Below are 72,089 nucleotides of genomic sequence, written 5' to 3'. Positions count from 1 at the left end.
CTGTAGTCCTGGTCCTTGTCGTCTCTGATGAGGCCCACCACCGTTGTGTCGTCAGCAAACTTCACGATGTGATTGGTGGTGAACCTGGGGACGCAGTCATGAGTCATCAGAGTGAACAGCAGGGGGCTCAGGACGCAGCCCTGAGGGGAGCCCGTGCTGAGGGTGATGACATCAGAGGTGTTCTGACCGACCCGGACCGACTGAGGTCTGTTGGTTAGGAAGTCTAGCAGCCAGTTTCGAAGGGGTGTGTTGAAGCTCAGATGCTCCAGTTTTCCCACCAGATGCTGTGGGATGATGGTGTTGAATGCTGAACTGAAGTCCAGGAACAGCATCATGTTTAATGCCTCAAACCTTTAGAGCAACTAAATAAAAAAAATAACATTTTAAATGCAGCTCACTGGAGGGTTGTGCTATTTTTTTGAACAGGCTTGAGGGCACCACATCTGGTCCTCGGGGGCTACCTGGTGCCCACGGGCACCATGTTGGTGACCGCTGCTCTAGACAGCACATTGGACTTTTATGTGCACAAGTGCCCAAGTTGAGCCATTGGATGCCTTTTTGATGCTCAATTAGCATTTGGTCTGAAGGCAGCATAATTCTAATGATTAGGTCTTGGCCTTGGCCTCGGGTGGCCCTGTCTTGGTCTTGGTCTCAGAAGAACCGGCCTTGACTCCATCACTGTTTAGAACAACATTTGGTAATTGTTCAACCCCTATACAATGAACTCCGAATTAGATAAAACATTATTTGAGAAATTTGAAAGAATGATATGCTGAAATAACAAGCAATAATCTTTATGACACTTAATATTTGAAATAAATAGGTAATTATTTATCTGAAAATATTTAGATTTGATTTGGTAACTTAAGAATATAACGGGTGCTGTAAGGGGAAGACGAACTGGTGTTTTGTTGAGGCACATCCGGGTCATGTGGCCATTAGACTGATACCTTTCTTTTAAGTTACACAAAATACCATAATCATCATCAGACCTCTCAACTTTTATCAAAAGTTAAGAGTGAGATTATGTTAATTTTGTTTGGGGGGGGGGGTGGCTGGGCTGGGGGCGTGGCTGACTCGACCCTGGAAGAGAAATTTTTTTTCCTGACTTTGATAAAAAAATATTGTAGTTGATTATAAAAGGCCCAATATTAATTATCAGATTCACATCCAGGCAATGATAACACTCCAACAATTAATATTGGGATGGCGTCCAATTTCCATTTTTTTTGTGCGCGGCACTTCCGTTTAAGCACTTACCTCGGCCAAATAACATTAGTTTGACTGAAATGTAAACTGTCGCGGCAACATTGTCAAAAATTGCAGAGCAATCGAAGTGGCAGGTCAGTGCCACATCCTCAAACTATTCATGACTGAGAGGATGACATGAAGAAGTGGCTCCATATAACGTACGAGGACATTTTAACCAGTTTGTGTCGTCACTTGGTGTGGACGGCTCTGCAGTGCGACTTTACTGAGGCGAACCTCCACAGTGGAAAAGTTGGATCGGTATTAATAAATATCAACATGGATGACCTGGTATCCGTGGAGGCTGATGTCCGTTCAAGCCAAAGCAAGTCCGACGTTCACTCTGCTGGATCCTGACTACATTAACTGGCACTACCAAGACGGCCGGAGCACTCTGATGCTGCAGCTTCAGGGGAAGTCCTTCAGTCATGCAGTGGCGACTTATGGAAGGTAGGCTATGAATAGTCTGATTCAAAACATCCTAGCTATTGTCTCGTTGTGATTAGATTGCTGGTCAGTTCATAAATGTCACAGTTTCAAACTAAATATTTAATTACACAGCTTTAGTTTTTAAACTACATATTAAGATGCAAACTACATATTAGTTTTCAAATTAAATATTTAACTCCAAGTTTTCAAACTAAAACGTTTACCTTTGTGCTGCTCCTGATAAAACATATGATTTGACATGTAGCTGGCCGCCTTTTAGCTTTGTTCCCTCTGTAAATTATTTTCTGGATATTTTTCATCCCTGCTGGTAGGCGTATGGGGTTCTGTTCATAAAGTTATAGAATGACAGATAAAAGGCATGGTTCAGTTTCATATTTTTGTTATTCATAAATCTATAAATAAGTCACAGTTCCAAGTTAAGTATTTGAATAACAAGCGTAATATTTAGCTCCAAAATAAACATTGTAAACATCCCTTAGCTTACCTGTGTCTGCTCTCCTCTTTGTCTACTTGTTTTTGTTTTTAATGGAACTTCACAGCCCAGACACTTTTCTGGCGACATGTGGTCTTCTCTCCACAAAATGAAAAGAGCAAACACACGGTTGCTTCGGTGGTTTCTTCAAATTTTAAGCTTTTAACCACAGGTGAAGGGATTCCTCCTTCTTCGGCTGAGGGTGAAGAATGTAGGGCGCCTCGTATCCACAGCTCTTGTACACGGTCGATGATTAAAACACTCTTGCTCCACATAAACCTTTCTTTTACACGTGTTATTATGACAACCTCTAACCGCACAATCAATCCCGGTCTTCCTCGAAGTCATAATGACAAGTAATTTGAGACGAAGTAGCTGCATGAGTCGCTTTTTAGCAAGTTACCCACTGACAGGAAGTGAGCAGCTGGAAGTCTCGCACGTAAAAACGGCAACTTGCTGGCTCCGTATTTCCGTTGAAAATAAGGTGAATGCAGTCCAAGATTTCCCCCTCAGCTGCAACACTTAAAGCACACAGGGGTTCACGCTGCGTCTTTACACATGATCCAGCTGCCGGATTTTACCCTTGTGCGCTGCGCAAGGGGTAAACAGTGGGGAAACACATAAATGAAGACTGTAAAGGGCTCCTTTAGAGGGAAGAGGAAGAATGATGGGTCTGAGCTGAAGCCCCTGATGTTACAAGCTTCTTAAAATGACTCTTAAAAGTGTGCACCTGAATTACATGTAACACAATTTTGCACCCTTCAATTCAAGCAGCACGCCCACCGAGGCAACAATGGTTCTGTGTCGTTAAAAACAAAAGAGCATGAAACCCAGCTACTGACTCTCCTATTGATTTTAATTGGGACATTTTGGTACGAGTGGAAGGACATTAAACGTAGTGATTGACGTTTTGAAGGCTGGCCACTGATAAAAGCCACTGGCTCCGAGGGAAGGGAGGAGAGAGGAGCAGTTAGAGCATTGAGGCACAGAAACACGGCGAACGTAGTTAAAAAATCTTAATATAAATGAAATCTTGACATAATTGAAAATTCTAAGGTTTTAAAAGTATTACAGTTTGTTTTGTTTGCAGAATATATAAATGTTTTCTGTACAAGTGAGTGCTTATTGCAGCTCTTGGACTAAAAAACAGATTTGATAAAAACAAATGTTTCTTAAATTTGGTGAAACCTAAGTTCATGTTATTTCGAATTATAAAGGAAATATAAATGTGAAAGTCATTATAGATTGAGTAAAGGTATGGAAAAAATATAGTCTCATTAGAATCAGATTTTTTTATAACACTGCATTTTTATCCTATGAAGTTGTGCATGTTTTTTTTTTACTTTAAATTCAGCAGCATAAAATTGCTTGCCAAAATTCACCTAAAGAAATTCAGCTGCAGAAATTCACCTGCAAATGTGTTGACCTTCTGGTGACAAAGCCAAAGTAATCAGAACTAGATTGAGTTGAGCAGCTTTTGCATTGTATGCAACCGGCAAGAGTAACCCTTAATGCAATGATAATATGCAAGCTGGAGCAACTAGAAACGAGAGGAGAGAAGATGCCAAACCATGGATTTTACCTCACTATTCAAGGACATCTCCAATGAATGCTGCTTGTCTAAGACTTAATGCAATCTACTGTGTTTCCTTAGATACCTGTATGATTTGATTGAATTTGACTTTTTAAAGTGCCTTGAGATGACATGTGTTTTGAATTGGTGCTATATAAATTAAATTAAATTGAAAAAAAAAATTAATCCAATGGTGTGGTTTTTACGTTACTTTGCTCACATCAAGCCATACAACAGCAACGGTTAATATGCGTCAGTTTTTGCTGACACAGACAACCCATCTCACCCCTCCGCACCAAAGGCGGTTAATCTGAGCCCCCAAACACCCCCATGAGCTCCTTCACCAGCGCTGCCATTCAGATCAGCAGTGTGTGGTGCAGATATATTTGTTTTACACTTTATTGGATGTTTGTGTATGTTAGTCTTTCTAACTTTCTATCTTTGGGTGTCCCTAAATTAAAAACAATTATTTATGCGTGTGCATACATGGATGTAATGGATGCAGGGAATGCGTGGGACATGTCCCCCGCATTTCCATATTTATGTACTCTGTCACCTGCATTGAGTTTACACATGCTCCCATGGATTACAGACAGGGGACACTTGTTTGTGTGTGCCTCTATGTCTGTTTGTCTTCTTCTTCCGCTTATCTGGGATCAGGTCGCGGGGGTACCGGCCTCTGTAGAGAGGCCCAGATTTCCCTCTCCCCAGCCATTTGGACCAGTTCCTCCGGGGGGATCCCAAGGCGTTCCCAGACCAACCCAGAAACATAGTCCCTCTAGCATTTCCTGGGTCTTCCTCTTGGTCTCCTCCTGGTGGGACGTGCCCGAAACACCTCACCAGGGAGGCATCCAGGAGGCATCCTAACCTATCCGTGCCCGAGCCACTTCAACTGGCTCCTCTTGTCATGGAGAAGCAGGAGTTCTCTGTGCTCTGAGTCCCTCTCGGATGACCGAGCTTCTTACCCTATCTCTAAGGGAGAGCCCAGACACACTGTGGAGAAAACTAATTTTGGCTGTTTGTATCCGCAAAGTCGTTCTTTCTATCATGACCCAAAGCTCATGACCATAGATGAGGGTAGGAACATAGATTGACCGGTAACTCTAGAGTTTTGCCTTTTGACCCAGCTCTCTCTTCACCATGGTAGACCAGTACAGCGTGCGCTTCACTGCAGACGCGGCACTAATCTGCCTATTGATTTTTTGCTCCATTTTTCCTTTATTTGTGAACAAGCCTCCGAGATACGTAAACTCCTCCTCTTGGGGCAGGACATCCCGACCCAGAGAAGGCACTCTACCCTTTTTCCGGCTCACGACAATGGCCTCTGATTTCGAGGCACTGATCCTCTGTCTGTGTGTCTATGTATTCAAAATAATTGTCAATAATTGTGTGCATCTGTTTCTGTATAGAAATTAGGAATATTATATAATAAATATATTATATATATATAAATATATATATTATAAATATATTATAAATAAATAAATAATATTTAATATTTCGGAATAGTCACTGAGTGTAGAATTTGTTCACATCTGTATGTCTGTGTTTTAGTCTACATCTCTGTGTTAGAACATTTTTGTTATTACTTTTTCCAGGGAAAATAAAAATGGGGACATGACTGACATGAACAATGAGGAGGAAAAGAGCCATTGGCAACGTGAGTGGCTCCGTAACTTCTGTATGGAACTCCCTCAGGAAGAAGAGGCCATCCACTGAGAGTTTAAAGTGTTGTTATGCAAAAAAGATAAATAAAATAAAATAAAATAAAAATCCTGCCTGTTTGGAGTTGTTGCTGAAAATTAAATTTGCTGTGCTCACAATCAACAGAGCAATATTTTGTTGTACCGTCTCTTCACATCATTACATATATTGTTCATACTTTGTAGTTTGCATGATATTGCGGCCTTAACATAGACAATATACTGCCCAGTTAACTGCAGTGAAGCACAGAACATACAGCCAAGTGAAGAAATTAGGACACCCTGTGAAAGTTTAGGACATAGTACATAAAAGGGTCTGATCTACAAAGGTTCCAAATAAGGGCCAACAGATTGCCTGGGCAGAAAAAAAACTGTGTGAGCATAAAGTGGGCATGCTGCAGCTGATTTATCAAGATTGCGTTTCTAATGGATAAGATGTGCAAAACCAATTTGGTCCACCCTATTTAAATTAGTTAATTGTGTGTACCACTAGCAGTTTGGGAGCTGCTGTAAAATAAAGATGAAAATCAAATCCTTCACATAATCTTTCCAGACACCCAGGATGCACAAAACCATATTCATTTGATGTATAACTTCAGCTATAAACAAATTCATGTATTAAATACAATAGTGTTGATTGCCCTGGCTTGAGTCACCAGAAAGCCAACACATTTGCAGGTGAATTTCTGCTGCTGAATGTTTGCAGGCGAATATTTGCAGGTGAAATTTTTGCTAGCAAATTTAAAGTAAAAAAAAAGTCTCACATACATAATTTCACATGATAGAAATTCTGTATTATAAATTTAGTGTCTAAGAAAGTCTGATGCAAATGAGGCTTTATTTCATCTAAATGAAAGCAGAAACAGCATAAGAAATTAAACTCTTGGTGTAATTGAAACCTCATTAAATGTTCAGACTGAAACATCTAGAAGCATTCAAATTCTTAGTAAAGCAAAAGATTTTCTGAATTATAAAGCATCACAAATTTTCAAGACCTGAGTAGCTATTGTGTAGAAGTCTGGGGTGATTAGTGGTGATGTGATTAGAGGAGCAGTCTGTACATCCATGTCAAATTCAGTACCAAAGCTGTGTTCAACAGGAACTGATATTGAGAAAATGTGCCAATTCAGCCAAATAAACTAGAAAAGCTTAGAAGACATTATTCACCAGCTAAGTTACAACTCCTGCTGCCTCAATGTTCTACCCACAGCTTTCTTTGAGAAGGTTTTGCCTGTCATAACATCTGATTTGATTTAGATAACATGTCCCATCAGATATTTTCCCCAGTCTCTAAAAATAGCAATTATAACCACTTTTGTAAAATAACTATTTAGATAAATTACTTTTGCAGAACTTCAGGCCCATCTCAAACCTCTCCTTAATCAGTAAGATTATTGAAAAAGCTGTGTTTCAACAGTTAAACACCTTCTTAACAATGCTAGCCACTTTGACATTTTCCAATCAGGTTTCAGTGCTCACCACAGTGTGTTTGTCTTTGTGTTGCCCTGCAATAGACTGGCAACCTGTCCAGGATGTACCCTGCCTCTTGCCCATTGACAGCCGGAGATAGGCACCAGCACCCCTGACAACTCTACCAGGGATAAGCGTGACAGAAAATGGATGCACACCACTTTTGTTGTTTCAGAAAAACTAAGAGCCTAAGCTTTGTTCACAAAATTATATACCAAAGAGAATGCTGCAAATGTTTTGCCTTTCTTTTTCCTGACTGTAGCCATCAGAAGATCTCACGCTTATGAACTGAAGACACTGGCCCCTCATTTAGACTCCATTACATGTATATACTCCATTCTGTCACAAATAAAAGCCATTCTAGTGAATAGGGTATACCAGCTCTGTGGCACTACAGCACACAGAGGACCCTCGTGTGTTGTCCTTCAGGAAAAAAAATGGATTGAGTATTTGTGTAGGATGATGGAGCAAAATGAGTAAATTTTCAAAACCCTGATGAGCCAGGGACTCTACCCCTTAAAAAATGCTTTAAAAGGAAAGGTGACAAATGGACAGACAAGATGCAATGTATTTATAAGCACTGAGATTACTTCAACTGGCTTGCTGTTAGGCAAATTACAATAAAGTTACCATTTGCTCAACAGCTTTCACTAAACCAATCTTAAAGGGTTTCATATCTTAGTATCTGCCTTTCAAATGGATCAACTAAAATATAGCATGTTCTGGGAGGCTCTCAGCATGAAAACCATACAAAGATTAACCAGATACTTCCGAGAGGTTATACAAGGTGACCTTTGGCCAAATGGGAAGTAGTTTTTATAGCTGTGTTTTACAGGATTGCCTTATTTATGTGCTGAGAATTGCTGTGTGCCATGAATATGAAATAGCTCTTCACTGACAAATGTGGGTTATGGTTATATGTAGCCGGAAGGAAGAAGTAATTTATGGACTCAAGGTCAGTGTTGTCTCAAATTTCGCACAAGCATGCTAAACACACTATTTGGATTAATTGGAACAGGTGAAGTTCCGCATAAAGGCAAGAACAGCACCTGAATGACTCCACCCCATCAAGAGATGCTCTGAAAAATATTTGTTTAAGGTGTGAGAAGGCAAACACTTTTGCACAGTAGCAGAAACAGCATGATATAGTTGTACACCATTTATACTACTTCAAGGATACAACTGGGAGTTCTGTAGAAGTGCAATTTTATTAAGAATCTCAGTTAATTTTATTCACAAAAAATCTTATTGGACAGAGTTGAAGTTGTGAAAAAAAGAGAAAAAAATCACTTCATGGATCTGTTTTTGCCTTTGAAGGGAACACTTTGACTGAAAAAGTGTATGTTCTTATACTATTTTTGATCAATATTTGCTGGTCCCCCATGCTGTCCACGCTGGCTGTGAAACGTACAACAGAGAGCTGCAGTTTGTCTAAGGCCCCTCAAGCCTCTGCTGAGCCCACAATTACCACTGTACCCAGTCCTCATAGAACACAGTTCAAACGTAGAAAAAGGACACTCATCGTGTTTGTTCCATAATCTAAACCCACTACATTTTGACATGTAAAGATGCTGGATGACACACCAGTCTGAGATCCTGAGGTTGAGAAGTAAAAGAGGTGTCATGTATGTACTCATTTGTGAATGCATGTTTCTGATAAGCATCTTCACAATGGTGTTAGAGTGAACTTAATCTGTGCCCGACAAGTCACCTTCTCCAAGCAACTCATGTCCGGTTATTGATTCCAAAATCATGATAAACACATTGACTTCCTCTCTCCATGTCAGGATTCCCAGCATGCTTACATAAATAATAATTTGTTTGCTTATGGTGCACAGAGCCAGAAGTCTCTTCTAGTAAGGGGTAAGTTGAGAGAGTTTTTATACAAAAACCTATTCTTTCTGGAATAACAAAACAGACAAGGAAACATGCCGCAATTAGGAATGTCAGAAATACCATTGCTTCCTTCATAGCTTTGGTTATAGAAATACACCTGCATGGACACATAGAAATGAAGGCTGGTTTGTATATGTTTGTACAGTGTGTGTGTGTGTGTGTGTGTGTGTGTGTGTGTGTGTGTGTGTGTATAAAAGTAAACATTTGGAAATACTTCTTGTTTATTTATCGTTTTGATTGTGTTTGGTTTGATCTGTTTCGTTCACGCATGTATCCGTCACGCATGTATCCGTCACGCATGTATCCGTCACGCATGTATCCGTCATTGAACTCTGATATTACTGTATAACAGCAAGGCATGTGTCTCACACTGCATAGTCATGAGGGAACATCACACTTACGTAAATCACGTGGTTTTCAGAGAAGTCTAATTATTGCAACAACAAAAAAATCCAATGAGTCATAGAGATTTAATCTGTGATGGTATTTTAAAGATTCTTATTAGGCACCACTTCATGTTGCAAGTTATTTAGTATGTAATATGAAGAATTAGTGGAGTCTGGTGGTCCAAGCAATCTGTGGGTGAAAACATTGCAAGTAAAGCATTAATAGTAAATCCTTAGATATTAAGGCTGATCACAGCTCATTCAATTGATTGGGAAAAGAGAAAGTATGTCTTCCTGTTCCTGTGTCTTCTTCCAGGTCTTTTTCCAAGCTTTGCCCCCACACAAACCACAGCAAAGAAAGAGGGTCCTGATCTCAAGTATTGTTGGAGTGGTATATTTTTAGAGGATGCTTAATGATGCCTCCTGCCCACAAAAAGTGTTCTTCCTCATCAGACAAGCGAGGCTGATTAAGCTGGTGAAGTGTTATCTGATTATTACAGATCAAGCTCTTATCCATACTTCTAGTTTGATACTAGGTATTGCCACTGCATGCTTGTGTGTGATATCTGGGCTGATTTGATGAGCCCCACCTGTTAATAATTACTTTACTGTACCTGAGTCTACATATGCTCCCACCACTGGAGAGGAACTACAGGTCTTTGGTAACTGAACTTTGGTCACTGACTTCCCATTTTACCAACCTGTTTTAAGTATTGTGCCTTGCAAAAGTATTTTTACCCTGTACAGTTTTTTCTTTATATTTTGTCACATCACAACAATAAACTTCAAAGTATTTTGTTGGGGGTACAAATTAACACATTAAGTAAAGAAATGTGCGTAAGGAAAAGGTCAAATTTGAAAATCTAAGTCTGTCATGTGGCAATACTTTAGAATCAGCTTTTGCTGCAATAACAGCCACAAGTCTTAGAAGGTATGTTCCTTCCAGCTTTGAACATCTAGAACAAGACATTTTTACTAGTTTTTTTACATCTCAGATCTCAGATTTGAGAAAAATTAGTGAACTAGGGCTACAGCTAACAATTGTTTTAGTAATGGTATTATATTGATTACTGAGATGGACTGGCAACCTGTCCAGGGTGTACCCCGCTTCTCGCCCATTGACAGCTGGAGATAGGCACCAGCACCCCTCGCAACCCCAATGGGGATAAGCGTGTTGGAAAATGGATGGATGGATTTTATCGATTAACTGAGTAACTGGATAAAATAAATATTGACACTTTTCAATGAATGACAGCAAACTCGGATATAAAGCCACTAACCTCCCCTGAATTCAAGTGGGGGCAAAGGTCTTAATCTGTGGTTCCTTTCACACCATTTTGCATGCCTGCTCTTTATCTAATATGTAATCACTTATCCAATCACCTTCCCTTATTTTCTTTGGATCTATCATAGGTAAGTGAGTTGAAATATTTAGTTTTTCAGAAAAATGTGATCCAAAGTCTGCACATGTAGTCTTTTACTTGTAAACTCGATGGATCCACTTTGCTTTTGATCAACTGACTTCCTGCCTGAATGATCCGCTCTGCTCCAGATTGACGTAGAGCCAGTGTGGCAACCTGCAAAAATAGAACAGCTGTGTATTTTAGAGAAGCAGTGAGCACTGGTGCATCTGAGATGCTTCAGAATTGCACTGTGGCGCACCGGTTGGAACTAGTCTGACTGACTAAACTTTTGTAATCAGCTTCAAAGGTGCAGCACAGCTGCACCATGGCACATCCACATTTAGTGGAACCCTTGGATGAGACTTGAGACTTAACTGGAACCATTCTCATGTGCTTAAAGGGTAACTCACCTTCAGATCAACTTTATCTGCTAATAAGCTGTTAACATTGTTGTCTTATAGTGCTGTCTACATATCCTGGTGATTATTTTGACAATTTAATGCATATTTGTTGAAGTCCTGCTTTTGTGTCTAAAACTGTCACTGCGGTGCTCTCCTGAGGTTCAATGGATGTCTTGCATAGAATTTCGAATCACTATCAGTATTGCTATTGGTTCAAAAGTTTTTGTGATGTCACTTGGATATGCTGATGTCTGTCGCTCTGGGGTATAAAAGCAGCTCCAGCTTGTTCCACCATAGTGAGTTGGAGTTTGAATAGTGAGATTTGTGTGCTCTTTGTCACGTTCTGTTCTGGTTTATGTTTATTATTTGGTTAAGTAGCTCTTTTCGCCTTTGGGTTTATTTCCGTTTTTGGATTCTAGTTTAGCCCCTTTATTGAGTTAGTTATCTGGTCCCTGTTTTAGTTCTGTGCTTTGTTTAGTTTTATTATTATCCCCGGTCTTAGGTTTATTTTCCAGTTCATGTCAGATCTGTAATTGCTCCCACCTGCCTAAGATTAATTAGTTTGACTCCGCTCACCTGTTTGTCCGTTTATTTAAACCTCACTCAGTCCTCAACTACCTGTCGGTTCTTCGCCCCTAATCTCTCATGCGTCCACGAGAGCATTCCCTCATTTGGTAAGAGTTTCCCAGCACCTTGATTCCGGTTTTAGTAATCTGTTCTGTTCTGCTCGTTTCCCTGTTCAAGTGTTGCCTGGATGTCTGCCTTTCCCGTCATGGGATTTTTGCTCTGTTACCTGCCTGTCTGCCACTCATCAGCTCCTTCAATAAATTTTGAGCATCATATTTTTGTGTTTGGTTGAATACCGGGTTCATCTCATCAGTAACTCATTACAGAAAGAACCGACCAAAATATCATGAACCTGTCACCAACACACTATCTCCGATCAGGAGCTGCAACGCTTTTTGAGTCTGGGGTTGCGCCCAGTATGCGGGCTCTCTTGGTTCACTCACCCGTAGCCTGTTCCGTCTCCCTCTGGACGGTTCCACCCAGATCCGGACCTGTTCGTTGAGGTTGATGCGGAGGTGGTGCAGCACATCCGTCCGGACCTTTTTTCGGAGACGGCTCGGTCCCCCTCTCCCAGCAAGGAGCCGTGGAGGTCGCCGCGGGCTGAAGCGGTCCCGTTCCCTCAAGAGGAGTCGTCTCCCCGCCGAATCCAACGGCCCGCCGACGCAAGAAGAAGCGCCCCTCTGCCCGCCACCCCCCGCCAACTCCGTGCAGCGGGCCGACGAGCCGGACCAGTCCCTGTTGGTCGATGAGCTTCGGCTTCAGCCAACAGCCTCCAGCGCCTCTTCCCTCACTTCCGGCCCGACATACCAGAGTTCGTTGTTCTCTAGGGCTGAGCTGCCCACAGCGCCTCCTGGTGGCGTCCGTGACGCTGAGTTTGTGGCCCTAGAGAATCAAATAAGGACTTTCGCCCCCATCATAAAGGACCTCAGACAAGCCCTTGCATCCTGCCATTCATCATTTTTGGAGAAGAAATTGAAGGACGTAGAGGGCCATTATAGAACAGCCCTTAGGGCTTTTTATAGCCGACCCGTCCCTAAGTCTGTCCCCGAGGGTCTGGCCGACGCCTCAGAACCGGAACCTGTCCCCGAGGGTCTGGCCGACGCCTCGAACCCAGAACCTGTCCCTGAGGGTCCGGCTGACACCTTGACACCTGCATCCTTCGAGGACGGTCCGCCGCCAGCGGGAGACGAGGGGGTCCTGAAAGGTCCATATCAGCCTCGAGAGAGGGTCCAGGAGGACCTGCCTCCACTCGAGTCCCGGGAGGGGCCCTTGGAGGACCTGCCCTCAGTCTCAGTCCCAGTGCCGGCTCCCTGCAGCGTTAAAGCCCAGTGTCCAGTGCCGGCTCCCCGCAGCGTTAAGGCAGAGCCTCCAGGGCCGGCTCCCTGCAGCGTTAAGGCAGAGCCTCCAGTGCCGGCTCCCTGCAGTGTTAAGGCAGAGCCTCCGGTGCCAGCTCCCCGCAGCGTTAAGGCAGAGCCTCCGGTGCCGGCTCCCCGCAGCGTTAAGGCAGAGCCTAAGGTGCCGGCTCCCCGCAGCGTTAAGGCAGAGCCTCCGGTGCCGGCTCCCCGCAGCTTTAAAGCACAGCCTCCGGTGCCGGCTCCCCGCCGCTTTAAAGCACACCCTCTAGCAGCCTGTAGCCCGGCTCCCTCCATAGCAGCCTGTAGCCCATCTTCCTCCATAGCCGCCTGTAGCCAAGCTTCCCCTCTAGCCGCCTGTAGCCAGGCTTCCCCTCTTGCCGCCTGTAGCCAGGCGCCGCCTTCCCTAGCCTGTAGCCTGCCGTCTCCGGCCCTTAGCCCGGTGCCGTTCTTCGCTTTTTCTCTCTCCAGGCCTCAGCTTCTGAGGGTCCTGCTCCGCCGACATTTCCCACCGCAACGCTCTTCTCGGACTCTGGTTCGCTGGGGCCGTCCTCTGGGACGACCGCCGGACATCCTGACCCGCCGGGGCCGTCCTCCGGTACGACCGCCGGACTTCCAGAGACGCCGCGGCCGGCCTCCAAGACGACCGCCGGAGCTTCTGAATCTTGGGGGTCATCCTCCGGGCCGCCCACCAGACTTTTGTTTCAAAAACACTTTTTCTTGAGACTTTTCAGTTAGTTGTTAGTTCACCCTGTCTGGGTTGTTTTTGGTTCAGGATTTGATTGGTCATTTTTGGATTTTGTTGTGTGTCGGGTTGTTTTGTTTTGTATGGACTGTGTCCCTACGTCCTGTAACCCCCTCCACCCACCCGGTCTAATCTGTTTTATTTTCGGTTCAAAGGACGTCTGGAATCCGTCCTTGAGGGAGGGGCTCTGTCACGTTCTGTTCTGGTTTGTTTATTATTTGAAGTAGCTCTTTTCGCCTTTGGGTTTATTTCCGTTTTTGGATTCTAGTTTAGCCCCTTTATTGAGTTAGTTATCTGGTCCCTGGTCCCTTTTACTTGTAAACTTGATGGATCCACTTTGCTTTTGATCAACTGACTTCCTGCCTGAATGATCCGCTCTGCTCCAAATTGACGTAGAGCCAGTGTGGCAACCTGCAAAAATAGAACAGCTGTGTATTTTAGAGAAGCAGTGAGCACCTGGTGCATCTGAGATGCTTCAGAATTGCACTGTGGCACACCGGTTGGAACTACTCTGACTGACTAAACTTTTGTAATCAGCTTCAAAGGTGCAGCACAGCTGCACCATGGCATATCCACGTTTAGTGGAACCCTTGGATGAGACTTGAGACTTAACTGGAACCATTCTCATGTGCTTAAAGGGTAACTCACCTTCAGATCAACTTTATCTGCTAATAAGCTGTTAACATTGTTGTCTTATAGTGCTGTCTACATATCCTGGTGATTATTTTGACAATTTAATGCATATTTGTTGAAGTCCTGCTTTTGTGTCTAAAACTGTCACTGTGGTGCCCTCCTGAGGTTCAATGGATGTCTTGCATAGAATTTCGAATCACTATCAGTATTGCTATTGGTTCAAAAGTTTTTGTGATGTCACTTGGATATGCTGATGTCTGTCGCTCTGGGGTATAAAAGCAGCTCCAGCTTGTTCCACCATAGTGAGTTGGAGTTTGAATAGTGAGATTTGCAGTGCTTTTTGTCACATTCTGTTCTGGTTTATGTTTATTATTTGGTTAAGTAGCTCTTTTCGCCTTTGGGTTTATTTCCGTTTTTGGATTCTTGTTTAGCCCCTTTATTGAGTTAGTTATCTGGTCCCTGTTTTAGTTCTGTGCTTTGTTTTGTTTCATTATTATCCCCGGTCTTAGGTTTATTTTCCAGTTCATGTCAGATCTGTAATTGCTCCCACCTGCCTAAGATTAATTAGTTTGACTCCGCTCACCTGTTTGTCCGTTTATTTAAACCTCACTCAGTCCTCAACTACCTGTCGGTTCTTCGCCCCTAATCTCTCATGCGTCCACGAGAGCATTCCCTCATTTGGTAAGAGTTTCCCAGCACCTTAATTCCGTTTTTAGTAGTCTGTTCTGTTCTGCTCGTTTCCCTGTTCAAGTGTTGCCTGGATGTCTGCCTTTCCCGTCATTGGATTTTTGCTCTGTTACCTGCCTGTCTGCCATTCATCAGCTCCTTCAATAAATTTTGAGCATCATATTTTTGTGTTTGGTTGAATACCGGGTTCATCTCATCAGTAACTCATTACAGCTTTTATCAATTTTCAGGTTAGCAATTTATTAGCTTAGCATTCAGTAAGTTTAATTATCATGTATATAGAGCATAGACCATGCCCAGATCTCTCCCCCCACGTTACGTGGTTCGGCAGGTACCGCCTCCTCCCGGCACATTTGAAGTATGAGATTGGGAGGCTCTGGTATAGAGGTGAGTTACACTTTAAGGGTCAAGCTACACTGTTCTTTTTTTTAATGCAAAAATAGTCAAGAAATAAGGATCATTTCCCATCAATCAAAAGCGAAACAGCTCATTTAAATTCAGGCATACTAAATTGTTGTGCCTCAGCTCTGAGGAACATAAGTATCAGATTATAAACTCATACCCATGAGAAATATGAGACAGTAGCTTAGGACTGCCTTCACAGCTGGATGCCTCCTGAGATTCTACAAAACCTCCCTCCTGATTCAAATTGATCTCTTTTCCTATGATCTCTCCAGAGAAGGTGGTCCACATTGGAGAGACAGAGCTAAGCTAAGTAAAGTTTTTTTTTTTCTGTGAAATCAAACATCAAAACCTCAGTAGACCAGCTGCCACGGGAACAGGTTGTTTGTGATATTCCTCAGCATTAGCAGGAAAGCTGATCCGACACCGCTAGAAGCACTTTCTATGGCTGGAGGGAGCCGTTAACTGCATCCCTCCAAGCCGTCCAAAGCTTCCTCACAGGCCTAAAGAAGGAAAGCACAGGACACGTTGCGGCGCGTCATTTTAACCAGTCAATAAATGTACACTACAAACATAATACACGTGTACAAGGTGCATATTTACCATATTTTTCGGACCATAAGGCACAGGGGATTATAAGGCGCACCGTCAATTAACGTGTCTTAATGTGTGTCTTTGTCCACATATAAAATGCACCGGATTATAAGGCGCGTTACATATTCATCTCAAGTGTGTAATATCACTGCGACAGACTGGCGACCTGTCCAGGGTGTACCCCGCCTCTCGCCCATTGACAGCTGGAGATAGGCACCAGCAACCCCCGCGACCCCATGAGGGATTAAGCGGTATGGAAATTGGATGGATGAATGGATGGTGTGTAATATCACTCCATCCCTCTGGTGGGATGACCAGATGTCCCTGATTTCCGTGGACAGTCCCAGCTTTGGATGACCTTCTAGTTTTGACATTAGAGTCAGGCAGTCTTGTAGACTGCTCAGGGATCCTGTTACAGGACCAATCAGGTAGTGACCAAGTGTACCGTAATGCTCTGAATATCCATTGAGTGGAGCAGCTTCTTTGCTAACCATCAATCTTTGAGAACATTTAAGGATTTTATGTGCACCTTATATTCCGAAAAATATTGTACGCTTCACCACATCTAAATTAGATTGAAGTTCTAATTTCAGATGCATATACACTCCTCTTTGGAAGGGAATAAACGGGAAAAACACATCCTGTGTCAAAATGAAAGTATGCCAAAATAATAGTCAAGTCAGTTCAGCCACAAGGTGGTAGAAGTCACCTTGTTGTTGATGCTGCAGATGATGGGATGCACCCAGTGGTGTAATCTACATAGAGATAAAAGTACACAGGTTTGTGCAATGTAATCAATTGTTTATTTTGGTTTTTAAGCATATTTATCATTTGTCTGATTCTTATATTGTATTTGAATAAATGTAAAACAAACTTTGTAGAACTGTTTGACATGCACTGAAATACAATGTACATAAGGAAAACATATTCAAGTAGTAAGAACAGAAGTAATAATTAATCATAAAAACTGTTAGCTGTTTCAGAGCCAACTTCTGCAGCACATACTTCTGAATGACTTTTCCAGTGAGGGAAAAATGCCCTTAAATACCAGTAAATTAGAAAAACATCTTCTTTAAACACCGGAATTAAACACAAACTGTGATGCATGGCGTGACCTGGAAATATCTGGCACAGGATGACACTATGCTGTTGACAATTTTAGTCTGCATTTCTTTTAAAATATCTTCCACAATGTTTGTGGAACTATACCTTCAATTCAATTCAATTTTATTTATATAGCGCCAAATCATGAAACATGTCATCTCAAGGCACTTTACAAAATCAAGTTCAATCATATTATACAGATTGGGTCAGATTATACAGATTGGTCAAAAATGTCCTATATAAGGAAACCAGTTGATTGCATCAAAGTCCCGACAAGCAGCAGTCACTCCTGGGGAACCGTAGAGCCCGAGGGAGAGTCGTCTGCATTGTACATGGCTTTGGTGCAATCCCTCATACTGAGCAAGCATGAAGCGACAGTGGGAAGAAAAACTCCCCATTAACGGGAAGGAAAACCTCCGGCAGAACCGGGCTCAGTATGAACGGTCATCTGCCTCGACCGACTGGGGTTACGGAAGACAGAGCAGAGACACAACAAGAGAGACAAAAAAGCACAGAAGCACACATTGATCTAGTAATCTGTTCTACATTAGATGGTAGTAGCGGGTGAGCCGACTTCTCTGGATGATGTCACAGTTAACAGAACGCCAGACCAGGTGTACCTTCTATGAAGAAAAAGAGAGAGAGCAAAAAGTTAAAAGCTGAATTGACGACAGTCATTTCAATGTAATACAATGCAAAACTGGAGAACAGTAGACTGAAGAACAGTAGAAATCAGTAGAGTGAGAAAATTAGACCCTGATGTCCTCCAGCAGCCTAGGCCTATCACAGCACAACAATAGAGATAGCTCAGGGTATGAGCCACTCTAACTATAAGCTTTGTCAAAAAGGAAAGTTTTAACATTAGTCTTAAAAATAGATAGGGTGTCTGCCTCACGGACCAAAACTGGGAGTTGGTTCCACAGGAGAGGAGCCTGATAGCTAAAGGATCTGCCTCCCATTCTACTTTTAGAGACTCTAGGAACCACCAGCAGACCTGCAGTCTGAGAGCGAAGTGCTCTGTTAGGAACATACGGGGTAATCAGAGCTCTGATATATGATGGAGCTTGATTATTAAGGGCTTTATACGTTAGAAGGAGAATTTTAAATTCTATTCTTGATTTAACAGGAAGCCAATGAAGGGAAGCTAAAATTGGAGAAATATGATCCCTCTTGTTGATTTTCATCAGAACTCTTGCCGCAGCATTTTGAATCAGCTGAAGACTTCGAACTGCATTTTGTGGACTTCCTGATAGTAAAGAATTACAATAGTCCAGCCTTGAAGTAACAAATGCATGGACTAGTTTTTCAGCATCACTCCTGGACAGAATGTTTCTAATTTTGGCGATATTCCGGAGGTGAAAAAAGGAAACTCTGGAAATCTGTTTAATATGGGATTTAAATGACATGTCTTGGTCGAAAACAACACCAAGATTTTTAACTTTATTACCAGAGGCCAAGTTAATGCCATCCAGATTAAGTGATTGATTAAGAACTTTATTTTTTGAAGACTCTGGCCCAAAGATTACAACTTCTGTCTTGTCAGAATTTAAATGCAGGAAATTTAAAGTCATCCAGCTTTTGATGTCATCAAGACATGACTGCAGTCGAAGTAACTGATTGGATTCATCAGGATTTATGGATAAATATAGCTGATTGTCATCAGCATAACAGTGGAAATTAATCCCATGCTGTCTGATAATTTTGCCAATCGGAAGCATATATATAGTAAATAGAATTGGTCCAAGGACTGAACCCTGTGGTACTCCACAAGTGACCCTAGAGTTTGAGGAAGATTTATTATTAACATGAACAAACTGGAATCTGTCCGACAGATAAGATTTAAACCAGCCTAATGCTTTTCCCTTAATCCCTACAGTATGCTCAAGTCTTTGTAGGAGAATATTGTGATCAACTGTATCAAATGCAGCACTGAGATCTAACAGGACAAGTATAGACACAAGTCCATTATCTGAGGCCATGAGAATATCATTGGTGACCTTCACCAGAGCTGTTTCAGTGCTATGATGAGCTCTGAAGCCTGACTGAAACTCCTCAAGTAGGTCATTACTTTGTAAATGTTCACATAGTTGATTAGCAACTACTTTCTCAAGAATTTTAAATAAGAAAAGAAGATTAGATATAGGTCTTGAATGTAGACTAGTTCCCATGTTGACATTATTTTGTTATTGTAGTTCAAAACTTCTTAATTTTCCTATAAAGAAGGAAATAAACACAATAAAGTGTAACTACAACATCTTGGTTATATGTATAGCAAATTTGATGCCCACAACAAGTAACTGTTTAGATTGAAAAAAAAGTCAGGCCTATTGTATTTGTGCCATTTTGGCACAGTTTTGGCACTTCGCACTTATTCTTGAAATTGAAAATGTGGGCACATTACATATTCTTCCCAAGTGTGTAATATCATTCTGTCCCTCTGGTAGGGTGACCAGACGTCCCCAATTTCCAGGGACAGTCTCAGTTTTGGATGACCTGTCCCCGGCAAAAGCTGTCCCCGGAAATGTCCTCGATTTTAGTGTATCATGGTGGAGTAAAAACGTTTAGTGCAACAAGAGGTGTTTACCCGGTTTTGCCACTGTCACAGTGGCAGAGGGGGCAGCACAAACCCAACCTGACAAATAAACAAACAGATAACTACATACACATTCTCATTCAGTTGTTCCCATCCTATTGCCCCATATGCAAACACTTCTACTAAAAAGAAAAAAAAAAGTAGACTCAGTACACACACTTACCACACACATCCTACCCAACCGGGGGGGGACCTACCTGGATCTTCTTTTTCAAATGTATTAACAGTTTTCCATCCACCAGTTGCCAAAATTCTACAGTTTTTATAAAAACAAACTAGAAACACACCTGAATCTAATCAGTCTGCACCATTAGGAAAAAAAAACACAATATAATTCAAACAAACACAAAAGAACAACATTATTAATCTAATTTATAAACACATCTTAACAACTAATGGCTAGTTCACATGACATGTGTCAGGACTCAGCTGGCAGGGCCATGCAGCCTGTTGCCATTTCTGCTTCGTCCACAGGTGTTCGTGGTTGGCTGGTGAGCGGAGTAGACGCACCTGCAGCTCGTCAGCAGCACCGGAGCTGCACTATAAGATCTGCACTTGGACAACGGGTGGATGCCTGAGTGTTACCGTTGTGGTATGCCTACCAGCCTCGACCTCACGCCACTAAGACTTTGCTCCCACGCTAACCGCCACCCTTTGTGTCTCCCAGGTACCTCCTCGTGCTCCTTCGTCCTTCTTCAAGCTCCTCAGTCCTCCTCGAGTCACCTTCTGGGATTCCCTCGTTCCTCCCGAGTGGAGACTTGCTTCGCGGACGAGACGCACTTCCAACGACCCCCAGGTTCCATCCGTTGTCCTGGATTCTCCGGTGCTGCTCGGACCTCTCGCCACGCTCTCAGCCGCCCGGACACCTACGACCAACATCCAGCTGAGTCCACACTGCCGTCCTCCCCGGTCAGGTTTCTAGCACCTCGTGGTAAGCTTACGTTCACCTGACTACTTTCCTTAGGGCTTTCCCCTCCGAGAATTAATGTTCTTCCCTCACCTCCAGATCGACCTGGTTCCCTGCCGCCCGAGTTCCTGCCCGAGTTCCTTCCAGCCCGCAGATTAGCTTCGCCGCCTAGCATTCTTGCCTGTGTAAACAAATAAACCTTTTAAACTTACCCGTTGTTACCGAGTGTGTTTCTGCATGTGGGCCCGACATCTCAAGGCAAACATGACAGAAGAACACTCAGGCCAAAGCGCCTCAGCAGGCACACTCGGTGGGGCTCTAGCGGCTCAGCAAGATCAGATCCGTGGGTTAGAATCCACTGTAGTAGGCCTGCAAGGCCAGATACAGAGTTTAGCCGGTCAAATTAACCAACTCACGGCCATGCTAAACGCTAACCAGCAGGCAGCCGCTTCAGCCCCTTCTACTTCCGCTTCCGAGTCAGACATGAATCCAGTGACGTCACCACCCGATCCCCAGGCCTCCTCCCCTGCTCCGGAGAAATTCTCCGGAGACAGTGGTGATTGCGGAGGATTTTTGTTCCAATGTGCCCTAGTTTTTAATCGTTCCCCTCGCTTGTTCGTCCAGGATGACGTGAAGATTTCCTTTATTTTACGGCTACTTACCGGCCGAGCTCTTAAGTGGGCAGAGACCCGTTTCCCAAATTGCCAGCAGTTTGGTTGCTCATTCAACGATTTTCTTTCTGAGTTTAAGTCAGTTTTTGCAGCTGAAGTTGATGAGGTTCAGGACTCTCGGCGACTTTTAGCCCTCCGGCAGCGGGGTAGGCGCGTCGCCGACTTCGCCATTGAGTTTCGCACAGTGGCCGCTGCGGCAGGATGGGAGCAGCGCGCGCTAAAGACCGTGTTTTTTCAAGCTTTAGATGACTCCCTTAAGGACGAGCTGACGCGTCTGGAGGAACCTACCACTCTTAATGAGTTCATCTCTTTAGCCATCCGTATTGATAACCGACTCCGGGTTCGGTCCAGAAACCGACCTGTGGCTCCGCTCGCTTCTCGGCCGCCTCCTCCCGAGCGAAGCTTTCCTAAGCCGGTCGAGTCACCGCTTCCGCCTCCGGAGCCCATGCAGTTGGGCCGAGTTCGGTTAACCCCAGATGAAAGAGAGAAGCGGATGACTTCCAGGCTGTGTTTATATTGTGCCTCCGCCGCTCACTTTATTAAGAACTGCCCTGAGCGACCAAAAGAGTAGGTCCGTCGGTCATTCCGGAGGGACCGGCGGACCAGTCCAAGCAGACGCTATCCTCTCCTCCGCGACTTTGTTTGAGGGCTGCAATCGTCTCTCTCCGAGACACTTTTTCGTTTTCCGCTCTAGTTGATTCAGGGTGCGATTTTAATTTAATTGATCAAGCTTTTGTTCAACGGGCTGGTTTGGAGACCGTCCCTCTTACCTCTCCACTCCAGGTGTCAGCACTAGATGGTGGAGTTCTACCCAGAATTACACATAGAACCACACCATTAGAGTTGGTCGTGTCTGGGAACCATAGAGAACGGCTGTCTTTTTTTGTTTTTCCCGTTAAGCATGCGCCCCTAGTTTTAGGTTTCCCCTGGCTACAGCAGCATAACCCGCATCTAAACTGGGCAGAGCGGCGAGTTGAGACCTGGTCGTCCAACTGTCACGCCGTCTGCTTACAGTCTGCGGTGCCTCCGTGTCAAACCCCCGTGCAGCCACCTAGTCAGGTAGATCCTGATCTTTTAAAGTTGGTTCCCGAGTGTTATCATGACCTAAGGCAGGTCTTCAGTAAGACCCAAGCTTGCTCCTTGCCGCCGCATCGGCCATACGACTGCGCTATTGACCTTCTGCCTGGCGCCCCGCTGCCGGCTAGTCGCCTTTATAACATCTCTCAGGCCGAACGCCAGGCCATGGAGAAATATATTAAAGAATCGTTAGCAGCCGGGCTGATTAGAACCTCGTCATCCCCTTTGGGAGCAGGGTTTTTCTTTGTGTCCAAGAAGGACGGTTCCCTACGCCCCTGTATCGATTATCGAGGGTTAAACGCCATCACGGTAAAGAATAAGTATCCTCTCCCACTCCTTTCCTCAGCCCTAGAACCGGTCCAGTCAGCCACGGTCTTTACTAAGTTAGACTTACGTAATGCTTACCACTTGGTGCGGATCCGCCGGGGAGATGAGTGGAAGACAGCCTTCAAGACTCCCCTGGGCCATTTTGAGTATCAAGTCATGCCGTTCGGCCTCTGTAACGCCCCAGCAGTATTCCAGGCTCTGGTCAATGACGTCCTCCGAGACTTCCTCAATGTGTTCGTCTTTGTTTACCTTGATGATATACTCATTTACTCCAACAATCCCACAGATCATCGGCGTCATGTTCGGTTGGTCCTGCAACGCCTGCTCGAGAATAAATTATTCGTCAAAGCTGAAAAATGTGAGTTCCACAAACCCTCTGTGTCCTTCCTTGGCCTCATTCTAGAAGGAGGAAGGGTTCGATCTGACCCCGAGAAGATCAAGGCGGTCCTCGACTGGCCGGTCCCCGGGACCCGGAAGGAGCTGCAACGTTTCTTAGGCTTCGCCAACTTTTATCGTCGGTTCATCCGGGGTTATAGCCAGATCGCCGCTCCTCTCCACGCCCTCACGTCGGTCAAGATACCCTTCTCCTGGAACCCGCAAGCAAACACAGCATTCTCCGACCTCAAGAGGAGGTTCTCCCAAGCACCAATCCTCGTCCACCCAGATCCAAAGAAACAGTTTGTGGTCGAAATCGACGCCTCAGACACAGGAGTGGGCGCGATCCTTTCCCAAAGCTCCGACCTAGACCACAAACTGCACCCCTGTGCCTTCTTCTCTCGACGGTTGTCTCCTGCTGAACGGAATTACGACGTGGGCGACAGAGAGCTGCTTGCAATCAAGCTTGCCCTGGAGGAGTGGCGCCATTGGCTTGAGGGGTCCGAGCAGCCCGTCCTCATCTGGACCGACCATAAAAATCTGGCTTACATTCAAACAGCTAAGAGACTAAACCCTAGACAAGCCCGCTGGTCCCTTTTTTTCTCCCGATTCAATTTATCCATCTCCTACCGTCCCGGGTCTAAGAATCAGAAGCCAGACGCCCTGTCCCGTCTCTACTCACCACCCGACGCAGAGAGGGAACCCACGACCATTATTCCTCCCTCTTGTGTTTTTGGAGCCCTCCAGTGGGAGATCCAGGATGTCATCTCCCAAGCTCAGCTCACGGATCCAGACCCTGGAACCGGCCCCCCCAACCGAACCTATGTTCCCCGCTCAGCCCGTACCCGAGTACTACAGTGGGCTCATTCAGAGAAGTTCTCTGCTCACCCTGGCATTCATCGAACCCGCTCCTTTTTGTCACGGTGGTTCTGGTGGCCTTCCATGTCCCAAGACGTCAAGGACTTCGTTCTCTCTTGTCCCGTATGCGCTCAGAGCAAACCGTCAAACCGGCCACCTGCGGGTCTTCTTCAGCCTCTGCCTGTCCCAGAACGTCCCTGGTCCCATATCGCCCTGGACTTTGTTACTGGGCTCCCCTCGTCACAAGGTATGACAGTCATCCTAACAGTAATCGACCGTTTTTCTAAGGCCTGTCATCTCATTCCCCTCAGAAAACTACCCTCAGCTTTTCAAACGGCCCAGCTCCTGGTCAAATATGTTTTCCGCCTACACGGAATTCCCCAGGAGGTTCTGTCTGACCGTGGTCCCCAATTCATATCGCGGGTATGGAAGGAGTTTGCCGTGGCCCTGGGGGCCCGGTATACCCTAACCTCAGGCTACCACCCGCAGACCAACGGTCAGACAGAACGTTTGAACCAGGAGCTGGAGACCGCCCTCCGCTGCCTCACCTCACAGAACCCATCAGACTGGAGCAAATATCTACCCTGGATCGAATACGCACACAATAGCCACGTCTCCGCCGCAACAGGAATGTCCCCCTTCGAGGTCTCTCTAGGTTACCAGCCACCACTACTCTCCGAAGACAGCAGACGGATCGCTGTACCATCGGTAAAGGACCACATCGACCGCTGCAAACTCTATTGGTCTCAAACCATCCAGGCCTTAAAGGACACCGCCGAGAATAACCGCAAGTTCGCCGACCGTAGACGCATCCCAGCCCCCAGTTATCAACCAGGTCAACAAGTCTGGCTCTCCACCCGTGACCTCCCCTCCCGAGCAGCCTCACGCAAACTGTCCCCACGATTCACTGGCCCCTACGAGATAACCTCCATTCCCAGTCCCATGACTGTCCGTCTCCGCCTCCCGTCCCACTCCCGAGTTCATCCCACGTTCCATGTCTCTCAGATCAAGCCCGTCAACTCCAGCCCCTTGTGCCCTCCGGCCGAACCCCCTCCACCCTCCCAGGACCATCATGGACGCCAGATCCAACGGATCGTGGCCTCCCGTCGGCGAGGTAAGGGGTTCCAGTATCTCGTCGACTGGGTGGGCCGCGGTCCCGAGGATCGGTCCTGGATCCCTGGCTCCGCCATTCCGGACCGCTCACTCATTGACTCTTTTCTCTCCTCTCGTCCATCCACGTCTTCCTCTGGGCCGCCAGGTGGCGACCCTTGAGGGGGGGGTGGTGTCAGGACTCAGCTGGCAGGGCCATGCAGCCTGTTGCCATTTCTGCTTCGTCCACAGGTGTTCGTGGTTGGCTGGTGAGCGGAGTAGACGCACCTGCAGCTCGTCAGCAGCACCGGAGCTGCACTATAAGATCTGCACTCGGACAACGGGTGGATGCCTGAGTGTTACCGTTGTGGTATGCCTACCAGCCTCGACCTCACGCCACTAAGACTTTGCTCCCACGCTAACCGCCACCCTTTGTGTCTCCCAGGTACCTCCTCGTGCTCCTTCGTCCTTCTTCAAGCTCCTCAGTCCTCCTCGAGTCACCTTCTGGGATTCCCTCGTTCCTCCCGAGTGGAGACTTGCTTCGCGGACGAGACGCACTTCCAACGACCCCCAGGTTCCATCCGTTGTCCTGGATTCTCCGGTGCTGCTCGGACCTCTCGCCACGCTCTCAGCCGCCCGGACACCTACGACCAACATCCAGCTGAGTCCACACTGCCGTCCTCCCCGGTCAGGTTTCTAGCACCTCGTGGTAAGCTTACGTTCACCTGACTACTTTCCTTAGGGCTTTCCCCTCCGAGAATTAATGTTCTTCCCTCACCTCCAGATCGACCTGGTTCCCTGCCGCCCGAGTTCCTGCCCGAGTTCCTTCCAGCCCGCAGATTAGCTTCGCCGCCTAGCATTCTTGCCTGTGTAAACAAATAAACCTTTTAAACTTACCCGTTGTTACCGAGTGTGTTTCTGCATGTGGGCCCGACATCTCAAGGCAAACATGACAACATGATTATAAAATAGTCGGCCGATTTTCAAAGTCAGAGAGACACCACACGTAACGATAAAAATCTTAGATAAAACATGTAGGTTCATACAGTGTGTGCTGTCCGGTCAGACGGCAAGCACAAGACATCACACACTAACAGATTTCACCATTCCGATATCAGACGGGAAATCTCGCAAATCCTCCCGAGATCAAACAAGGGTTCAGAGTTAATATATATGGACAACCAGAAAGAATGCCGATAGTTTGTGGACTAATTTTCACAGATAAAAAAACATAAAAAGAAAAGGTGTTGGTTAAATTAGCAACCGTTGGCTCTATGCTTGCTGCACTATGAAATGAAGGCAAGTTGGGTTTTTTTTCTCTCGGGGAAACCCTCACCTCACTTTCTGATTGACTAAACTTCACATTCAAACAAGCTCCATGCTTGTTTGTCCTCAGGGGACACTACACACGCTAGGATATCGGGGGGAAGACAATCCAACATGTTGAATATCCCCGATTTTAGGTTGGATCAGTCCCAACGTTCCATTGAGCGGACTGGATCACTCTTAACACGCTACACACAGCAGAATATTATTTTAAGATTATCTTAAGAGGCATTTTGATAATCGGCTCATCTTGGAAGGGGGAGATTGGGTAAAAATCGGGCTAAAAGTCCTGCTGTGTGATCAAGACTTAAATGATTTACAAAATACACCAATCAATATATTGTAACTCAAAGATAACCTTAAACAAAATGAACAATACCATACAAAAAAGGAAAACCCTTAACCTTGGTTTAGCCTAGTGATGCAATCAATGACATCACAAACCTAAACAGGAAGTGCTGGGCCGGCTCCTTCTATCAAATGTCGACGAGCTAGGATCTAAGCAAGGGAACAAACAGTAGTGAGTCTATACAAAGAAATAATAAAGAGTCATTTACCAAACGTTCCTTTAACAGAAGATGATGACTAATAGCTCAATAGTGTTACTGTGAAACATATGCTTGGAAATAAACTGTAACAATCCTATCACAAACAAACCCAGGATAGTACGTGCAGAAAAATTGCACTAGCAATGTTAAACTCAAGCATTTTGAATAACTGAATTAACATATAGTAAACTTTAAAAGTATTTAAGGGACAAGTGGTCCAAGTAATATAATCTCAACCACTTTGTCACAGTAACAAACCCAGTAATCTCAGTTACACCCTTAATTAGAGGATTAGGGTCACTCAGCAGCACACTGTTTACAGGGGGAACTGCAGATACTAGTGAAAAGGAAGCCAACAATATTAGGATGTCAGCATCAAGAGAAAAGCAAGAAGAAAACAGGACAGCTATTAGAAATGTTTTTTTGTTTTTGTTTTGTTTTTTTGTGGCACCGTGACAGCTACTGGTGTATAGAGAAGTCTGTGTGAATGTGTATTGTGTAGTGAAAACCAGGACAGTGACCTAAATGTCGGATGAATATCTTGAACGTTGTTATCATACTTACAGGTATTGACACTCAATAAAATGGATGCTAACCGGTCCACAAACAGTTTAACTTTATCATGAATGATAACGGAATGAATAAAAAGTTAGCGTCTCCATTATTCAACTGTACCTGTTCTCATTCAGCTACTCTGGAGAACGAAAGGTAGTCCAAACCAAAGCTTTATATAGGTATTTCTACATTTCAATGGCAATAAGCATTTAAATTACTCACCTGAAATGACAAGTCATCATAATTTTAGCTTTTGCCTGACTCTGACCATGGCAACTAACACGAAGGCAGAAGTAATGATTTATTGAGCGGGTAAATGGGTGAAAGGAAAAGATATCTGGACAACAGGGAAGACTCTGGTCACATACTGGGAATGAGAGACTCATTAGAAAATGTCCTCTTACAGTTGGTAGTAGGGAATGAATCCAGGGGAGGTCTAAGTCCATACACAGAAAGCTGTGGCTGGTAGACAGGAGAGTTAGTTGCACTTCTTTTTTGCTTGTGTTTGTTGGTGGATAGATCAGGATGAATGAGGATTTTTGGGTGATAGAGGGCAGGTAGGTTCGCAGCAGTCCTGTAAGGTGAGTACTCACAGATGTTCAGGCTTAAGAAGGTGAAGGAAGGCTCATGCGAATGAAGCTAGCTAAATCCTTTCTAATTCCAATTGAGCTATCCACAGGGGACATGAGGTGCATTGTTCCCAGCCAAAAAGCAAGAGTAATCCTGGAGGGAGAAAATGTGAAGAAATTATAGTTCCAAAACTGAGAGCAGGAACAAGAAATTGAGAACACAGGGCTCTCATGTCAGGTTACCATGCAAGGTGAGTGAACACTGATGCCTTCCTTCTTTCTTATGCTCCTCTTTATACTCTCCTTTATCAGTGCTTATGATGAACACTGCAGTCGCACCATGCAAGACAGGATTGAGAAAAAAAATGTGGACACACATTTGAGGATATGACACAAGCTATATGTATAAATCACACATACAGGAAAATAAATCTGAGTGTCATGATCCTTAGGTGTTTCTGTTTAGATTTTCTTAATTTTTCGACCATGTCTTCCTCAGTTACTCTGTATTTCTGATTCTTCCTCCCTGTGGTTTCTCCATGTTCGCGCTCTCATACTTTCCACCTGTTACTCGTCTATTTAATTACTTTCTGTCTGCCTGCTTTCCTTTGTTTTTGTTTTCTCCTATTTTATTTAAACCACCTGTTCTTCCCCTTTTGTTCCATCAGATCTATCGTTATGCTACCCCCTGTCGTATTGGCAGTTTGTGTCTGGTTATCCTCCGTATATGATTTTTTTCAGTAATACAACTAATTTCATCTCATGTGGATCCCCAGCTCTTGTCTGCACATTGGTCCACCATCTACCTCGCAATCATGACAATGAGAATGGTCAAGACACTGGTTGTGTCCTGATGATTCCCACCGACCAGAGGGGATCTCCACACAGCTGTGCTTCCGTGGTGCATTCTAGTACATCTCATACAATGGTTTGTCTGAATATCAAAACAAACTCCCCAGTGATTTCAATGTTTTTTATTCTCAAGTGTCTGCACAACTTTGACCATTTCTAACAGGTTTTACTGGTGTTTATTATATCCATTCATTCATCCATCTATCCATCAAACAATCCACCCATGTGCTATACCCCCTTGCCTTTTTTAATTGAAAAAATTCAAACCACATCTCCAGTCAGTTCTATAGTGGACACTTTATTTGTTTTTCTTGATTGAAGAAAACTGAAAATGCATCGAACCATATTTTTTGTGTACTGTTACACCCATAGTAATCATACTTTAACAAGGCACTGTCAGTCATTTTTGGTGCTTGATGTGGACCAAATGACAGAACACTAAGATTAGCGTGGTGATGAAGAGATGTACTGATGAAAACAAGGCACTTACAGAATCCGACATGAGGAAAACAAGACATGGGATCAGGATGAGAGCAACAGAAGAAAACACTAAAAAACAAACCCTGGGATTTAAACACCGGAAAGGAATGATTAGTTACAATTATAATCAATTGAAAATAATGAATGTTGTCATGGTTTTTATGTGTTTGACCCACATGCAGATCACAGTCAGAAAGCAGGAGGACGGTTTTAAGGGATTTATTAAAGGTAAGAGCGGTGCAGGGTGGAGCACACCAGTGCTCGGGCATTGGAGGTAACCGGGATCGCGCAAGACCGAAAGGCACGCTCTACTGTACAAGCGTGGGGAACCTGACCCGGGGGAGATGGGGAAGAGCGGACTCAACGGGCTCCCTGTGATGGAGTGTCAGGGCTTTGGAGATGAAGGTAGCTGAGAGGGAGGCTGATATAAGCGGAGTCCGAAATGGTGTGGCAGGTTAGAGCGGGTGTCCGGCTGTCAGCGACGAGCAAGCAAGAGAGAAACTGTTTACAGACAGTGGCCAACTGAGGTGTACGACACTATGTTAACACTCTGGCATCTTCCAGCTGACACCTGACTGACGCTGCCCGCTGAGTCCATCCATCCATTCCATCCATTGTCTTCCTCTTATCCGGGGTCAGGTTGCGGGGGTAGCAGCTTCAGTAGGGAGGCCCAGATGTCCCTCTCCCCAGCCACTTGGGCCAGCTCCTCTGGGGGAACCCCAAGGCGTTCCCAGGCCAGCCGAGAGACATAGTCCCTCCAGCATGTCCTGGGTCTCCCTCTGGGCCTCCTCTCGGTAGGACGTGCCCGGAACACCTCACCAGGGAGGGGTCCAGGAGGCACCCTTACCAGATGCCCGAGCCACCTCAACTGGCTCCTCTCGACATGGAGGAGCAGCGGCTCTACTCTGAGTCCTCCACGGATGACTGAGCTCCTCACCCTATCTCTAAGGAAGAGCCCAGACACACTACGGAGAAAACTCATTTCGGCCGCTTGTATCCGGGATCTCGTTCTATTGGTCACGACCCAAAGCTCGTGACCATAGATGAGGGTAGGAACGTAGATCGACCGGTAAATTGAGAGCTTTGCCTTTTGGCTCAGCTCTCTCTTCACCACAACGGATCGGTACAGCGCCCACTTCACAGCAGAAGCTACACCAATCCGCCTGTTGATCTCCCGCTCCATCTTCCCCTCATTCCTGAACAAGACCCCAAGATACTTGAACTCCTCCACTAGGGGCAGCACTTCCTCCCCAACCCAGAGGAGACACTCTACCCTTTTCCGGTTTAAGACCATGGTGTCAGATTTGGAGGCACTGATTCTCATCCCAGCCACTTCGCACTCGGCTGCAAACCGCTCTAGTGAGAGCTGTAGATCATGCCCTGATGAAGCCAACAGGACCACGTCATCCGCGAATAGCAAAGACGCAATCCTAAGGCCACTAAAACGGATCCCCACAACACCTTGGCTGCGCCTAGAAATTCTGTCCATAAAAGTTATGAACAGAATCAGTGACAAAGGGCAACCTTGGCGGAGTCCAACTCTCACCGGAAACGAGTTTGACTTACTGCCGGCAATGCGGACCAGACTCTAACACCGTTCATACAGAGACGTGACAGCCCTTATTAAAGGGCCCGGTACTTCATACTCCTGGAGTACCCCCCACAGGATCCCTCGAGGGACACGGTCGAATGTCTTCTCCAGATCCTCAAAGCACATGTAGACTGGTTGGGCAAACTCCCATTCCCCCTCCAGGATCCTGCTAAGGGTGTAGAGCTGATCCTGTTTCCCACAGCCAGGACATAAACCACACTGTTCTTCCTGAATCCGAGATTCGATTATATCCGACGGACCCTCCTTTCCAGAACCCCAGAATAGACTTTACCAGGGAGGCTTAAGAGTGTGATTCCTCTGTAATTGGAACACACCCTCCGGTCCCCATTTTTAAATAGGGGGACCACCACCCAGGTCTGCCAATCCAGGGGAACTGCCCCGATGTCCATGCAATGCTGCAGAGCCGCGTTAACCAACATAGCCCCACACAGTGTCCGAAATTAACTTTGTTATTCACCGGCCAAGTTGGCTGGTAGATGTAAAAATCAACCGGCCAGGCATATTTTTTACCGGCCAAAATATTAATCCTGACCAGACCTCAACTTTTATAAAAATTAAGAGTGAGATTATGTTAATTATGGGGGGTGTGGTTGGGGGCGTGGCTGACTGGAACCTGGAAGAGAAATCTTTGTTTCCTGACTTAAAAAAAAGAAAATATTGTAGTTGATTATAAAAGAAACTATATGAATTATCAGATTCACATCCAGGTGATTAAAAAACACTACAGATTATCATTATTCTATCCATGTTGGTCTTATTTGTGAATGAGGCAGAGTTTCATCAAGCCTGTACGGTTAGTGGGGGTTCTAGACCAAATTTAGCAGGGGGGGGGGGGGGGGGGGGGGGTCAGGGTGGGGCCAGTATTTTTCACAGGGGCACAGAACAAAAGATTGGGGAGGGGGGGGGGAACTTAACAGGTCAACATTTCATTGTTTAAAATATTAAGTAAGCCAAAGAGCCAATTGTGGCTCTGGAACTGCAGGTTGCAGACCCCTGATCTTTTCTCAATACAGCGGGAGCTTAACGTGAAACAGCTTAATTTTAATTGTTATTTTTTTTATATTTTTTAATTATTTTGTTATTTTATTATTGGGTAAAAACATAAACAAAAAAAATACAACTGATCCAAATGACCAGTCAGTCACGTTATCTTTGTCAGCATTTTATCATAAGAAATTTAACATCATGTTTTTAGTACAGGGGCCATAACAGGGGCCAAGAACAGTTCTACATGGGCATAGGCCCCTGTTGGCCCCTGTCCAGATCCGCCCCTGTGTATGGTTCAAAATTTTCCCCTCAGCTGCAACACTTAAAGCACTCAGGGTTCACGCTGCGTCTTTACGCTGATCTAGCTGCTGGATTTTACCCTCGTGCGCTGCGCCCCCGATGTTACAGGTTACATGTAACGTAATTTTGCGCACCTGAATTCAAGCGCAACGCACCACGCCCACTGAAGCACTGCTGGTCCTGTGTCGTTAAAAACAAAAGAGCATGAAAAACAGTTACCGACTCTCCTACTGACTTTAATTGGGACATTTTGGTACGAGTGGAAGGACATTAAACGTAGCGATTCATGTTTTGAAGGCTGGCCGCTGATAAAAGCACCTTGCTCCGAGAGGGGGCGGGGGAGGCGCAGTAAGAGCGGTGAAGCACAGAGCCGCAGCGCAGGTAGTTAAAAAAACAGAATAAATAAGAATGAAACTTATAAACAGACTAATTTGCGTTTTAGACTGTATCTGGTTAGCAGATCTGTTTTCTGATCCAGCGTGCAGCCATGACTGGTTCTGAATGTGAAAGAAGCTGAACCAGCACCGCAGAAGGCGGGTCTAGACTGAGCTCTGGATGGACAGAGCTGTGAACGGATCATATGGGTTTCGTTATTTTTATGTTATTTTTATTTTATTTGGTACAAACATTTACTCGCCATGTGGCAGCTAGCTTCCCCCTCCTGAGATGCCGGATAGTGGACCAGAATTGCTTTGAAGCTGTATGGAAGTCTTTCTCCATGGCCTCTCCGAACTCTTCCCACGCCCGAGTTTTTGCCTCGGTGGCAAGATGGGTTGTCTCCTGCTTTGACTGCTGGTACACATTAGCTGCTTCCGGAGTCCCACAGGCCAATAAAGCCTGATAGGACTCCTTCTTCAGCTTGATGGTTATCCCTCACTGCCGGTGTCCACCAGCGTTTTCGAGGGTTGCCGCCGCAACATCCACCAACAACCTTGCGGCCACAGCTCCGACTATCCGCCTCAACAATAGAGGCGCGGAACATGGTCCATTCAGACTCAATGTCCCCTCGGGATGTGTTCAAAGCTCTCTCGGAGGTGGGAGTCCAGGTCCCACTGTCATATCCCACGTCAGTGTAGAAGTCCCCCAGCAAAACGAGGGAGTCCCCAGGAGGGGCACTCTCCAGTACCCCCTCCAAAGACTCCAAAAAGAGTGGGTAAGCTGAACTGCTATTTGGCACATAAGCACAAACAACAGTCAGAACCAGTCACAACCACCCTCTTGTTCACTGGGGTGAACCCAAACGTACAGGCACCGAAATGAGGGGCAACAAGTATGCCCACTCCAGCTAGGCGCCTCTCATCAGGGGCAACTTCAGAGTGGAAGAATGTCAAGCCCATCTCAAGGAGACTGGTTCCAGAGCCAGAGCCATGCGTCGAGGTGAGTCAGACTATCTCTAGTCGGAACCTCTCAACCTCGCGCATGAGCTCAGGCTCCTTCCCCACCAGAGAGGTGACATTCCACATCCCAAAAGTCAGCTTCTGCAGCCCAGGATCGGAACGCCAAGGTCCCTGCCCTCTACCGCCACCCATTGCACAATACACCCGACCCCTTTGGCCCCTCCGATAGGTGGTGAGCCCATTGGAAGGGGGACCCATGACACCTCTTCGGGCTGAGCCTGGCCGGGCTCCATGGGTAAAAGCCCTGCCACCAGGCGCTCGCCAATGTGCCCCACCTCCAGGCCTGGCTCCAGAGTGGGGCCCTTGTGACCCGCGTCCGGGCGAGGGAACACGAGATCCATATATGGGATTCATCATAAGGGGCTTTTCGGGCTGCTTTTTGTCTGGTCCCTCACCTAGGACCTGTCTCCCTTGTGTGACCCTACTAGGGGCTTAATGCCCCTGACAGCATAGCTCCTAGGGTCATTGGGACACTCAAACCCCTCCACCACAGTAAGGTGGCAGCCCAGGGAGGGGGCCTGCTGAGTCCTGACAGAAAATACAAACACAAGTCACAACAGGAAAGCAAAGAATGGGGGAGCATGCCTGTCCCGATGGAACCTTTTTTGTGGGATACACCTTGGATCTGTGGGATAAATGGTCCACGGTGTGCCTCTCAATTCTTTCCGTTGAAGACGTAGAAGACGTGTATATGTTTGGATTTATGATTCTTGGATTCTTTCTTATTGGATTCGGAGGATTCCTGATGTATCAGCAACTTCAGCGACTGCTGGTAGTGAATATGGCCTTGATGAGGCTGTCGGGGGCTTATGACGCGATCACTAAGGTGGTGAATGAACAGAACAGTAAGCTTAATAAGCTGGCTGCAGTGGTTGAACTCAGGGGTGAGATGGGATAAAATCTGGTAGTGACAACACGACAACAGCCCATTAATTTGGAATATTGGATTCTGGAGCCAGTGATAAAAAGACTTTATAGCTGAAGGAAAAATGGTTTCTGCTTGTTCTCATAACAAAACTTGTATTCTGTTACGGCCCCTGGCCTATGGAGGCTGTGCAGGAGGCTTGTTATGCAAATCCACTGTGATGTAACATCTACCTGATTGGCTGTAAGGAGGCTGCAGAGAAGCTGCAACCTCATTGGACCAGCAGAGGACTACCATGCCAATCTGACTGCTGATGAGACCCACCTGCAGCAGTATAAAAGACTCCAGCACTCATTCCTTCTTTGGGGACAGCTAGTAGGAAGTGGCTTTAGTTAAGCTGTTCCCCCACCTTTGGTGTTTGTGATTATTTTGGGCTCATTTTTAATTAGTTGTGCTTCCTAGTTTGGTTAAACATGTAGTAAGTTAATTTACCCTAAGCACTGTTAAGATTATGTGACCTTTATTTTGTGTTAAACTGGGTTGTATTGTTTTGTGTTTGTTAAAACCCATTTGTTTTGTAATAAATCACCTTTTTTATTATACTACTTTTCTCTGGACACTTTTATGTTACCTCCCCTAGACCCCTAGACCTTTGGGGTCGTAACAATTCTAATCGGACTTTCCCACTATCTAAACTCTCCCCTGGTTTGTTATGGTGAAATTGGACAGAACTTCCCCCCCCCACTCCCTCCTCCCCTGCAAACATCCGTGGACGCGTCAAGCTGGGCCGTGAAGTGATAAAGACTTTCCAACGTATCAAGGACACTTGCCTGCAGGACGGCGTTCATGGACACACAATACTCCACACAACACACACACACACTACTGATGCTCATATATCTCATGAACTTACAAGCGACTAATCTCCAATGTTATCCTTCTGCTATATGTGTCTTGTTATATGTTTGCTTCTCATGCAATGAGGTTTTTTGTCAGATGCTTCACACTGTCATGGTTTTCAGATGACGAGCCCACATGCAGATACGATCGGGAAGCAAAGCACAGTTTTAAGATGTTTATTTAGGAAAAGGCAGATATAAAGGACGAGACTACAGGCAACTCGGCGAGGTCAGAACGTCACGGCTGGTGAGACTGCAAAGAGAAGAAGAGCAATGACTTTGGGAAATGAACCAGGAGAACTACTAGAAGCTGCGCTGCTTACCATTAAGTTGGGCGGACCTAACCGGGAGGAAGTAGTGCTGAGAGAACTCTGTGATCCTACCCCTGTTGGTGTTTAGCGGCTGGGGGGCGACAGATGTAGCTGGCAAGGGATCCAGAGCGAGCCTCCACGGAACAGGATCACAGATGGATTGACCAGAGTGAAGGAAGAACCAGTAGAATCCGGGAGGGGGAATCTCAGGCCCCGCTGGGTAATACCCAGGGAGTATGAGGGGAGAGCCAGAGCAAAATCTGAGCGAGAGAATTCTGGAGATCTGATTCTTCGGACGAGACGTCAAGGCAGGTGAGTGCATCCAAGCACAAAAAACTGTGACAAAACAGGGAGATCCAAAATTAGTCAAAGTTCAAAGACAAAAACTCACAAGCAGGTTTCCAGGAGTTTGGTCAGGGGCTACGTCGTACCACGACTGGTTAAGGCTCTGGCATCTTCCATCTGTCAGTGCTCTGCTTAAGAAGCCAGAGGAAGCCGCCTGCAACGAGCTGCAGGTGTGGACCATGCCCCCTCAGCCAACTAGACACACCTGAGGAGCAGAGTTAGAGCAGGACAACAGAGAGAACCCTGACACACACTGTATCGTGAGAGCATAAAGTGTGACGCATCTGTCTTTTTTATCTTCCCTCTTCTCCCCCCATTGTGGAAATCTATCTTTGCACAGATTGAAAGGCAGCGCCCTGTAGGCACCGTGTAAAAATGGAGGGATGCGCCTAACGGCTGCGCAGAAATTGCAGCTGCCGTCCGGCTGCGTTCCTTGGTAACGCAAGGCCTCAGTCAATCGTTCCCCCCAAAATCTTTGTTTATGTATGTGATGGACGGTTGTACTGGAACTGAAATTTCGATTACAAATGCAATTTGTAGTTGACAAATAAAGATTGATTGATTGATTGAACAACACATTAGATGTTTGCTATTGGTGTGAATCTCTGAAATTAGCAATGTTTCACATCATTAGACTCCTTGCTAAAAAGATTCACATGATCAAGTCTGCAAAGTTTTTAGTTCACAGTTCTAGCATTGATCAGCAAATGAAACTAACCATCAATAAAACTGGAAAAATCTTAAACCAAAGAACTCATTAAATCATCTCTGTGATCTAATCCAAGAGTTAACTGATGCAATATTGGTTGAACTGTGGTGAAAGCCATTCTTGTTTCTCATTTTGCTCCTACTTAGAATCATTGATAGTTTTAAGAAAGAAATAAAGATTTGATCTCTATTAAGTATTAGTATTTAGACTTTTTATATTAGTGTGAGTTTAGAAGTTAGATGTAATGTTAAAAGAAAACTTATAAAATTATTATATGTGCAGCAGCTAATTAAACAGCCTTTGGCCTCACATTCAACTCCCTGAAATACTTTGGTTTTCAATCCCCAAATGGTATAAACTAATGAGTAATTCTTTCAGTGTCCTCTTTGTAGATGTGAGATTCATAAAAACCTAAAACTTTAACCTGAACCTTATCTGTAACAGTTATTTAGAGTACAAATCTAATATCTTCAGCATCCTCAAACATAAAATCTGTACAATAGGCTCTTGATGTTCATTTACTGGCAGTGCGAAACAAGCATAATTAATAACTACAATTAATCATTGTAATGAATTTGGATCGACCCAAGAACAACCCAAAAACAGGTCAGTAAAACTTTAAAAGTTTTTATTAAAGAGGAGGGCGGCACGGACTCCCGGTTAGTGCGGCTCACACTCAGCTACTGGCAGCTCCTGAAGACAGAGTGGTGGGTTAGTGACCAGCGGAGGCAGGCAGAAATGTGAGTTAGAAGCTGGGTCACTAACCTGGCCGCGGGATGGCTTGATTGGACACAATCCTGGTTTCAGGAAACGACGGAGTCCGTGATGGGATAATCCGAGGTTCTTTGTCCAGGTACAGTCCGAGTCTTGACGGGGGGGGAGAACCGTTTAATCCAGCAGAGGTATCCAAGGGAGAATCCAAGGGAGGTTCCAGGTCCAGATCCAGGTCCAAAATCCAAAAAACACAGACAGTTAAAGGGGCACGCTATCTCCGTAACTTACAGGCAGGCTGGGATCAGAAACACGGGAAGGCAGTCCAGATCACTGAGGCTGACGAGCAGGACTCAGGCAGGCAGACAAAAATCCCGAGAGTGGTCAGACTGGCTCAAAAAACAGGGGCAAAAACAGATCGACAGGCAGACAGGTATTCAGAAACAAGGCTGGAAGTGCTCACCGTTTGGCTCGAGACGTTCTGGCACTGGAGGCTGCGAGGAACAGAGCTTTTAAGCAGGTAGGGCGGAGACAGAGCTGGTGTGCTGATTGCAATTAGCAGCCCTAGTGCCAGGAACATTACAATCATTGATTAATATGAACATTATTAATGAAGTTAGAACCATTTCTTAGAGTTAAAACAAGAGTCGATGCACCACATGATTATCAGGAATAATTAGCCTACCAACTTTCAGTCTGTGTCAGGTAGTGTTCTATGGATAATAACACAAGGAGGTGGTATTAAAAAATAATAGGTGAAGAACTCAAATTGTGCACTGGTGTTTTCAAACTGCAAGCCCTTCACATACACAGAATAAACACAAACAACTTCTCTCTGATACACAAGAATTTGTTAACACAATTGATCAACTTCACAATCAAAGTACATAAGTCAGTAAATTATATGACTAAGCTTGCTTACTAAGCTCAAGTAAACTACCAAGCAAAGGTAAAGGGTAATAAGCAAACTGATAAACTGCAATTGATTATTGCGAAAATCAGAAGGATAATGGGGAATTACTGAAACTAACTAATAATTGTAAAGAAATAGAAAAATAGCAATTCAAAAATGTATAGTTCGGATATCTATATGTCAGAACTAGTGCTTTGAGTGGGAGAAAAATAAGTGCAGGTACTTCCCTAAATGTCTTACAAATATGGGACATGGATAATATTTTTTATAGATCTATCCAAATATAGATCAATAGTTTTATTGTACAGAAATGAAAAATAACAAAAGAGCAACGCTACTTCTAAATCAAATTCACATTAGGCCAAATTCAAAGTGTCATGAAGCCACTTTTATTAACCTCAAGCCTCATGGCAATAAGATGGACATGAAAAATAGCAATGAAAAAAATGAATATTTAAAATAAAAGAGCTTTAAATAAGTAATAAGTCCAATTTAAGATTTAAATAAGGTTATTACTGTTATGATTTCATGCTGTATTATATACACTATTTTTTCTCAGTATTAGGCCTAGTCTCAACAAACCCATGTCACTTTAGCAATATTATCTTACCCAGCACCAGTGCTCCACACACATGCATCACACACTGCACAAAGGGCACCAAGTGTCAAGGATGGCACCAAAAAATATGTGGCTTGTGAAAAATCTTAATTATAGTATCCAAAGCATAATAACGACAAATATACAATAAAGTAAATCATGTCCTGACCAACACCAGGAGAATGTATTAGAAAAACAACTGTCCATCAAAGTCAAATTGCCAGATCATTTCAATGATGTTTAGATTTTCATTTGTTTAATTATATTTTTTTATATATTTATTTGTTTTATAAGATTATTTCTGATAATTTCGTGTTTTTTAAGCCATTATGGATGAGTTTATTTTTCTTTTTTTGCTTTTGGCTGCTCCCTTGTTTTCTCCATAAAACACTTTAAAATCCACAAGATCCATACATGCACAAGAGAAAATTCACAAACGCACACAAGATCCACACATGTACAGGAAAACACACACACACACACACACACACACACACACACACACACACACACACACACACACACACACACACACAGGATGATTCAAAAAAGCACACAAGGTTTACACATGCACAGGACAAGATTCACAAAATTATTTCTGATCCATACACAATTATATATTGATTAACTACCTCTGGTCTTTAAGCTTAACAGCATTTTGTTTTTTTACAGAACTCTCCCTTGGTTCAGCCAGTCACGAGAATGTACTCCACGTGGGGGATGATTTACTTATAAGCCAATCACATGAACCTGTTCACAGAGCACTATGCATGTATTATGAGCACAGGGTGCATGCAACTGGTGGAGTTCAGCATGGATTCTGGCAATGTCAGTGGAGTGGTAACTGAAACATATAACTTAATATGTTTAGCTTGCTATTTGCTTGGTTAGTAGTCAGCATAGCTCTCAACTCTCATGCATTGACCGTGTGACACACGCATTTCATCAATTGCACACGCTCACACGCATTACTTTGAAAATCTCAATCTTACAATGAAAATCTCACTCTTGAAACGCACGCGTACGGACGCTTCGCGTCATTGCGGAACCAATTTGCGGTACAATGGTTTCCGCACGTCCAGTAGTAGAGGTAACACAGCTGCAAGGACCGCCGCCGCGCAAAAAGGTTTCCCTCATCCAAAGTGAAACACTTCTACGGTCCGTGTTGTGTGGGAAATAAATGGTAAGTCGTCATGTGTTAATACAAACTGTAACATGAAAGCAAAGTCCGTCTAAAATAGTGACCGTCTTGAATCGAACAACAGCACCCCCCCCCCCCCTTGGACCGTCTTGAATCGAACAACAGCACCCCCCCCCCGTTGGACCGTCTTCAATCGACCAACAGCACCAATCTCACTCTCAACTGTCGTCAAAAGTTGAGAGGTTTGGTAGTCAGCGAGCTACACTTGGCTTTTGGTTGTCATTACGGAGCTAGCAAGTATCTTTCCATAAAGTTTGAACTATTGTGAATAAAGTGACTATCTTACAGAGTCTGTCATTTCAAGTCAAGTAACATCTTGACTTGCTTGTAGTGTCCAACAGTGTTTTGGTATCTCCTTGCTGCCTTAGTTAGGCAAGTCAAATTCACAAGCCCATTGTGGCTTCAAACACCATGATGATTGGACACAAATAACAAAAACTCCCATCAATACAGTTTGCAGTATTCCTCAAAGCCCTTGAGCCAAAAGTACCGCTCATAGTGGATCAAAAGAGACGGACAAACCTTTTTCCTGTTTGTGACAGGCTTGGTGGCTTCAGAGTAACCCAACCTTTTTTATGTCCAGGGTTTCTTGAAAAGTTTGTCCTAAAAATAGCTTTAACAACAAATCTGCAAGCAAAGCCATATCTTCTCATCCTTGAACCATTGTTGGTTGATACAACATTGAGAAAATCAACACAACTATAATTTTGCTGGTGTAGCTCCCTACAAAAGCAGGTTGCTAGCTCTGGCGAGTCCACTCTGAATATGTTGACATTCCTGTACACCTGCTAGAAGGCCTTGGTGTTGCCAGTGCAAAATCTGATTGGTTGAAGTGACAGCTTGATGCACACTTTATATTACTTACAGAAGGGCTTACAAAACTTTAATATACAAATACACATGTGGAAGCTGCAACCAGTGGAAAAATTCTGAAAATAGACCATTTGATATTTATTATTTAATAAAATATTCATGGACAATATTATTAACATTAGTGTGTGATACAGATATTTCTTAAGGCAACAGATAAGGCCTTGCTGGGGCTTATGGTCCACCACTGGTGTTTCCACGAGTGATTGTATGCCTCAACACATCCAAGCTGTCAGAAAAATCACAAAAAGTGCAAAATTCTGTTAAAGTTTTAACCATGTGTTTTTTGGCAAAACTTCTAAAATTATTATTTGAGATATTTACTTAAAGGATTAAAACAGTTTCTGTGTTTGGTAAAGAAATTATAGTAAAATTCCTTTTACTAGCACCAGACAGTTTCTCTCGTCAAACTACAGCAAAAACTTAATTGAAATTGTCATTTAGTTTGGCTGTAACAATATTACACCTGTGTTTTAGTGTCTTAAAACACAGAAGAAAGCAGAGCAAATATCTAAACCAACCCAGGACTAAAACCGGCATCACATTTTTATGTCTATTTCAAGAAAATCACTATATCACGTTGCCTTCACTATATTTTTTTATTGAAGGCAAAACTGTAGAGCAATACAAGGTAGGACTAAATTGGTCAGGCTTTGTTTAATTTTTAGAGTGCTAGAAATTAAAGGTCAGTCTAGAATGTACCCAAAGAGACTCAGAAGGTAAGCAGCAGAGTTTACATGCACGGTCTTTTCCTGAAGCCTCCTGAGGGCTCTCACAAGTGTTTATACAGTACACATAATTCATATTTGTTTACCCACTTATGTGGGCCTGGTGGGAAATGACGATCACTCAAAACAACATTAGCACATCAAATATTGTACCAAGTTTTACTGGAGCCACTGTGGGACACAGTCTGCCAAGCAAAACAAAGTCCCTATTGATTGTTCTCATATTTGGCCAAACAGCTTCTCTGCACCACTGTCAATCACTGTACTACAGTAAACACAGGTTAAAAAAGCCAACCTCTCATCAGCGCTTCATACCTTTCTTTTTTTCAAACACTCAGAACCTGAGCTGTCAAATAAAATGTTAGGATATATTTTTATAGACATTTATTTTCTTGTTAGATCTAACAAAAATAACAATAACTCTGAAATATTAATGTAGACGTAAACTACAAATCAAAAAATATGATGTTTTATTTTCATTGTGCTTGTTCTACACAAATTAAATTTAGCACATTTAGATCTGGTGGAGTCATAATGTTCATTTGGCTTCTGAACTACTACATGGACACATCCAGCATGTAAGTAACAAGATATAAGAAGAAATTCCAGAGTTTTTATTAGCGAATGCATCAAATATATGTTGTGTTGTGTATTTAAGACACATTAATTTCTCTCTCCTCCTTTAAGAGAACAAAACAGCATATTTGTTCCCCAGCTCTCTTTGTATCCTGCTTCACTAGGGCAAGATTTGACCCCTTCCTTCTTTCTGATGATCTGACCTGCAGATAGGGCTAGGCAATATGGAAAACCAATATTCTGTTACGAAAGAAAAATTTATATATATATATATATATATATATATATATATATATATATATATATATATATATATATATGAGAGACAGATCACTATATCCACTTTAGAGATCACTATATTTAAGGCATGATGCTGGAGAAGCCAACTCTATGATTGGATGTTGACACTGCACAGACATTGTTTTCAGGAGGGGAGGGCTAAGCATTCGCTCTTGTCTGGGATTGTAAAGTTTAACAATCATAAAACAAACATAAATTGCTATGCACACTAATTCACATTTTGTACACTAGAGTACAGACAGTGCATCCAGATCTTTGTAGACTGGTGCCAGTAGAACCACCTCATGTTAAATGCAGTGAAAACAAAAGAGCTGGTTGTGGACTTTCGCAGGCGTAGACCCACCTCTCTGAAACAGGTGAACATCCAGGGAACTGATGTTGAGATAGTGGACTCTTAGTACTAGGATGTTCACCTGAACAATCAACTGGACTAGGGTCTCAATAGGGATGCTTTACAGGGAGGGTCAGGGTAGACTCTACCTGCTGAGGTGCCTGAGATCTTTTGGAGTGCAAGGGGCACTCCTGATGACCTTTAACTTTTTCGTGGCATCAGCCATCATCTATGGTGTGGTCTGTCGGAGCAGCAGCTGATCTGTAGCTGAGAGGAAGTGGCAGAATAAGCTCATTAGAAAAGCCAGCTTTGTCCTGAGATATCCCCTGGACCCAGTGCAGGTGGTGGGAGACAGAAGGACTGTAAGGAAATTCACATCACTGATGGAAAATATCTCCCACCCCATGGGCTCCATGCATGGGGTGGGAGACATTTGTTGCATAGCTGGAACACTTTTAGTGACAGACTGCTCCATCCCAGATGCTCTAAGGATTGTTTCCACAGGTTGTTCCTCCCAGCTGCTGTTAAACTTGTTAATATCAGCTGCTCACAACAGACTCAATAACTGTCATGCTAATGGTTGCACAGGTTCTGATCTGATCATTAAAAGTTAGCACACAGCTTCAGCTGCTTCAGCTAGGAACCACTGATCAGGTCCAAAATCTGGGTGTAGTATTGGCCTCAGACCTGAACCTCCAAAAGCATCTAAAGACAATTACAAGTCAGCTTTCTATCACCTGAAGAACATTTCCAGGATTACAAGGGAGCAAGCTTTTTTGCGGCCTTTTACTGGGAGAACCATTTGTTCTCCCTGTCTAAGGTTAAATACAACAGAACCTTCCTGAAAGCAAACTCTTAAAACAAACCAAATACCTGTAACTTGATAGAAATATAATGATTACTTTCACATTTACTAAGATTTCCCCCCTTTTAATAATTTTATTGAAAGCTTAACTTAACCTCCTTCAAGTATTCTTTTCTTGCGTTCTGCATTTTCAATGAGACTGTCATTTTGTTAAGCATTTAACAAGGGAAAAGTTAAACTACAGGTTGTATTTCTTCAAGAGGGATTTGTGAAAGCATTTGATATTGAAATACTACATTTTCCATAGTTTTAGCAATCATAGACTTTAGGCATGGGATTACACAAGCAGTAAAAACACAAAGAATAATAAGAACAATAATAATAGGTGTCATTATTATCAGTAAAAGGTGCCACCACGACCCTGAAAAGAAGCAGGAGAGAAAGTTCATACTTAGAGGAACAACATCCTGGGACATTGCTTGTTGCAGATTCTTCAAAGCAGACATAGCTTCAGTAATATGAGTTTCATTTGCGTCAGAAATGTACGTACAGCAGGAAATTTCAATCATTACACATACGCCACCTTGGCTAGCAGTTTACATGTCCAAAACCATTCTGTTTTGCAGTACCATTAAACGCATTTCACTTAATTGTTTGTTTTGTCCTTTGTTGATGTCCATCGTCATGTTCACCAGAGTTTTCATTCTATAGTCCAATGTCTCAATCATCAGCATAGATTTACCAACTCCAAACCACGGGAAAGGTGAAAGTCCTATTTTATTTGCTGTACTCCAGTGCTTATGTTCAGAGGGAACGTTGGAACCCTATATGGGATCATGGGGCTGATATCTCTTCTCATCCTATCAGAGGAGTGATGGTCCTTCACAGCTTGAGCTGAGATGATAACAGTGTGGTCAGAAACAAACACAGGTGCACATGTACCTGACCAGCTGAGGGGCAGTAATGGGTAAATGTTGTTTCCACCACACAGGAGCCAGCCACCCTCTGCAGAAAAGTTAACTTGTGGTTTCCAAGTAGAACAGCTGGTGTACGTTCCATTAGGGACGATGCCGCAGACAAAGTCAGAGTAAAGGTCAGTGATGGTACTCTGGTATCCTGCTGCATGTCCTACCTTCACCGTATCGTTCCCTCTAGGTGAGCGAATACACACTGGATGTTTCATTCCTTTAGACATAACAGCCTTCATCTTGGTGGGATAGCCTGTAACTTTGCTGTAAGAGAACAGTGATGACTTTACTTCTTTGCACACTTGTTCCATCATAATCTCCCCAGTCGTGGCGTTCATCAACTGAGCAGGCATAAACTGGAATGCATATGATGCAAAACAAATAGCCTGTGAGGTGTTCATGGGAGTTATGTACAAGGTAGGCTGCTTGGTAGATTTGGGCATGACAGAACACACGTAGCAATCAGTCTTGTTATGCTGCTGGACTACAGTTCTTGCATACGTTTCCCATAGGTTGTCATCATAGTGGTTTGGGATATCACCCAGCCAAATCTTCATGGCAGCAGAGTGGATGAACCTCTTTCCTCTCTCATTTACCGGATCTGGACTCAAACAGATAATGCACGCAACAGCCACAACGCAAAAGAAGAAGCCCCATCTCCATGGGAACACCATTTTTGCTAGGTTAGCAGAGATGTTAATTTTACCCAGGACTCTAAAAAACAGGGATCAGTTGGTTTCTTCACCGACGTTAAGACGAGAGGTCCTAAAAAACCAAACCACTTTGTAATCGGACTTCCCCACTGTTCCAACCATAGGTGTTTAACACTGTCTGTAACTTACAGTGGCTGAGGTGAATCCAGGAAGGTCTTTCAGCAATCTTCACAGCTGCTGGCGTGGTCAGGAATACTTGGGATGGTCCTTCCCACCTTTGGCTCGCCCAGTTAACACCCAGTCTCCTGGTCTCACTGCTTGTGGATCCTGTGGAGACAAAGGTTCTCCTGGCAGTAAATTTGCATTGGACACTTTTTTAAACTGAATCATTTCTCTCATATAGTCTGCTAGAGTTTTTCCTTCCTCCCTAGGTGGTGTCTGTATTGTGAACAGCGGTAATTTATATGGTCTGCCATATATTATTTCAAATGGAGTAAAACCACTGCTCGTTGGAGTTATTCTCATGTACAGTTTTACTAGGTCCAGACATTCTGGCCATGGCCTCTTTGTTTCTTCCATGCACTTTTTAAGCCTGGATTTAAATGTCCCATTTGTCCTTTTCACAAGTTCTGCACTTTGTGGCACGGTGTTTCTTTAAGGTTATCTGTAACCTGCTTGACATTTGCTGAATCACCTGATTCAGAAAATGTGAACCATTTTTACTGTAAATTTTCTGTGGGATGCCAAACCTTTGCATATTGCTTTAGCTACTGTCAGTGCCTCTGTGTGCTTTGCTGGAACTATTTCAACCCATTTTGAAAATGCATCAATCATTACCAAACAGTATTTGTAAGGGCCACTTTGTGTCAGTTCAATAACATCCATATGCATCACTTCAAAAGGTTCCTTTAGTTCTGGAAACCTTCACTGTTGTGATCTAAAATTAACCTGAGGGTAATTTTTAACAGACCTTACAGGCTTTACAAAAAAATATTTTTTTGTATGAATTAAATACTATGAATTAAATCCCTATGTTGCTGTATTTGACACTTTTGTGTAGCAGTTGCAAAGAATCTGCCCTACGCTGTTCAGCTGTTTTAGACGCAACTAAAAGGTCATCTACATACATTAACACTTGGCTTCCATGCTTTGGATTAAAGCTCTCCAAGCATGTTAAAATGGCTTGGGTGAAAATTGTAGGACTGTCTACAAATCCCTGTGGCAGGCGTGTCTACGTATATTTTTTTCTCATCCTTGAAAGTAAAAACTGAGAATCTGGACATGGTCTAATTATTCCTGCATCCAATGAAATGTTTATAACTGCCATTATACCCTCCTGTTCTTCATATTTTAGCCCGTACTGTTTTATCCGCAGCCTGTACTTTAATTTAGGAACTATTTTAACTGGTTCTACAGTTGTCAATAATCCTACATCAGTTGGCCCTGTAGACCACAAAGCATTTGGAACACCTTTTAAATAATTTTCATTGGATTCTGATAGCAAAGAATGTTGGATTATTTTGTCTCATGCCAAATCTTGGACAGGGGTTCTGCATCGAACAGAACTTTGTAAGGCTGTTTCCATAGTTCTGTACTTGGGCTATAAAGCCAGCCTGTTTTGTGTGGACACAGCTGAAAATCAGACGGTCTTCCTGCAGCTTTTAAACATGGGCATGTGTCCCTCCACTGTTTTTCATAGGTCTTAAACAATGACAAAATAGGTTCCCATGGTAAGTCATACAATTTTTGTATCTGTGTAGAAAGCATAACAGTAACTGCTGCAAATGAACTCCCATCTGTATACATATTCTGTATAGCCACAATTGTAGTTTCCTGTTTTTCAAACTTTTCATCTGAGGTTAAGCACACATTCATAGTGGTTTGTAGATCAGCTAACCGAGTTTCATCCTCTGGATTTGACAATGTGCTTCCAGCATTTTGCATAAGCTTGCTTTTCTCTTTTATTTGGAGCAGAGACGGTAAGCATAGTGCATAAAACACATGAGGATTTTGTTGCAGCGACATTACATGTTCTACATGGACAGCTTTCATTCCATCCTGCGTTGGAAAAACTGCAATGCCTAATTTTTCCATTAAGTCCCATCCTAACAGATTAATGGGGCAAGTTGGTGACATTACTACAGGAGCATACAACCTTTTTTTCCTGTTTGAGGGTCCTTTATTTCTATTACTTTTAACATACATTCTTGGGATGTTTGACCATTTGCTGATTTTACAAATGTCCATTTTACACATGTCCATTTAAACCATATGAGATATAAATTCCCTCCATGTCTTGGATCCATAATTATGGATCTTCCTGCGGATAAATTACACCTTCTACAGCCTTTCTGGCTTCTTCTAACGACCACGGACAAAAAACTGGGATTGTTTGAGGCTGCTGTGTTCCTACATTAGGATTTGCGACCTGCACCATAGGATACAATCCTTTGGACGGTCTGTAGATAACGAATGATCTGATTTACTCAGTCCATCCAGGTCTGCATACAGATCTGAAATATCCCTGGGGGGTTTAAGAGATTACACGGTGGTGGTCTGCCTTCTTCAGTTGCTACCATAGTTTGCGTTACTTTAGTATTGTTCTGGCGAGTTCTTTTTTATTTAGAGCCTAATTTTGTGGGAGATCAACAGGTGTTGGGGGAAGGTTGTCAGCCGGACGCGCCGGCGCTGCAGTCACTGCCGTTCCATCAGCCAACCCAACCCCTCCTGCTGCACTAGGCTGTCTCTCATCCTGCCTATTTTGTGATTGAATTAACTTACAGCGCGCAACGTCAAGTCCTTATATAGCTATAAATATATTTATATACATACATACACACATACACATAGACATACACATTTTTTTATTTCCTCTTTTTTTTTCTTTCTTAACGCTTATTTTTAGCCGGCACACAACGTTTTTCCATTGATTCATCTTCAACACACCACCTATTTTATACTTTTTCTTCCACTTCTCCAAGTATTTTTTAATATTAAGAAATATATGATAATATTTATTGCAATAACATTTTAAATTTACTTGGATTTCATCCCCTCTGGGATTTCCCTTTCTACTTTGTCCTGAGCCCATCCTAATTACTTTTGCGTTGTGTTTATCTACCTTCCAGGACCTTAATCCTGTTTTTTTTTTTCTTTTAAGGTACCGTTCAGGACTTTAACCTGAGTTTTTTAGCTACCTTTAATTCTACAGCGGACTGAAAACCGGTCGTATTGCTTCGAGGGGCTCAAACCTCTCGATTTAACTTTTCTGGGATTTTTTTTAATCACCCGTTACAAGGGTCTAAAACTTGCTTGCACAACTGTTCGGGGAACTTTTAATCACCCGAAACCCTGAACGACGGACTTTAACCAATCGCTTTAAAACTTACTTGCTGTGGTGTGCTTTTCTCCCGGTCGGATCCCGTCAATCCCTCGTTGGCGAGACGCTGGCCCAGCAAGGAAATTACCTCCCTGGACTTTAGACAGGTCCTTGACTCAGACCACCGGTGGGTTTCAGCGTTTCCGCTCCTCTCGTCAGCGAGCTGATATGTTGGGATCCGCGTCACGGCACCAGGCTGTTAGGGTTATTAAAGATAACCCCTTTTATCCTAGAACGAAAAGCACACAACACACATTTTAGACTGTTCTATAGCAAAGGACAGAGGATACCCAAACGGAGAACTTCACTCCCTGAAAGTTTAGGATCGTCTGCGTCGGGTCATTTCTGTCCTCTTGTCTTTATTATCACACATCAAAGAGGGGTTCAGGAGGGTTGGGTCAGAAAGATTCAGGAATTTACAACATGGGGGTTGAAAAGAAACAAGGGAGCAAGCTTTATTGCGGCATTATCTGGGAGAACCATTTGTTCTCCCTGTCTAAGGTTAAATACAACAGAACCTTCCTGAAAGCAAACTCTTAAAACAAACCAAATACCTGTAACTTGATAGAAATATAATGATTACATTCACATTTCCTTGGCGTTCCGATCCTCGGCTGCTGAAGCTGGCTCTTGGGACGTGGAATGTCACCTCTCTGGTGGGGAAGGAGCCTGAGCTTGTGCGCGAGGTTGAGAGGTTCCGACTAGAAATAGTTGGACTCACCTCGACGCACCGCTCTGGCTCTGGAACCAGTCTCCTTGAGAGAGGCTGGACATTCTTCCACTCTGGAGTTGCCCATGGTGAGAGGCGCCGAGCTGGGGTTGGCAAACTTGTTGCCCCCCATCTCGGTGCCTGCACGTTGGGGTTTTCCCCGGTGAACGAGAGGGTGGCCTCCCTCTGCATCCATGTGGGGGGACGGGTTCTGACTGTTGTTTGCGCTTATGCGCCAAACAGCAGTTCAGATTACCCACCCTTTTTGGAGTCCTTGGAAGGGGTACTGGAGAGTGTCCCTCCTGGGGACTCCCTCGTTTTGCTGGGGGACTTCAACGCTCACGTTGGCAATGACAGTGGGACCTGGAGGGGCGTGGTTGGGAGGAATGGCCCACCTGATCTGAACTCGAGTGGTGTTTTGTTGTTGGACTTGAGGTGAGGGAAGCCATCAAGCTGAAGAAGGAGTCCTACCGGGCTTTTTTGGCCTGTGGGACTCCGAAAGCAGCTGATGTGTACCGGCAGTCGAAGCGGCAGGCGGCTCGGCTGGTCGCCGAGGCAAAAACTCGGGCGTGGGAAGAGTTCGGAGAGGCCATGGAGAAAGACTTCCGTACGGCTTCGAAGCGATTCTGGTCCACTATCCGTCGTCTCAGGAAGGGGAAGCAGTGCAGTACCAACACCGTTTACCGCTGCTGACCTTGACTCGGGACGTCATGTTTCGGTGGGCGGAATACTTCGAAGACCTCCTTAATCCCACCAACATGTCTTCTGTTGCGGAAGCAGAGCCTGAGGACTCTGGGTCGGGTTTTTTCCATCTCTGGTGCTGAGGTTGCCGAGGTTGTTAAAAAGCTCCTCGGTGGCAAGGCCCCGGGGGTGGATGAGATTCGCCCTGAGTACCTTAAGGCTCTGGATGTTGTGGGGCTGTATTGGTTAATGCGGCTCTGCAACATTGCGTGGACATCGGGGGCAGTTCCTCTGGATTGGCAGACTGGGGTGGTGGTCCCCTTATTTAAAAAGGGGGACCGGAGGGTGTGTTCCAACTACAGAGGAATTACACTCTTAAGCCTCCCTGGTAAGTTCTATTCAGGGATTCTGGAAAGGAGGGTCCGTCAGATAGTCGAATCTCGGATTCAGGAAGAGCAGTGTGGTTTTCGTCCTGGCTGTGGAACACTGGACCAGCTCTATACCCTCAGCAGGATTCTAGAGGGGCATGGGAGTTTGCCCAACCGGTCTACATGTGTTTTATGGATCTGGAGAAGGCATTCGACCCTGTCCCCCGAGGGATCCTGTGGGGGGTACTCCGGGAGTATGGAGTACCGGGCCCTTTAATAAGGGCTGTCAGGTCTCTGTACGACCGGTGTCAGAGTCTGGTCTGCATTGCCGGCAGTAAGTCGGACTCGTTTCCGGTGAGAGTTGGACTCCGCCAAGGTTGCCCTTTGTCACCGATTCTGTTCATAACTTTTATGGACAGAATTTCTAGGCGCAGCCAAGGTGTTGAGGGGATCCGTTTTGGTGGCCTTGGGATTGCGTCTCTGCTATTTGTGGATGACGTGGTCCTATTGGCTTCATCAGGGCGTGATCTACAGCTCTCACTGGAGCGGTTTGCAGCCAAGTGCGAAGCGGCCGGGATGAAAATCAGTGCCTCCAATCCGAGACCATGGTCTTGAACTGGAAAAGGGTAGAGTGCCTTCTCCGGGTTGGGGAGGATGTGCTGCCCCTAGTGGAGGAGTTCAAGTATCTTGGGGTCTTGTTCACGAATGAGGGGAAGATGGAGCGGGAGATCGACAGGCGGATTGGTGCAGCGTCTGCTGTGAAGCGGGTGCTGTACCGATCCGTTGTGGTGAAGAGAGAGCTGAGCCAAAAGGCGAAGCTCTGGATTTACCGGTCGATCTACGTTCCTACCCTCATCTATGGTCACGAGCTTTGGGTCGTGACCGAAAGAACGAGATCCCGGATACAAGCGGCTGAAATGAGTTTTCTCCGTGGTGTGTCTGGGCTCTCCCTTAGAGATAGGGTGAGGAGCTCAGTCATCCAGGGAGGACTCAGAGTAGAGCCGCTGCTCCTCCACGTCGAGAGGAGCCAGTTGAGGTGGCTCGGGCATCTGGTCAGGATGCCTCCTGGACGCCTCCCTGGTGAGGTGTTCCGGGCACGTCCCACCGGGAGGAGGCCCAGGGGAAGATCCAGGACACGCTGGAGGGACTATGTCTCCCGGCTGGCCTGGGAACGCCTTGGGATTCCTCCTGAGGAGCTGGCCCAAGTGGCCGGGGAGAGGGACGTCTGGGTCTCCCTACTGAAGCTGCTACCCCCGCGACCCGACCCCGGATAAGCAGAAGAAGACGGACGGACGGACGGACGGACGGACATTCACATTTTTCTAACAGTCAGCATGGCACAGAAGAAACTTTTTTCCACTTAGGAGAAATTGTTTCTGGATGATTCAAACAATCTGCATAACTTTTCATCAAAAAATAACAATGCACCAGGCTTCTGTCCATCCTGTAGGATTTCAGTCAGAACTTGATGTCTTCATTAGACAGAATTGGCTTCTTTGCAATCTTTCATGTCTTAAGGTAACATTTTCCTCATTTTGAATGTAGTGGCCCACAGCTCGTGATGCTAGCATTGAACAAGCTCTGGTAGTAACATAATTCTGTTTTGCTTCCTTCAGACGATCAGCATCCTTGCACATGCTGGATGTCACTACCCAATCTGTACCAGAAGTACAATCCCTATCTTTGGCTCTTTTGTGCATGTACCAACAGAATAACTTCTGAGAAGACATGCTTTTTTCTTCCTTTATCTTATTGTGGGTGTTGTATTTCATTGTAATTGTGTGAATATTGCATGATTTAAAGGGAATAACAAAAATACTTTTAAATCGCATTTCAATGGATGCTTTGACTGCTCTGAGAATGCACAATGGTTACGTCACAGAGCGAAAATTTTAATTCATTTGAAAATTCTATTTTCTCTGAACTTAACTGTGCACTCAAACAGTGTTGATCAAAGAATAGATCCGTTTGCAGTCTTTCGTCACCTGCAATTACAGTATGTTTTTGCTAGAAATAAGTTATGTGACCACCATAACAAGGTCTTCTCTTGTCTGTGATGGGTCCACCAGAGGGAGCATTGACAGCATAAATATGTTATAGCTCACACAAGTTTAATAAACAACTTTTTAATACAGTGTATTTGTTGTTCAAAATAATGGCAGTTGTTATAAAGTGAACCATAAAAAAATTTCCAGTCCTTTTTAAACTAATAAAGTGAGTTCAAAAGTTATTCTGTTTGTGCATGCGCAAAGAAGCTGATGGTACAGACTGTGCTACAGGTACAGATAGGGTAGTGACACAGGTCACTCTCAAACATTCTTAAACATTTTTAACTGCAACTCAGTCTCCCACTTGGAAGTTCTTGATGATCCAGAAAACTGTAATAAACAGAAGTCTCCCTCCCACTGTGGATATTTTGATGCAAAGTGATACTGACTGCATGCTTTTGTCATGAGATAACCATTTCAAACAAAAGACAGTGATTTTAATCACACCTGCCACATCTTTTCTGCTAATTATATTGAAAAAGTGTTTTCTTTTTGAACCCTGCAATATGACCATAGTATAATCTGGTTCTAACCTTAAGTTAGAAGTGCAGAAGGGAGAAGGTGGTGAAAAGTGAAAAGACTGCAGAGTCGCCGTTGCAATACATTCCACCATTATTTTCAAATATCTTAAACAGCAGAAATTCCTGCTCATCTGGACCCAACTGCTCTGCATGCTTTAGAAATGTCTCTTCTGTAAAACATCAGATTTAAATGACTAAATTACTTTCTCATCAGGTCATCATTCACTGCAGAACCTGGTCATGACAATTAAGTATATTTGAGGAGGGAAGCAATAAAAAAACCTTGCAGGATAGTGGTATTTTATAATGTTCCTATACTTTGTGAACACAGATGTGATTACTTAAAAACATGTGAAGATGTGACATACTTTCTCTTGTACAGAATTGTGTCTCAGAGGAAAAATGAGGAGCATCAAACAGTAACTCTGTAAAATCAAGCCTTATTTGTGGTATGACTATATTTGTTTGTTACATGTTGTTGTTAGTTAGAGTTAGTACTTTTTAGCACAACTTAACCAAACCATTATTTATTGCACAGTAGATGAAAGATGATCTACCCTTAGTTCAATTATAAAGTTTTGACCAAAACAAAAGTATGTTAAATAGTTGTACTAAACAACTCCCACGTGCTAACTCTTTACATCATACTAATAGTTGCACAGGTTCTGATCCAACCACTAATTGTTTACACTGTTCCCAGATGCTAAGGTAACTTGCACACGCCTTAGCTTTTACAAGGGCGGTCTGGTCAGGGCTCAGATGTCACTGCCCATTGTAATGTATTGCTTAGATAATGATTGGATCCCCTGTCTGATTTCACAAAGTGATTATGGGACAGATCCTATAGGAAGATAAAGTTCCTCATCATGACAGGTTGGATGGGTGAGAAATGGAGCCCTTACTGAAGCTGTTTATTACAAATAATAGATTAATTTTACCTTCACATTTCATTACGTTCCCAACTAAAACAGCATATAATCATTAAATATTCTATTTTTTTTTTTCAAGGAATTATTGGAGCTTCACTAAAGACGTGTGGATAAGTCTGGGTTTAAAATGCATTATTACAGTTGAAAAATGTCTAAGTAAAAATTTGGGTTGCCATCAAAGGTTCCAGATAATGTCTTTATGTCAAAGTCAATCTTAACATAAATGTTGTGTGCGCGTCCTTGATTTATAATTAAAGTGTTGGATGGAGACAGGAGGAGAGTGGCACAATGACAGGGTGGGCATGTCTAAGTCACAACCTACATTTAGTGTTGCAGACCATCCTGTTCAGTTCATCTGGTTGTGTGGTTCTAGTAGTTTTTCCCTTGCTTCCACATTGTGAGTTACTGTGATTTCTGAATTAGGAGCTTACTATTGTGTTCTCTTTTGCTACTCCCTGCCTTTACTCACCTCTTATATCCTCTCACTGCAAGATGATTCCTATGTTTTTAAAGTAACGTCTAGCTTGTTTTTGGTTTGGTGACATGATTTGGGCTTTTGTTTTGTGATTTTTGGCTGATTGGCTGTTTTTCCCTATTCCCGGCTCCATTCACCAGGTCAGCTCCACCTGCTGCTGTCTAAATAACACCAAGTCATTCCATCTGTGACTCTGTCTATTTAAACCCATCCCACAACCACTCTCTGGCAGAATGTCCTGTCTCACTGCCTGCATGTTGGTTCCCCAGTGTCTGTGTGTGCAGCCTGCCAATCCTGTTTTCCTGTGCTTGGCCTGCCCTTACTAGTTGTCTTACTAGTATTTGTGTGCACCGCCTGCTTTGTGTGTTTCTGTGTGGATTAGTACTCGCTCTGCCTTCCTTGGGAACTCGTCAGCTATAAGTCTGGTCATCCCACTTCCACCATCACCTGGTCAGCCTTTCTCTGCCATCATCACGTGCCATCATCAGCTTTTCTAGATATTGCCTGTCTTGTATGCCACCACCTTCAAGACCTTTCAATAAACCTTTTAAGAAATAACACACCGTGTCTGGCTTGAATATTGGGTACCTAGAGTGGAAATCATTACAATTTGGTAGCATTAAACTAAATTTATACTTTTGAATGCACAGTTATGTATTTAGTCCTTTTAGATTGAACTGTGATGTCCGACCTTCACAAATATAAAATAATAACACAGCCTCAGGTGCTGGTATTGTTCTAATTCAAATAATGCCACAAAATATTGGTAATGCTCTTTAAGAATCCACAAGTTTAACCAATCCTCTTCATGAAACATTTAAGTCCATAATATTTAGGGGGGCTTTTTAACGCCATTTTAAGGCATTATTGTGATCAGTCTTTTGAGACGAAGTGGGGAAAATAAACACTACACTAATATAATGTAGGGGGTTAAAGAAGAAAGTTTTGCTTGCAATAGTGGTATACCACATGGTAGCCTCTACGAAGTTGGTCAGCAGAGAGCCAGGGTGTTTTGTCAATACAAAAAAAGTGTTCCTTCCTTGTCATATTACAATTATATTGATATAGCATGCAGTGTTGTTATAGGAGCAGTGCTTTGCGTAATGAACAAAATGGAATAGCTGAAGTAAATTTATTAAAGGCTTGTACCCTTTAGTTGTTATGGGGTATTGGCGCCTCTTTGCTGGACAAAATGGCTGTACAACACCCTTTGAATGAAAGGCTTTTTAAGTTTGGAGCTAAGCCAACCGAATCTGCAAGGCACCATTCAACCCTCTGTCGTGGGACCGACAGCGGAGATCCGGACTTTTAAAGAGAAGACGAGCCAGCCCTCTGCCTTTCCGAGTTGCTCGACAATGTGGTATCCGTTTCTTTTGGCCGAGCAAATTACATGGACCACTACCGCTGTTTTATCAGAATCAGAATCAGAAATACTTTAATAATCCCAGATGGAAATTATTTTCATTACACGCTCCAGATATACAAACATTTATATACATACATACAGGCTGCGATTTGCTGGGGGGGATTTTCCTCCCCCTCTGGTTGTGACGTCCCCCCCTCTGGTCATTTGTGTTTTATCCCTGGGGGGGATACATTCCTCCCCCTTCTGATCTGAATCAGTAATATTATCAGGGGTTTAATGTTCTCCGTTGCTGTGAGGGACTTTCGTAATTTGGAAAATGAGCGCAAAATGTTCCGTGTAGACTTTTTATTCAAGATTTTAAACAGAAGCTGTGCTTAACCAATGAAATCTGGCAGAGCTAAGACATTAGCCAATCAGAAGGAGAGTAGGGCGGGTCTTTGCAAAGCGGAAATCTACCAGTCTGAGGTTTATCGATGTTCAATCATTTTAACTTTTAAAAGAAAATCTCAAACTGACCACAGATGCATGAATGAAAGTAGCGGTAGTCAAAGGTTTTCTTTGGATTTATGTAAACCAGCAGGTCAGAAAGTTCAGTGCATAAAACAGCTGACAACAACATCCCTCGGTAAGTGTGTCTGTTGCTGTTATGTTTTATTTAAAACTGAAAGAGTAACGCTGTTGCTCGGCTAATTTAGCATGACGCGCTTTTTTTTTAAGAAGAAGAAGGAGGGTCGGAATGTGAAACGATATCCCGGTTTGACTGGGTCTGATTCGGGAAAAAGTTTAAAAAAAAATCATAAATATTATTCCACCTGCGCTTTTCTGTAACAAAGAAGGTCATGGAGGGGCTGTTGACCATCTCCAGCAGTCAATGAGAGAGAGGTGGGGACACAGAGTATATAGGATTGATTTATATTGAATGTGACAGTGGAGTTAATAAACAGGTGTGAAGAAGATGATGTAATGATGCAAGCTGCTGTCTTTTGAATTAGCTGCAGTTTATGGAGGGTTTTGAAATTGTAAAGTGGAAAGGTGAGTGGACTGTGGACCAGTTTGGCAAAAGTGCGAAGGAAGAACTTGCTTGATGCTGCAAATATTAAAGTTAACCAGGTGATGTTATGGATGTGGAAAGTGAAGGAGATTATGCAGAGGGCTGTCCTTGATGGTGCAAAGGCTCTGAAGCTGGAAGGTGGGAGAGATACAGGAATTGTCAATGGAACTACCAGATTTGGTTAAAGTGGACTTGTTACAATAAGCAAATGAGGTTACTAAGGTGGCATGACGTCCACGGCCCGGGAATATATGGGCTGACTAGAAAATGTTTTCAGTCAAATTGATTGTTTTTGCTTTAACCCCTGAATATGATGGATTTTTCAAAATTGAAATTAATACATGTTTTGTTTCTTCACATTTGTAAATTAATTTTGTTGTTTGTATTTAAAGAGTATTATTACATTTTCTGCTCAAAGCGGTTAAAGTAAATTAATACCCACTCCTGAGTCTCGACAGTAGATGGCGCAAGTTTAAAAACAAAAGTCTAACCTACTGGATCTAGTTAGCTACCTGAAAGAGCAGCTGCTAGCTAACACTTATTAATAAAACTTTGATTCATTAATACAACTTTTGAAATTAACCCCCCCCCCCTCTGGTTTTTTTTGCAAATCACACACTGCATACACACACACACACACACACATATATATATATATATATATATATATATATATATATATATATATATATATATATATATATATATATATATATAATTATAGATCTAAAATAAAGTGATAGTGACAATGTGCAAAAACATTGCAAAGGAATGAATAAATGTCAATGACAGAGGGGGGGGGGGGGGGGTCTGAATCACTGAGGGAGGCGTTGTAGAGATTGATGACCACAAGCAGGAATGATTTCTTGTGGCGCTCTGTATGGAAACAGCGGTCACAGGTATTTTTGCCCTCCTCAGATCCACTACTGGCTCCTTAGTCTTTGTCACGTTGAGCTGCAGATGGTTCAGCTCACTCCAAGTGACAAAGTTGCCCACCACAGTCCTATATTTACTCTCATCACCCTTTTCAATGCAGCCAACTATTGCTGAGTCTTTAGAAAACCTTTAAAGGTGGCAGGACTCTATTTGATTTGATTTGACTTTATTTATTGTTAGTTTTCAGTTCCTCCTCCCCTTTTCACTCAGCCTTCACTTCACTCCCCCTTGCAGTCAGTCATACCTGTTTGTAGTTAGTCAATCAATCAGTCAGACTCATTTCACCTGTTAGCCTTCCTATTTAAGCCTCCCTCTGTTTCACTCCAGTGCCAGTCCGTCATCATTCAACACCCTCTCCATGCCAGTCAGCTGTGCGCCTTTGGAACCCTGCTTTCTGTTTTCTCATTTAAAGGTATACTATGCAACCGGGGTTGATTTTCCAGCGAGGCTCCCCCCAGAGGGCGAAAGTAAAAGTGCACTGTCGTAAAGATGCTCAGCTGTTCTTGTTTCTCCATCAAGCCAGGCGCGGTTGTTTTGAGCTTAGCAGACAGGCGAACGCAACGAAAAGTGGAAAAAACGGCAGTACAAACAATGACTAACACAGTGAAGGTATGAACACCAAGCTTCCCGCAGCGCTATCTTGGCGAGGCGGCCGGCCGCCACCGCCTCGCCAAGCCGAGCCCGCCGCCGCCGCCGCCTCGCCAGTTTTATTATTATTATTATTATTTTTTTCTTTTTTTTTATGTTGGCGAGACGCTACCGCCGCCGCCTCGCCAAGCCGCGGCCGCCGTCTCGCCGCCGCCGCGGTAGCGTCTCGCCAACATAAAAATAAATAAATAAATAATAATAATAATAATAATAATAATAATAATACTCGATATGCTTGCATGTTTATTTGACGTTAACACGCGGTTCTTTGTTGTTGCTTTCGCGCGTGCATATAGTGAATGGCAGGGCAAAAACACGGAGTTCTCGCCCTAAAGCAAGACTTCTGTGTGTGCGGGCCGTAAGCTCTTGCAATTGCAAGTGCGGTATTTCCCCCACAGACCCCCAGGGCGGCCGAGAAAACCTTTGTTCGACCTGAAATGACTCATTTAATCATCCAAAACGGTATGGAACACATTAATTAACTGAAAAATGTTGCATAGTATGCCTTTAAAGTTAGTCCTGCCAGCTATCTCTGTGTAGCACTGTACCCTGCCAGCCGTCTCTGAAACTCTGAAGTCTGCCTGTCGTCTCAGAGAAGCTGTGGACATTACTGCCTGTCTCTGGCTCTAAGAACTGTTGCTCCGGGCCTTCAGCTCCTGCCATCACCTACACCCCTGTTCCTGTGCAGACCTGCCTCCCCGGTCACGTCATCCACCACCCATCAATCCTTCAATAAAAACTCTTAATTTTAGTCCCGTGTGTTGTGGTTCTGGGTCCATCCATAAACAAATCCTGACAGAAGTTGGGTTTTTATTTTATAGTTTAATATTATTTCTCTTTTGAGGCTAGAAGGCGTCTTGTTGTTGCCACTTTTCTACTCATTTTTGGCTATAACGATATAATTTATATGCATGCATGTTGAAACTGGTTACATATGTTGGATTATATAAATCATGGAACATTACTTTATATGCCTAGGAACTCTTACTCATCCTTGTCTTCTGTATTCCCAAGTTGGATGGATTTCCTTATCCACCCGTAGACTCTGTCACTGGTATAGTTTCATTCCTGTTATTTCTCCTGCCTGTCTTGCCCATGTCCGAGTCTCCTGTTGCCTTCTGTGCTCTGGATATTGACCTCCTGCCTTGCTTTTTGACCACGCTTGCCTGGACTCTACTATGTCTTATGAACAAACCAAGCCTGGAGCTCGGACCTTTCTCTGTCCCCGGTTGGGAACATCTGCACAGTGTGTGCCTCCCTTTACCGATTCTCTTACCTGGATCCCAGACTCGTCCCTTGCCTAGCTCTTCTGGAAAATTCTGTTGTTGGGATCAATCATCAGAGCCAGTGCTACCTCCCAGTATCTGAGAAGGTTAGTGGCTGTAGGAGCCATATTACTTTTTGCAGCAACAGTGGCTTTTATTCCGCAACAGCGGCTTTAATTCCGTGCACTATCATCTCCACTGAGTGGATCCTGCTCTTCTCCCCACAGTGATTCCAGTGTGCACTCCAGTCAGTTCTTGTTCCAGCAACACCAGTTTATTGTTGATAGACCTTTTGAAACGTTCAGTCTCTGTATCGGCTGAATTATCGGGTCTCCAGATTCTCTTGGGTCATTACAGAGGTGTTATGTGTTGTTCAAATGTATTAAAATAATACAACACAACTACTCTCCTATTGATCTTATTTGGAATGTTTTGCAACATTCAGGAAGACAATTAAACACAGGCATACACGTTCTGAAAGCTGGCCACATTCAATAGACCTGCTTCTCTGGGAGGGGAGAGAAGCAGGGCAAACAGCACTGAGGCTCAACAACACAGTCAGACAGTTCACAAATACATTGAGGCGAGGTGTGTGTATGCAGACAGATATTAGCTGGCTCGTGCTTTCTGCAACGCAAGCAGCAGGTCTCTTTAGCTCTTGTTGCATAGTCAGGAAAACAGGTTTTTTGGAAAAAAAGCCAAGTCCGAATAAACAACTTCACGTTCAAAAACACCCCCCCAAGCGCCACTCACAAAATTTATAAGCGACTTTAAAAATAACAAACCCAAAGTCTTTTATGTTAGGCGGACATAGCAACACTGTTTCAGCCTCCCGTGTTGACAAGTGCACAAAGTGTACGCTTTGTAGACTTGTGAAAAGGTTGTAAATTGTGAACATCCCCTAAATGGTATATATATAATGAATGGCTGCAACCTGTATGCCTTGCTTAATGTATTTGTGTCTGTTTGGGTTTGATTTAATATAAACACTCAAAACTGACATTCAATCAAGAAGAGGAAGTGGAAAGCACTACAGTTTGGAGTGATCGTCTAATCAGTGTTGGGTTGCAACCTCAACAGGGGCAGAGCAGCATAAAGTCAGTAATGCTAATTAAACATGTGAGCATTTAAACAGCAGGTGTTATTGAGTTTATTTATGCAAAGACCCAGGGTCCTGATTTGTAATCTGATGGTAAGATTAAAGCGCTCACATAATAAACATGGCAGTCATGCTGTAACAAATACAAGATACCAAACCCCCACCTCAGTTAACCTTGTTGGTTTAAGAAGAAAATCCAGGTATATTAATTCAAATTTAAACACTATATTGCAAATTTTTGATTCAGGTTTACCACAATTTCAAACACACCTGTTTGAAAAGAAAGAAACAAGACCTGAATTTGTTAACATTTTTTAGAAATGAAAATTGTGGATGTATGTTTGTGATTCTAACAGCACTTGTAGTTCACTGGATTCAGTTACCATATTTTAAAATCCTTAAATTTTCTCATAAATTGATGGTGCGCCTTATAATCTGGTGTGCCATATATTTGATTACCGTTGTGCTTACTGACCGATTTTATGAGGTACAATCCGCTCAAAAATCTGTTAAAATGTGTAAGTACGACTTTGGTGACCAATGAAGCCACTCCCCTCAATGGATATTCGGAGCATTACACTTTGTAACCATAGACATAATATAAGAGTAGACGCGTCATTGGGCGGGTTCTGCCTATGCTGCGATGCGTCAGAGCGTCCGCCATCTTAAATGTGGCAAATCTGCAGTTACTCAGTCACTTAAACAGTATCAGAGGGACTTTAATCTCTGAATATACTTTGTATTCGTAGTATTTTTTTTGTAATATTACAAGTTTATTTTCGTATCCCTTTAGCTTCATTCTCCTGAATTTATTCTCCTAAAGAATAAAAATATTTAAAATAATCTAACCTGGCCCTATTACTCCAGGAGTGAAATAATTCTGCAAACTGTGATTATTCTGGAAATGTTCCCCCTTAATTCTCATAATATGATGTTTTTATCATAAAATTATCACTTTTGTGTTTGTTTGTTTATTTTTACTGTATTGACCTAGGACTTTTTTTTCTCATATTATTAATTTTACCTCTTTAATACTCACCCAAAAAGTCTATTCCTAAAGGTTCACATGTGACACGGTTTTATGAAATAATGAAGACCACAATGTTTACATTTAACAAATTGATCCTTAAATTCATAACACATACACACACACAAATATATATATATATATATATATATATATATATATATATATATATATATATATATATATATATATATGTATATATGTGTGTGTGTGTGTGTGTGTGTGTATTTATTGCAGCACAGGAATGAGGCATCTTCTCTGATCCACGTTCACAATAACAGAACTCAACTTTTTTCTGCCACATACAATATGGCGATGACGTTGACGTGCGAACCTGCGCCCTATGACGCGTCTACGTATATATGTCTGTGTTTGTAACTACCTGAATGGCCCGTAACAGGACCCCTGAGTAGTCTACAAGACTGCCTGACTGTAATGTCTCAACTTGAAGTGCATTTATGTAAGGCAGCCCATGCCACGAGTACGCGCAAGCAACAGTAAACCAAGTTAATTCACTATTAAAATTTAGTTGTTTTTATTTATTTATGTTAGAAACAGGGCAGTGTCATCCAACTACTCTGTCCTTCAGGAGAGAGCGGTGTAAGTTGACCAGATTTGATTTCTCTAATGAAAACTTGGGACATCTCTGATTTTGTGGAGTGCAGAATCTCTGCCTGGGGGTTGGTTTGTTTTGTCTGAACTGCAACACCGATGGTGCAGGGAAGGTGCGTTTGGCAAAGCTCTTCTACATCGGACAGCGGCAAGACCGGGTAAATACCTCTAGTTGCGCTAAACTTTTTTACTCCTTCATGATACACTGAAATTGGGGGTATTTCTGGGCAAAGCTTTTGTCACCGACAGGTCATCCAAAATGGAGGTGTTTGGTCACCCTACCGGAGGAAAGGAGGGATATTACACACTTGGCAAGAATATGCAATGTGCCTTATAATGTGGTGTGTCTTATATGTGGACAAAGAAACACTTAGACACGTCAATTCACAGTGCGCCTTAAACTCCGGTGTGCCTTATGGTCTGAAAAATACGGTATGTATAGCTTTTTAACTCAATATTAGTTTGTTTTCTTCCAAACGTATATTTTAGAAGATTCAGAAAATCCAACTGAAACAAAAGCTAAATACCCAGATGAAACATCATTTGAAAATGTTTGTGTAATATACACTATTGCTCAAAGGTTTGGGGTCAGTCAAAACATGTGCCCTCCAAGAAAACTCACATTTTATTAATCATATGAGTTGAAAAATGTATAGAAAATATAGTCAAGGTTAGAAATAATGATATGTATTTGAAATAATAATTTTGTCCTTCAAACATTACTTTTATCAAAGAATCCTCCATTTGCAGCAGTTACAGCCTTGTTGACTTTTAGCATTATAGCTACCAATTTGTTGAGGTCACCTGAGGAAATTTAACCCCATGCTTCCTGAAGCACCTCCCACGAGCTGGATTGACTTGATGATCACTATTTACTCACCCTAGAGTCAAGCCGCCCCCACAACAGCGTAATAGGGTTGAGTAATGCTGACTGTGCTGGCTAGACAGGATACCACATCAAATATGTCTGCATTTCTGATTAATTTTATGTTATTTTAGTGGATGAAAATTGTGCTTTTTATGAAAAATATAAGGGCATTTCTAACTGGCTCCAAACTTCTGAGTGGTAGTGTATGTGGTTTCAAAGTTCATGCAAAACATGATCAGAAGATTTTATAATTTCTGTCTTAAGGTGAAGCAAGTTAAGGCAAATTTATTTGTATAGCACCTTTCAATACAAGGACAACACAATGTGCTTTACATGATTAAAACATAGGAAAATAAAAACAGAATAAAAGCAAGTCAAAAAACTGTTGGAATAAATGTAGAAAATGTTAAACAAAATAAATTATGGAAACATTGAAACTAAAAGCAAATCATTTTAAAAATAACTGGACTACAAACTTAAACTGATGATGTTTGAGTTAACAGTTTAACAAAGGCAATCCTTAAAAAAATTGTTTTTCATCTAGATTTGAAAGAACTCAGGCTTTCAACACTTTTACAGTCTTCTGGGAGTTTTTACCAGATAAGTGGAGCATAGGAACTGAATGCTGCTTCTCAACGTTTGTTTCTGGTTCTGGGTATGCAGAGTAGACTTGAATTCAATTCAATTCAATTTTATTTATATAGCGCCAATTCATGATACATGTCATCTCAAGGTACTTTCCAAAGTCAAATTCAATCAGAGCGTAGAGCCACAGGGACAGTTGTCTGCATTGTTCATGGCTTTACAGCAATCCCAAACACTGAGCAAGCATGGAGCGACAGTGGAGAGGAAAACTCCCCTGTAACGGGAAGGAAAAACCTCCAGCAGAACCAGGCTCAGTGTGAACGGTCATCTGCCTCGACCGACTGGGGGTTAGAGAAGACAGAGCAGAGACACAACAAGACAGACAAAAAAGCAGAGAAGCACACATTGATCCAGGAATCTTTCCTACGTTATGTGGTAATAGCGGATAATCTGTCCTCACTGGATGATGTCACAGGTAACAGAATGCCAGACCAGGTGTACCTACTATGAAGGAAAAAAATGGCAGAGAACAAAAAGGTAAAAGATGAAATGACAACAAGCAATGCAAATTGGAGAACAGTAGGATAACTCAGCAAAGTGAGAAAAATAGACCTTGATGTCCTCCGGCAGCCTAAGCCTATAGCAGCATAACTATAGAGATAACTCAGCGTAAGCTAAGCCCTTCTAACTATAAGCTTTATCAAAAAGGAAAGAAAATCATAAGTCCTGAGTGGTCTGGAAGGTTGATACACTGATCACAAGTCTGTGATGTATTTAGGTGCTAATCCATTGATTTATAGACTAAAAGAAGTATTTTAAAGTCTATTCTCTGAGATACAGGGAGCCAGCGTAAGGACTTCCGAAATGGGGTGACAACACCGTTGCAGTAATCAATCCTACTAAAAATAAACACATGGATTAGTTTTTCCAGATCCTACTGAGACATTAGTCTCAGTAGTCTTAGTAGGATCTAATGTTGTTGTTTTTCATGATCTGAGCTAGAGGGAACATGTAGATATTGAGTAGGAGGGGATGGACCCAGGATGGACCCTTCAGGCACTCTATATGTGATTTTTGTCATCTCCAATGTAAAGTTACCTACTGACACAAAGAAGTGCCTGTCCTTTAAGTAGGATTTAATCCAATTGAGGCCTGCACCAAATAGACCAACCCATTTTTACAGAATGGAGTGATCGACAGAATCAAATGCTGCACTGAGGTCCACTAATACCAGCACTGTGGTTCTTTCACAGTCAATATTTATGTGTATGTCAATGAACACCTTGACAAGAGCAGTCTCTGTACTGTGGTGAGCATGAAAGCCTGTCTGGAAAACATCAAAGCAGCTAGTCATTGTTAAGAAGGTATGTAATTGTTGAAACAGATTTTTCAATAATCTTACTGATACAGGAGATGGGCCTGAAGTTCTGCAGTAGTAATTTAATTAATACATTTTTTCTTTTTCAACAGTGGTTTGATAATTGCTATTTTTACGGACTGGGGGATAACACCTGAAATCAGACATTAAGACAGTCAAAATCTTCTTAAACAAAGCTGTGGGTAGAACATTGTGGCAGCAGGAGGAGGAACTTAGCTGGAGAACGATTTATTCTAAGCTTTTCTAGTTTATTTGGCTGAATTGGAACATTTTGTCAAGATCAGTTCTTGTTGGAGACAACTTTAGTTCTGAACTTGATATGGATGTATATACTGATCCTCTAATCTCTTGGCTTTTTTCTGTAAAAAAAAGTTAGGAAATTTGTTGCAGGCCTGGTTATTGGAGTTCAGAAGCCACAGACACAGGAGAATTTGTTAACCTGTCAACCATGGCAAATAAGTTACTTGTATTATTAAAGTTTTTGTTGATGATCTCAGAGAAAAAAAGAGTCCTTTGCATTTTTCAATTTTAAGTTATAGAAGTCATAGTGACCATGGAGTCTAGTCTTTCTCCACCTGCGTTCAGCTTTTTGACACTCCCTTTTTTAACTTCTAACTGCTGAAGCACTTCTCCACAGAAATATTTTCTTCTCAGAAACAACCTTCATATTAATAGGAGCAATGCAGTCAATGATGTCTGAAACTTTAGACTGAACATTATCTACTAGTTCATCTACTGTGTTACAGCACAAGGTTGAAGTAGAAGAGTAAGCTTGGATAAAGGTTTCTGAGACATTGTCCTTAAAGATGCGTTTTCTTCTGATGTACCTTTGGCTAAATGAGTCATTAGAAATTATGCTATCAAAGGTAACAAAAATGTGATCAGATAGGGCAACATCAGTTACATTGACTTTGAAAATGTTTAGAACCTTAATGATGATTAGGTCTAAAATATGTCCTTGTTTGTGCAATGGCTGTTTAACATCCTGAGTTAAACCAAAGTTTCTAAGTGTGTCACACAGTTCTTTTACACCCCTGTCTTCAGTATTGTCAGTGTGAAAGTTGAAATCTCCCACAATAATTAAGCAGTCATAATCAACACGTATCACAGCTAGGAGGTCATTAAGATAATTTAAAAATTGTAATTTGGACTTAGAGGCCTGTAAACATACAGAAGCACAGTTTGTACCAGGCTCTTTACCTGGAGAGCCAAATATTCAAAATAGTCGCATTTTCCCAGAAACACCTTTTTACACTTTAGTGAATCACAAAACAATGTTGCTACTCCTCCACCTTTCCTTTGATGTCTGCTCTCAAAAGAAAATTGTACTTTGGTGGAGTCAACTCTATCAGAATAAGTGCCTCATTAAGTTCATGTAACCATGTTTCCGTTTAAAATCTAACATCAAGATTATTGTCAGTAATAAAGTAATTGATTAAAAGTGATTTTCCTGACAGAGATTTAATGTTTAATAAAGCCAGTTTGTATGCCTTAGTGGTGTTGTGCAATCAATCAATGAGGAACAATATCAGACTGAGTTGGAAACATGAAATGTTACACTGTTACAGGCACACAGGGACTACCTGTCACTGTGTGTGTGTGTGTGTGTGTGTGTGTGTGTGTGTGTGTGGGGGGGGTGTCACGGTATAAAGACTTGCTGTCCACAGACAATCGCTCTTCGCACGCTGTTCCTCAGCAGCAGCATTGGAGGGACACCCACACCGTGAGCACAGCCACCTGGGTACGAATGCGTTTGGACACCTATGAACATTTGCAGTGCCAGCCAGGCAAAGTCTGTTTTCTGAGAAACCAACACCGGAACTTAGACAACCAGCCTTAACCCTGCTTCAACTGCTTCCAACTGGATGCCCAAAGTGAACCGAACTGACACAGAGGCACAGACAAGTTTGGCAGAGTTGAGCAGAGAAAGTTAAATACTTTATTTAAAATGGTTTTACTGTTTTGTTTTAAGGTTTGACTTAGTAAAAGCTTGGGAGCTTATAGGATAGCTCCCACTACCTATTTTGAAACCATACAATGCTGATATAGCATGAGTGTGTTTTAATGGTTATATAACTTTATTTCCATAAGGGTTTTATACATTGATGAGATAATGATGTTTGTGTTTCCCAGTCCGCTTATTACGACCAAAATAGAGTTTAAGGCTTTTTAAAATTAGCACCAAATGTCCACTAGCATAATGGTATTAGCTTCCCAGATAACATTCGTGCTACCATGCAACTATGGTTTGTTTTAACCTTAAAGTTTGTTTTCTTTCGCTCCACATTAATATGGAACATTAATGTCGATTTAATGGTGTTTTGTATAACTTTAGGATTAACCGATGTAGCAACCTACACTACAGTGATCCCTAGCTTCCCAGAGGAATAATCTCATTAATAAAATTGTGTCCTAAAGTTACGGGTTTTACTGAGCAAATCATTGTTTAAAACATTATTTTATCAAATAATGTTTTGTTTAACTCAGGATTTGCATTGTGACTGGGTTGAAACACATACCAAATGTTGTTCTAAATTAGTTAAGCCGATTTAGCCTCATTCCACATTCTGTAAGATGAACTTTGGTTCTTTAACTTAGAACCAGGATTCACTGAATTATTCTGATGATGGTGATAAACCATTTTATTTTGTCTTTTTGTTTCTTTTGTGTGTACATAGTTCCTTAGCTTCTTTTATCTTAATTTTGCTTAGTTTTAGTTAAATTTCACTAGCCTAGTAGAGGATTTCTTGATTGAAATGTAGTTTTAATCAGTGTGTGATTTGCAAAAAAACCAGAGGGGGGGGATAATTTTAAAAGTTTTACTAATGAATACAAATTTTGATTAATAATGGTTAGCTAGCACGGTGCTCTTTCAGGTAGCTAGCTAGATCCAGTAGGTTAGACTATTGTTTTTAAACTTGAGCCATCTACTGTCGGGATTCGGGAGTGGGTATTAGTTTACTTTAACCGCTTTGAACAGAAAACGTAATAATACACTTTAAAAACAGACAACAAAAAGTTTAATTGACAAATGTGAAGGACACAAGACATGTATTTATATTAGGGCTGTCAAATGATTAAAACGATTGAATTTGAATCGATTATCACATATGTCGATAGTTAACTCGAGAGTAATTGCAAATTAATCACACGTTTTATCCTTTTATTTCTGCAAGTGTAACAGCCTGTTTGGGCATTTTAATATGCAATTTTGCAATAAATGACACTAATAAAGTACATGCTTGTACATAAAATATTTTTATTTTGTTATTTTTCAAGCACTTTTGAGAATTGGAATGAAAACATCCTAGTGCCAAATGTTAAACTCTGGACTATAATGGCTAAATGACTAATCATGACTCCCTGATGTTTACACAATGTGTAAATAAATTTCTAAATAAATACCTATTTTCATCCCGATATATTTTTTTCCCTCTTAAACAAAGATAGACATGGTATTAGGCATATACATATAAATTAATACAAATTTTACATTTTAATAAAGTCATAAGTTTTATTGTTAGTTTTTTCACTCTCTCTGAGCTTTCACACCAACAATATTTTTGCTTGCTGTTTAGATCCATATTCATAGAGTTTAAGCCTGGAAAAAGGTTTTAAATTTCCAGGTCTTACACTTTGCTTACAACTGGGCAGGAGCTTAATACCCTGAAAGAGACTGTTTAGCAACTGTTTAGTAACTCCAGGTCCTTCGTTTGGCAACGTAATTCAGCCTTAGTTTGTCAAATACGGAGAAAACAAATTAATAAGCATTAAAGTACGGTTTATGGGTTGGGTTTCTGCAATGTTATTAGCGTGTAAAAACTCATCTTCAGAACCAATCTCTGCTTAAAATGGTGATCTGCACCAAGTAATCTACTTTCAGCAGTTATCACCGGTTATTGCACCGTAAACTGCAAAAAATAGGTGCCGAGTTGCTCTCTCTGCCTTTACTACCGTCGGCTCCTATGGTGGAGGGATATTTCGGCTGGATACACTCAAAGTGTATAGTGCAGGCAGGTCTCTTAATAACCGCTGTTTCATCACTCATTTTAGAGCCCAAATAAGCGATTTCACTTTCAGAAACATGCCCAAAAAAAACGCAACCCGTGACTCATGAAATTTACAAGCGCCTTTAGAATAAAACAAGTCCAAAGTCGCATGAAATAAACAGTCTGTGCAACAGTGAGCGTGGGTCTATTTTGCTACAGTCTCTAGCGCTCTTGAAACTACGGAAAGTGCAGAGGATAAAAGAACCAGAAACACAGTCCGGAGAGCACGGTGGGGAAAAAACATTAGGGAACCGTGTGTGTGTTTTGACGCGCAATTAACGGCGACAAAAAAAAAAAAAAAAAAAAAAATCGGCGTTGTGTTCTAACAAAGTTAACGCGTTAATAACGCGTTAAAACTGACAGCCCTAATTTATATACATTTTTAAAAATCCATAATATTACTTATTCAGACGGGGGGGGGGGGGGGAGGAATGTATCCCCCCCCCAGGGATAAAACATGAATGACCAGAGGGGGGGACGTCACTAACAGAGGGGGGTGTAAATCCCCCCCATCCCCCCTAGCAAATCGCACCCAGGTTTTAATTCAGATAAACAGTATTCTACAGTGATTTTCTCTGGATAATCATATTATTTCTATTAATAAATTCTTGAACTTGAAGAGAAGTTGTCACTCCTTTGTTCTATATGTATACAGAGTTTGCTGTTAAAAGAATGCCAGTACTTGAATCATTCCTCTCAACAATTGTCCTAATATCAGCTGTTTGGGCTGATATTAACCGGACAATACCTAACAGACAGAGAGTTATTTATTAAACATTAAATAACTTAAACAGTGTGTAATAATAGCACAACAGTGGTTAATATTGTCTGTCAGGTTGCATCTGACAATTCTGACTTAAGTATGATTGATTATTCCTGTTTGTTATCCTTTCTGCTTTCTTATTTCATAGCCATCTCCGACAAAAGGCCCATCTGAAGCTACTGGTTTAGTCACAGAGCTAGGGTTATCAGAATAGCTGTGTGGAGAGGATGTCAACTGTAGGCCAATCTTAAAAACCTCTTTCATGTTGGTGAAATCAAGTAAGGGAACATCTGGGCTTGGTGGAGAAAAAGGGGAGGTGGGTGCGGTCTATAATGATGGTTCTTTATGGGAATTGAAGGGGAGTCCTCTTTTTGTCCTGTTGAGATTTGGGGTGAATCCTCCTGTAATTCTTATGTAGTCTCTTTCTGAGTAGTCTTTCTGGCTATCTTTTATCTTGGCTTGTTCAGGGTGCACTTGGCTTATCATTTGTTAACCTAAAAAATGGAAAGAAATCTACTTGCCACATATTGGAGATTTTATATCTTAAATTTACTTAAGTGCCCTATCCTCATCAAAAATATCAAACAGTGTATCTGAAACTGTGCATTTATATAACATGTTTTACTTTTTCCCTGTATTTTAGCATTTTGATCTTTACGTGCTTGTCATCAAAACTCAATCCCATGAAGTTCACCTGGGTCTCATGACTGTGATTCCAGACATTGTAAAATCCCAGTGAGATGTACAATCGATTCAAAAATAGACCGTCCTAAATGCACCATTAAGGTCTTTTAGCAGAGACGGGACAGGCACGGACATACTCACAGACATCCTTGGTCCAGGAAGGCCACCAGAACCGACAAGACACCTGGTACTGAGTCCTATAGATCCCAGGATGAGCCGAAAACTCGTGACACCAGCGTAAAACTTCATGGTGAACAGATCTAGGAACATAGGTGAGTCCAGCAGGTCCAGTACCAGGGATTGAATTCAACAGCAAGGCCTGGTTAATGGGGTCTTCTAACTCCCAGCGCAGGGCTCCAAACGTGCAAGTGGGAGGCACGATAGGAGCTGGTTCCTTGTCCTGCTCTTGAGGAGCGCACAGTCTGGACAGGACGTCAGGCTTGACGTTTCTGGAACCAGGACGGTAGGTGATAGACAGGTTAAAGTGGGAGAAGAACAGGGACCAGCGGGCTTGTCGGGGGTTCAGGCGTCCAGTGGACTGCAGGTAAGCAAGGTTCTTGTGATCGGTCCAGATCACTATGGGCTCCTCAGACCCCTCCAGCCAGTGTCGCCATTATTCTAAAGCTAACCTTATAGCTAATAACTCTCTGTCTGCAACAATGTAATTACGTTCTGCAGGGGATAACTGACAGGAAAAGAAGGCACATGGATGAAGCTTTTGATCATTATCAGTCTGGTGGGATAGAACCGCTCCAACCCCTGTGTCAGAAGCATCTATCTCTAAAACAAACTGCTTGCTAGGATCAGGGTGAAATAAAATGGGGTCCTGAGAAAACCTATTCTTTAGTTCACTGAACGAGGCCACGCAGGAGTTGGTGCGGTGGTCAGGTGGCTCATTTTAACAGCTAACACTTGTACCTGTTCCTGCCTGGTATTAATCGCTAGACCAAGAGCCTGTAACTGCTCTTGCTGTGCAGCGAGCTGCCTCCCAAAAGTGTCTGCTGGGTGAGTTTGGCCAGAGTGTTCTTCTGTCATGGTTTTTAGGTGTTTGGCTCACATGCAGACATGATCGGGAAACAAGTAGCAGTTAAAGATGTTTATTATAAAGGCTACAAATGGAAACGGCCCACAAAGTTAGCCACAGACTAGATTGGCAACACATGGGAAACTTGCTTACGAAGTGAGCCACAAACGAGGAACGGAACATCAGTGTAGGAGCACTGCAGGAAATGAAGTGACAGGTTAGAGTGATTCAA

The sequence above is a fragment of the Fundulus heteroclitus genome, chromosome 15 (assembly GCF_011125445.2).
Source record: "Fundulus heteroclitus isolate FHET01 chromosome 15, MU-UCD_Fhet_4.1, whole genome shotgun sequence".
Taxonomy (NCBI): domain Eukaryota; kingdom Metazoa; phylum Chordata; class Actinopteri; order Cyprinodontiformes; family Fundulidae; genus Fundulus; species Fundulus heteroclitus.
The sequence above is the reverse complement of the archived record's forward strand: the minus strand, read 5'-3'. Positions refer to the sequence as shown.